The sequence below is a fragment of the Gopherus evgoodei genome, chromosome 24 (genome assembly GCF_007399415.2).
Source record: "Gopherus evgoodei ecotype Sinaloan lineage chromosome 24, rGopEvg1_v1.p, whole genome shotgun sequence".
Classification (NCBI taxonomy): domain Eukaryota; kingdom Metazoa; phylum Chordata; order Testudines; family Testudinidae; genus Gopherus; species Gopherus evgoodei.
Window position 1 is genome coordinate 6,517,678 of NC_044345.1, and position 50,694 is coordinate 6,568,371.

Here is a 50,694-nt window from a genome sequence, read left to right on the forward strand (position 1 = left end):
GTGCTGGTGCATAGTTCCATTTCTTGATGTAAGTACATTTCAGTTATTTTTAAAATTAAAAAGTTTCTATTAGCTCAGAGGAAACATATTTTCATTTATTTATAAAGAGCATGAATCAATAAAGATTTACAGATCCTAGCATGCAAATTTATTGGGTTATATGACAGGGATAAATCATGCATGCAAAGTCGTGAAATGGGCTACAAATGCAATGAAAAATAAGATATTCAAAAGTTTAACAAATGGAGAGGTGGGGTGCTCCTCGCATGGGGCTCCCTTTGGTCTAGGGCTAGCCCCGCATGTTCCCAGTAAATGTAATTCGATACCATAGCTAGTGATGAAGGGCTAAAGGGAAAGCATACTTTAAACCAAACAGATCAGCTGAACATTAAATGCTATGCGTACAGAAGGAATGTCGTACACATATATTTTATATCAAAAAGGTTAAAGCTTGGAAGTGACAGCAAAAAACTATTGAAGTTACTCTGTGACTGTTCAGGGCACCCAGAAGGGGAATATTTCCAACCTAACAACCATGACTACATGAAACTATATTTCAGTTCAACGAAATGTTCTCAGGAGCGCATCTCTTGATAAAAGAGCACACAATTTCCGTTCTGGCTAATGTAGATATATATTGTGCTATATTCCAGTTTAGTTTTGGCATGGTGATTTCATATTTCCTTCTTCTTCAATAGATTATTTTCTTTGAATTAATGTCTTAGAGAAAGATTAACATCGTTAGTCAGACTGCAGCTCATCTGATTATCTCACTGAATTCTCCACCTCCTTCTGCTCAGTTATACCAACAACAGCTGGGTGATGCTTCTGGTCTCATTCCCACATGGCAGTCAGGTCACTGGGACAGCAAATCTGGCCTGTGTGATCCATGGAGTGCCCAGCCCAGTCCATGTTTCCTGGAGTGTTTCTGGGGAGCTGCAGGAACAGGGGCTGACATGCTCATTGAAAGCAAAGGATGGATTTTTAACGCTTGTAAATCACATCAGCGTCCCCATGGACACCTGGACCAGTGGGAAGAATTTCACCTGTGAAGTCAAATTCAACTCTTCTGGCAACAGTGTGAAGAAAAGTACCAGATATCCTGCAGGTGAGTGATATTATATTTGAGGCAAATGGAAACTCAGATGCGAAACAGGGTTGAAGTGAGCACAATCAGAGTTGCTTCTACATAACTTTCCATCCCAGAAAGCTGGAATATTTTATGTCATAATTAAAAGTAGGCAGATTTGCAGAATTTGGGGAAAGCTAAATTGAGACATTAAGGGGACCCCAAGACAATATAGCTCGGATTTCTAGAGCAGCTTTCACCCAGATCTGTATCTATAAAGCACTGTAAAGAATTAAGTAATAACTGCTGGGGAGAGGTGAGTACAGAGCTGGGATTGGAAGTTAAAACCAAAGGGTTTAATGAAAAGGTTCAAAAAAAGATTCTCTCATCTTCTGATGGTCCACTGGTGTTAGCTTCCTCCACAGCCCATCCCAGCGGGTGTGTGCCACAGACAGTGCGCTATGCAGTGGCGATTTTCCTGGTGGTGTTGATGGTGTCTTTGAGCCTGGCCTGGAGTCACTGCTGTTCTAATCCAGGTACTCAACACACTACAGTTCGTCCTAGGTGTGGAGACCTAGCAGCGGGGCTGATTTCTCAAAAAATAATTGAAAACAGTTCTCTCAGTTCCTTCTGTTTGTCCCTATGGAACATTGATTCCTTCCTACACTCGTGTAATGCAACAGCTCTTCTGTAGAGACGAGTGCTGTATTCAGCCAGGCCTGGTGCTTGTAACCACCAATGCATCTGATGGAGGAATGTACTATTTCTATCACTAATCGTTTGCTTTATCACATGGGGCAAACTTCTGCCTGAAATAAGCAGGGTTAATGACCATTGCTGGGCAAATTCCATTGGGATGTAACCAGTGATGTAAATTACACAGCAGAAGCCCGGTTAGCCTGTCAGTTATAAATGTACAAGTTCCACAGAAGTGGCAGGGTAATATGGGACTGGGTATTAATTGATCAAAAACAGCTGTAAGGAGTGAAGAACAACTTTAATTTCCTCTAATGAACCATTGTCTGGGTCTTGAAAACAATTGAATTTAGGATGCAGATGGTTCAATGCCCCTGTAATTCTGCTAAGCCTGGATTTGGCCTTTTCTGTCTCATATGAAAATTCAGCAAACGAGCGAAAGCCACAGACTCAGAGGAGTTATCGGGTACATGAAAAGCTGTCTCAATCCTAAACTCCCTTTTCAGTCAACTGCTGGACTTTGAAAGCAAGATTCCCATGATCGTTTCAGCGCTAATGACGTGCACTGTTTGGATAGTGGAATTTTAAATAAAATGTAACAATCAGTTTGTAAATGTCACTGACTGTTGTGTCCAAATCTATCAAAGTTTTACTAATTAACCTTGCAGGGAGGTGTCTAATGTTGCTAAATGTTGTCAAACAGGGTCAAACCGCTTATGCCCAACTGGAGTTTGATTCAAGGAATCACAGCCAGAGCAGGGAGCAGTGACCAGGGAAAGGGGGAAATCGTAGTCCACACGGGATCCAAGCCTGGACACTCACAGCTGTTTCACTGCCGATCTCAATGACAGGACCATCCTGTAAGGTGCTGACTTTCTGTACAAGCTGTTGGTTGATTTTTACTACTTCTTCCTGCTCTTCACTGCTGCTGCATGTGGCTAAGTTCCAAAATGTAACAAAATTAACCCACTCTTCCATCTAGCCTAGACAGAGCAGGAAGTCACAAAAAGAACCAGACCCGTGCTGGTGGGAGATTTCCTAGTGTGATATGAAAGACGTTGTCCTACAGGTATCTTGGCAACATATTGGTGCGTTTATGGACAAATCCCACCCCTCTGTGGTTGCAGAGGGTCCCAGACCACAGGAGCAGTGCAGTGTCACTTCATAAAGGGGGGCGGGATTGCAGGAGCCTGCGTGTTACCTACGTGCTCCCTGTGCACCCCCGAGCTTGGCTCTCTGCTCAGTGTGACCCCAGGGAGAGGAATGGGGTTGGCAGAGAGTGAATCCGCCACTACATCAATGCTCTGGACAATTAGGGCCCAGCCGTGACATTGGGGTAGCAGCTGTGCAGTGGCTCCACCACCGTTCTGTGCCCGTGAAGGAGACGATTCCTCCCCTCATCCACCCTATAGATCCCTAGCTCAGTTACTCAGCCTGGGCGCTGGAAACAGGAGCTGAGGCTCAGGGTCTGCCTTACTCACACAGGCCACCACGGTGAACTCAGCTACTCTCATGTCTAAGCTAAGCCCTTGGTGGTTTCGAAAGGGAAGGGGGGAGGTTGTACCCACAAGAAATTGAACCTCCACCAAACTGGGCATGAGACTCAAGTGTGTTACCGCTGGCACAAGTGGGACCAGAAAAACCTAGATATAGATCCAGCCTTGGCCCCCTGACGCACACAGCAGATGGAAGGGGCAGAACCTGACAGAAGTGACACTTTCCAGCTGGGTGGAGGCTGCTTTTGGCTGCCTCCTAGGAGCTGCCATCAGCAGGACCGAGCCACCTGGTCAGCAGTATTGTTCCCTGGTGTGAGGGGAGATTATGAATGGGAAACTGTCTCTGAACAGAGCTGTGTGAGGTCAGGCTCTCTCCGCGTCCCTGTCCTGGAGCAGCTACTCCAACGAATTCCTTGGGAAATGGCTGCTTTTCCTGAAGGGCTTGATCCACAGGGCCTCATGCCAGCACCTGTCTATCTTCTCCCAGTAACAATGCTTTATCAACAGGAGGGCCTCCCCCAGCCACTGAGCCTGCACATGCTGCTGGTTTGATACTAACGCCTCGTTTTGAAGCTGTAATTCTAAACGTTGCTCATTAAAAAATATGCCACCTCCTCCCTCATGTTTCCGTTCCTTTCTCTAGCAGCTGAGAGGCATGAAGCTCAGCATACTCTACTCCAGTGGTTCTCAAACTTGTTTTGTTCTACAAATAAAAGCACGCAACTCCTGTTTTAATATCAGTAGTCTTACCTTTTTAATGTGATGGATGTGCCCGCTCTCCCCCACTGCAGCAGGCCCCAAGCTGGGGATTGGGAGGCAGGGGCTCTCTCTCCCTGGCAGCCGCAGCCCTGGAGCTGGGGAAAGTCACCTCTTTTTCTGGCTGCCACAGCTCTGCACCTTCCAAATTCCCCCACTCCCCCTTCTCACTCCACTTCCCCCTCCCACCTACCCCCTGTAACATCTGTACTCACACGGGTGAGAAGTTACGGATGTGAGCAGTTCCTGGAACTTCAGTGGGACCCCTGCTGTGACTAACGGCTCCCCAGTGGGAGTGAGAGGTTCATCGCCTGGCCCCAAATGAAATACAAAGGGCCACATACCTGTACCTCAGACCACCCCTGTAAACCCAGAGAAATGCCACTGCCTTCAGGAGAGTTCTCCTGGGAGGACACTAGTGTCAGGGAGACCAGAATCTGGCCCAAAGAATGTAAGAATGAGTCTGGAGTAGAGCAGAGGTTCTCAGACTGTGGTCCGTGGATAGTTCCGTCTAAGGTGTACACTTCACTTTACATGTTCGTCTTCCCCAGGGTCCAAGCAGCTAATCAGTGGAGCCACACTTGTGTGCAGCCGCCCAGGTGTGCACCTTAGACGGAACTATCCACGGACCACAGTCTGAGAACCTCTGCTCTACTCCAGACTCATTCTTACATTCTTTGGGCCAGATTCTGGTCTCCCTGACACTGGTGTCCTCCCAGGAGAACTCTGCTGAAGGCAGTGGCATTTCTCTGGGTTTACAGGGGTGGTGTGTGGTACAGGTATGTGGCCCTTTGTATTTCATTTGGGGCCAGGCGATGAACCTCTCACTCCCACTGGGGAGCCGTTAGTCACAGCAGGGGTCCCACTGAAGTTCCAGGAACTGCTCACATCCGTAACTTCTCACCCGTGTGAGTACAGATGTTACAGTCTGACCCCTAACATCCATGTTCTGTTACTGGCTGCTAAACCAGCCCAGTGGCTCTCCACAAGTGAAAACACAGGCCTGATTCTGATCTAAGTACTGACCTCAAAGCCACAGCGCGACTGGCCTTGGGCTGGGCTTCCTCCGCAGAGGGTCAGTGCTTGGATGGGAAAATTCCTCCAGTGCAGGACATAGTTTAACAAACTGAGCAGGTGACTCCATCACCCTCAATCAGCAGCAAATGCCCTTCCTGGTGATAAGGGGTGTGATGAGATGTTCACCCCCACTAGACTAGAAGGGGTTAATGAGGCTGAGAAGGGGCCAATTAAGGCCCCAGCTGAGGGGAACTAGATGGCCTTAATAACCCCTGAACGATGATGGAGCCCAGCTGAGCAGAAGGCAGGGATGGTATAACACCAGGAAGCTGACAGCAGAGAAGGGCTGCAGTGAGGAAGGCTACAGTCACTCTCTGGGCACAAGAGAGGGAAAGGAGAAAGCCCAGGGCAGAGGAGAAACCCTGAGGACCCAGACTCTGAAGGAAGGATTTATCTAGGAGGGTGGTGGAGAGAGAGCCTCAGAGAAGTGGAGAAGGAAAAGACTCAGGGAAGCCCCAGCAAGGTGGGACATTGCAGACCTTAGCTGCTGACTCAAGAGTCCCTGAACTGGAACCAAGAGCAGGGGACAGGTCCAGGTTCCCCTACCAGCCACTGGAGAAGTGGCACAGTCAGGGCAGTGGGTTTGGTGATGACCTGGGACAGTTTATCCTGTGGCACTTTGATACCCTGGCAGGGGGGAAACACCCAGTGACCTGACCAGAGGGCCAAGGCCTGACGAGGGAGCTGCCAAGCCGGGAAGAGGAAAGCACAGAGTCCAGGAGAGCGCATGGGGCTGCAGTGAGAATGAGATGATGGAAGTGGGTGTTGGAGATGGAAGGAGCTAATCCCATGAGCAGCCAGGAGGAGGTGCCCTAGCGGTGAGTGAATTCTGTGACAGGTGCCTTGGTGCGGGAAGTGCCAGGTTTGAGATGGGAGGCCTAGCCAATGCCTGATCACTCTGCAGGCAACTCACAAACGACTCCACGTGTCTTTTTGCAAGAAGGAATGTGTCAGCCCAGACTATGGATCAGAGAACTGACTATGGAAGATGTATTTCAAGCAAACTCACAGCACATCATGGCACATTACAAACATGAGACTTTCCATATTTCTCTCACTTTCTCTTTCATTCTTTCTTTTTGCATCTCTTGTTTTAAAAAATATAAACCACTTTAGTGAGACTGCATCAGTCACAGAGGAGCGTTTCTGTTCTTGTACGTCAGAGCTGCATATTCAGTCTGAAATAGAAAAAGGAAAGATCTAGTGTTATAATTAATTCTTTATATTAGAGCAGCTTTCGCGTTATAAGAATGTGAAAACTCTATATCAATGGTGCAGATTTCTCTTTTGTCCTCTGCTGTTGTCTTTTGCCCTGGCTGCTGAGTTTAGTGTGAGCATTGCTGGATGGCATTGGAGCTTTGTGATATGCATGAGGTCAGACTAGATGATCTGGAGGTCCTTTACAAAATTATACTGTGATGTTATCTCATTAAACTATGACCATATCGTTGCTTCTACTGTTATATAATTGCAACAAATCTTGTACAAAATGTGCATGTAAGATGTCTATGGAAAGTTTATGGTTCACTGAATATGAGGATGCTATTTGCATGCATGTATCATTTTTGTATCTGAAGTTATGAGTATTGGCTCTATGCCTGTATTTCTAATGTGTTTGCTTGTGGGAAACACCAATAAGATGTTTAGCCAGCACACTGTGAAGGAACTATTCTAGTTAAGTAGCTCATCAAAAGGACACTTAACTCACAAGGACTGTCCTGTAAATGTTCTGTCTGGGGTATAGGTAATGGCTTCTTTTGTGACTAAGCGGAATCATGCAGAGACGTGTGACTTGACCATGTGACTCCAAACTCCATCTTTTACCTGTAATTTTCCACTAGCTGTGCTGAGGGCATTGTTTGAAACAATGAATTTCCCTCCGCATGGCAGAAGCTATAAAAGGCGCTGGAATCCCCTCCATTTTGCCTCTTTCCTGCTCAAGCCTCTGGAGTATGGACTTGTATTAATGGGAGCATTATTTCTAATCAAGAGACTGAGGAGCTTTCAATGATTTGGAAGCAACCAGAGACTTGACTTAAGCCAGCAGTTTATTCCATCACTGCTACAAGCCTGAACCAAGAACTTTGCAAGTATTGTCTGTATTTGATTACTTTAACCAATTGTAACTCTCATCTTTTCTTTCTTATAAATAAACCTTTAGATTTTAGATACTAAAGGATTGGCAACAGCGTGATTGTTGGGTAAGGTCTGATGATATATTGACTTGGGTGCATGGCTGGTCCTTCTGGATTAGAAGAACCCTTCATTTGATGAAACTAGTTTTAAGGAACCACTCATCTGTAAGTCTAGTGCTCTGATGGTGATAAAAGGACTGGAAAACTGCTTTTCTGACTTCTTGTTTGCCAGTGTGGTGAAACAGAAGTTTTGTTGCTTGTTTGATATATCTTATGGGGGAATAACCACCAGTTTTGGGGTGTCTCTGCCCTATTTCTCAGCAGTTTGTCCTGTATTTGGTATTCTCAGTTGTGGCCCACTGAGGCACGGTGACATAAACACTGTAGTATTTCACCATCCCTGACCAGCAGCCACCTCTGGGGTGGAACCCAGCATTTCTTTTATACCAACAACCCTACTCTGCTATTCTAGCGGAAGTGTTGTGAAGAATAAATTTACATGAAGCCTCAGAGAATTCAGGAGTCAAAGTGTAGACATTAGGGTTGAACCAGTGTCCTGGCCAATGTCCTAGCCCCCGTTGTTAATACACTGTATCTTACTGAAGTGCCAAAAGCTGAAAAAGCAATTTACCTGTGGGATCTGCCTCATAGGTATTTCCTCCTGTCTTTGCACAGCTCTCCCTGGTGGATGAAACACAAAGGGACAGTTATAGGGATGTGTGGTGAGTAGCTGCTTCATAGCAGTCAGAGTTATGACTGAGTTACCTCTGACGGGGCACTTTCTCCAGAGCAAAATCAACAGCTCGATCAGGAGAAGGATGAAAATACAGGGCAGCCCAGCATAGAACGCAATCCCACAGTCTCCTGCAGAGAGAAGAGATGCTGAGTATAGAAAACACCTATCAAAGCATGGGCTGCCGATCTCTGGGCAAAGGGAGGTGCTTTCCCCAAAGCTCCGCACCCATAGTACTGTACTCTGCGCAGGTGGTTCTCAACCAGGGGTGCACATATCCCTGGGGATACGCAGAGGGTCTTCCAGGGGGTACATCAACTCATCTAGATATTTGCCTAGTTTTCCAACAGGCTACATAAAAAAACACCAGCAAAGTCAGTACAGACTAAAATTTCATACAGAAAATAACTTGTTCATATTCTCTCTATACCATACACTGAAATGTAAGTACAATATTTATATTTCGATTGATTTATTTTATCATTATATGATAAAAGTGAGCAAGTCAGCAATTGTTCAGTAACAGTGTGTTGTGACACTTTTGTATATTTGTGTCTGATTGTGTAAGCAAGTAGCTTTTAAGTGAGGTGTATTTTGGGGGTACACGAGACAAACCAGGCTCCCAAGAAGGGTTCCGTGGTCTGGAATGGTTGAGGGCCGCTGCTCTGTGGTCCACTGCCCTGCTGAATATGGAGGGAGAGGGACCTTGCAAAATGATCTGTCCTGGGTATTCTGTCTCTCTTCTCTCTCCCTCCCTCCCACCCCCGTAACTCCTCTACTATGTAGATCGTTGAGTTTTTTGCAGTCAGATTGTAGGTGGTTCCTTTTTTCCCAGCACAGGTTTGCTGCAAATGCCGAGGCGATTAGGAAATTAAAAGGCCTTTGAGAAGGTTGGACATGCCCATCTGTGCCAATTGGAATTTGCTTTGTTTTTCAAGGGTTTGTCTACACACAATTTTACCACTGACCCATGGTGAAGGATGTAGCATAAATACCCAGATAGGCACATTAGATTGGATGATACGATACTGGACCTGTTTCCCTGGAGACTGTAACACTGATGCTTCTTCCCGGGCTGCTCTGCTTGGCTGTACAAGTGCAGATTGTCTCCTGGTTCCACATTTCAGAAGGGATTGTCATTAGGCTCCAAACACTAAAGACCCCATTGCTGTCTATGGCTCCAGCATCCATCTGACCTTCAGACACCACCTCACCCATGCCCCAGAGAACAGCACTCCAGGGAGGAGTGAAATCAGAGAGCAGGCAGAGCAGAGGAATGACGGGGGGAAACTCAGCATCCTCCAGGACAGAGGGCACCAGGATGGAAAGTCTTGGCTCCGAGGCATCTAGAAGAGAGTTGAGTCACAGGTGAGATTAGAAAGAGTGTTTACCGGTAGCTGAGCTAGTCCATACCCAGCTCCTACCCTACCCCAGCCAGTGCAGAGTGTTTGAAATGTCTAATGCTTTGTCTGTTCCAGTTGTCAATGTCTTACACACTGGGGTATCCACTTTTGGGGACTCCCCTGATCCGTCAGTGCTCAGGCGTTTTTCCTGATATGACCATCCTAGATTATTTACTGAGTGCCAACAGCACGTTCAGTTCAGTACAAAATGCAACAGAAGAGCCGGTCAGTCTGGTGGTGAGGACACCAGACTGGGAGTCAGGAGCCCTGAGATCTGTGCCCAGCCCTGCCTTGCTATGTGACCTTGGAGACAAGTTCACTTCTCCCCATCTGTGCCTCAGTTTCTCCGACTGTAAAATTAGGGAAACGATACTTACTTACATATGATATTTAGTCACCTTTGCAAGGCGCTTTGAGATCTACCTATAAAAAGCCTGATATAGGAACCATTCTTACTTAGACATGTCAGGCTAAATTTTCCTATTACATTCATCTCATTAGTGTGAAATAATTCCTTGCCTTCCGTTTTATGTGCACACTTTGGAATAATTGCAACCAGGGTGGATCAAAAATATATAGATCTCACTAGTCATACATTGAATTATTATGTGCAATTCATACTGTGCTGCTTTGGGCAATGAATAGTCCCCTGTATGAACACGTGGGTGGAATCATTTCATGAAGCTTGGTGAATGCCTGGAAAAGAACCTGATTAAGAGTAAAGTCTTAATAGGATAGCAGGGCAGGTGAAACATACTCCATGTCCTAGGCTCAGGCAGTTTCACCCTACATGCCCAGTGATTCAGGGACAAAACCCAGGTCTCCTAATTCCCTACCCCATGTCCTGGGTCATGGCCTGGAACGTAGTGCCTGTTCCCACAAATACCTAAGGCTTAACGCTGAAGTGGCAATCACTCACGACCTAGCATTGCAATATCATTCTTTTGGCCCATTGGAAACTCACCTGTGACAATCAGCCTGGTCCCATTCCCGAAGTTGGGATGTACATATGCAGCAAGGCCACAATAATACACCCCAGAGTCATTTCTTTGTACGTTACTTATAATCAGAGAAAACGTGTTTGCCGGAATGTTCACTTTACTCGAGTATTTTCCATTTGAAGGTGGAAGCAGAGAACTCTCGTAAATCCATTGTAAACTCAGATGTTCCTTGTACCACTGAACTCTCCATACTTTTTGTGAAGGGCTACAGTCCAGCTTTGCAGTCTGTCCAGAGGTCAGCCACAGCTGTGCTGGGCTTTGCAGGATTTGTATCCCTTCTTCTGAGGTAGCCACTATACAGGGAAGAAAGGAGTGTGTTAATACAGTGAGCACTGGACAAGCCTGGGCTTTTGCATTACACTACACAGAGCAGGTGATCAAAGAATAAGAAAAAGGTATTTCTCCGTTAGAGATTCATTTTAACTTTTCTCCATTTCTAGCCAATATTTTTGTTAGGTTTCATGTAGTCTGTGCTGGAATTAATGTAAAGTAACAACAAAAGTCTCTGCATTTAGAACCAAGAAGTACAGACTTTCAGCTCACTGCCCTATTCACCAGGCTGTGCATTCCCACTCAAGCTTAACCAAATCAATGGTAACAAACTTTTTACTAAATTGTACATGACAGAGTCTTTTGACAACTTGTAATTCAAATTTTCGTTTTGATCATTTTGCAGAAAATTACATCAGCCCCTCTGTAATGCATCAGCATGAAGGAAAAGTAGATTTTTTTCACCCCAATCCAGAATATTAACCGAAACTATTGTCAAGGTGTTAGTATCTGGCATTCAGGTTGTTTTAATGTAAAATATTTCATCACCTCTCTTCAGGTTTCAGCTGATAAACTAAAAGATGTGAATTCCTCTCTCAGAAGGTAGATATTAGCACCTTCTGGAATTGCAAAAGGTCCTTGTGCAGAAAGTTAATAGTTTTTAGTATGGTGGAAAATAAGCATGAAATAAATTGGGCTAAAATACTTACTGTGCAGACAGACTAGCATCATCCCAACTATCTGGTGGGACATCTTGTGCCTTCCTTCAGTGAAGAAAAGGTGATATCTGTCTGTCTCACAGCGCCTGCTAGCGAATGGATTTCTTGATGAAAGACTTTGTCACATGGAGAGGAAAATGTTCTGTTTCCTCTTAAAGATCTGTGGGGCAACATGCATGACAAAATAAGAGGGCCAAGATATATCGATAATCCCTTTGAAAATCTTACTCTCTTTACAGAGCAAACTGGGGGGAGGAGGAGGCATATTCCTTTGCCTCTAAAATCTTTTAGAGAAGATATTCATGCTTAGATTGGATAATAGCATGGTGTGTGTCAGGTGGAATATTTATGTCAGTCTTCTTATAGATATCCAATTATTCTTACGGCAATTTAGGTGAAATGTTTTCTGTGCTTCAGGGATTTATAAGGTCAGATGGTATTAGCATCAATAAAAGGGAAATAAGCTCTCTCGCTGTGGTGTGTTAAAACTGTGTTTTATAACTTTAAATTTCAGGGGGGGTTTCCTGGTTCTGCTTGCTGTCTGCGGGGAAGTGTGCAATCTGGGCCTAGCAGCAGTCAGTCTGGAAAGAGCCAGCCTACAACAAGGTGGGGATGAGTTGTGCATCTCTCTTTTAAGGAGCAGCCTGCTTCATCTCTCTCTGGTTTTGGTTACTTTTTCTTACCGTTCTGGATTCGAAGAATAAAAGTCGTGTTAGGTTGCAGCCTTCCAACATGAGTATTTGGTGTTTCTATTTGTATGTTGTGAACACAACATTCACCAAGAGGCATATCACGTGATTTAAGCAAAGGATGGTGTAAACCAACACACTGGTTCATTGGGCACCGTGGAACTGGGGAAATTAGCAAACATAAAACTTGGCTTTTGTGTTTCTGTAGATTAAGGAAAGGACTGGGGGTGGAGCCCTCTGGGGAAGGAATTGATGGGGTTAAAATATGAAAGTATGGTGGAGTCACCCGACTTGGGAAAACTTGGTGCAAAACCTACTTTTAGAACACTTATTTCAGATATGTGCATAATGCATGTTCCATAGTGTAATGTGCAAAATTGCTTAGGGAGAGAAGAAAGTGAAATGCCCCCTAAGTGATTCTAAATCCATCCCTTCTAAATCCATCCCTTCTAAACAGTTTTCCCCCACTTAATCTGGAATACAGTTCTCTCTGCAGCTTGTCTTTGCCTGGAAATTAAGGCTGAGAGTTGCAAACCTCCATCAGGAATTTGGTTCCTCAGATATATTGCGCATCCAAATTGCCCTTTTAAACCTCAGCTCCAATAAAACCCTACTGCAAATCCGGGCCAGGTCCTCTGCTGAGCCCACTCTCCTGTTATCCCACGTTGATCTTCAGGCCATACAAGCGGCTGTCAAGGCTCTAGCCAGGTGCTTGCGGTCCAATCCCTGCTCTGCCACAGGCTCCGTGTGTGACCTGGGCTGGTCACTTACATCCCAATGACTTTCAAGCCTTAGTCCCAGTTGAAAGTGAGACTCTGCCGCTCAAATCACTTAGGGGCTTTTGAACATATTTCCCCAAGTCTCTCTGGGCCTCCACTCTCCAGCTGTAAAATGGGCACAATTCCTCCCTACTCTGCAGCAGGGTGATGAGGATAAAGAAGTAGACAGTGAGATTAACTGAGGTTTGCTGAACTGGGGGCCTAATGCCATGGATGTGCTTTGTACGGGTGCATTGGCATCATCCCATGAAAAGGTCCTGTGGGCCAAGCAAATCAGCTTAGTTAGAACGCAGGCTATGGTTTTAGTATGGTGTTCACGGTGACCATGAATCTGAGGAAGATCCATGACTCCTGCAGTGGCTGCTCCTGGCAGGTGAGACTGGGCTTGGCTCCTACCACGGGCCTTGCAACTTGACCTATGTGAACAGAGCCCTACTCAGGTTTGGCACATCTGTTCCTCCGTTTCCACCATCTATAGAGTAGCAGAGGAACCAAAGCTGAGTGGCACTGTGCTCATGTGGGCTAGATGCCGATCCTGGGAGCTGGATCCAGCCCCACAGGGCAGGAGGTGCAACTGCAGTGTGAGTATAGCGTGGTCTTGCTGTCCAACCATCCACGTGCTCCCGCTCCCTCCTTTTCCTATGGTGGTTTTCCTGTATCTCTGCCTGAAATTTATTGTCAATTGCCATGATAAAATCGAAGGCCTGGCTATAGCAGAAATCCTGAATAACTTAGGAGCTAGGTATCATTTTCAAAAGTGATCTAGGTTACCAAGTTGTAATCAAAGTCCTGCTGACTTTTAATGGTATCTGAGCTCATGAGAACCAGATTTCAAGATAGTTAGGTACTTAAAGGTGCAGGTAGGTGCCTAAATCAGTGGGAGTTAGACATCGAAGTCATGGGACACAATTTCAAACATGCCCTAAGATTATTGCCCCCCGTCACACTTAACTGATGCAAGTTCCTTTTACACTTGATCTTCTTCATTACACGTCTATTAAGAGCCAAGAGAAAGACAAAGTGACTGTCATAGTTTTGATTTTATTTCTACATTATGTTTTATAAAAACAAATTGAAATCGATGTTAGAAAACCACAGGCTACAGGACAAACACTCATGTTTGCTGCAAAGGGCCAATCGTTTAAAAATAGATCAGAACTGGCTGCTCGGAAAGCTGCACTTGCTGCTGTGGTCAGTTTCAGCCCACTTATTTTGCCACTTTTCTTTTGTTTGTTCTGCTAGCACAGTGCTTGGGTCGTTTGCTTTTTCAGGTCTCACTCCCTGCGTTCGGTTACCAAGGACGTATAAACAGCTCACCCCAATTCATCTGCAGCCAGGAGATGATTAGAGCAAAGGCGAAGCAGAACAGTTCATGAAATAACTGCAAAAACTGGAATTTACCGTTCAGCAGTGTGAAAGAAAGTAAATGTTACAGCACAAACCAGTCACTTAAAAAATAGCTCAGTCACTAATTATCCACAGTGCAGTGTGGCCTAGTGGATAGAGCACTGGACAGAGACGTGGGTTCTATTCCCAACTCTGCTGCTGGGTTATCTTGGGTAAGTCACTTCCCTGCTCTGTGCCTCAGTTTCCCCATATATAAAATGGAGATAACATTGCTGACCTCCTTTGTAAAGTGCTTTGGGATCTACTCATGATGTGCCTGGAATTATTATCATAAAAGGGAGCTGAAGAATATGCACAAGTATCAGAGCCACCCACTCCTGGGATTCATCATGGTGTATTGTGCTTCAGGAAGTGTTTGCACTACACCCACAATGCACACAAACTCTGGACTAACAAGGCCAGACCCTGTGTTCCTGGAGCACTCAGCACTATTCCACTCAAATCAATGGGAGTTAGGAGTGTGCAAAATTTAGAATAAGAAACTGCACAGTTTGGAGGCAGGTGACAAAGTTTGAGCTGTTCTGGGGCCTGGAAATTCAGCCACGGGGATTTCCTGGTCTGATTTCTCAAGCGAGCCGCACTGTGAGTGTTCAGGACTAATTTAAAGACCTTTGGTGGAGTGATGCTGATTTACACCAGCTGAGAATCTGGTCTCAAATTACCGTTCCATATCATGTTGTCAAGCAATAAGGTGCCGTAGTGGATAAAATACTAAGGTTGCAGGGGGAAGCCCGTTTCTCAGCTGTTCATCACCCACGGCTGGGGCCACACTTCCAGCAGAGCCAAGCTCCCATTCAGGGAACGTCTACACTGCAGCTGAGAGGGTAGCGGCTCAGGCTAGTGCCCTGAAAAAGAGCAGTGTGACCACAGCAGCACCGGTGGCAGCTTGGGCTGATGTCCCAAGTACAATTCTACCCGACCCCCTGGACATGTGCTTGCACAGCTGGCCCAACCCATGAACCATGCCGCTGTGTCCTCACAGCTATTTTCACCACACTAGCTCGAGCAGAACTAGCACATGTCTGTCTACCCAGGCTGGGAACTACCCTGCCAGCTGCAGTGCAGACGTATACTGAGGCACCTTAATAAGGGCCAGAGTTGTACAAGTGCTCAGCTCATCAGATGCCCATTGGAACCTGATCTCTGAGGAATCAGGCCGTAAGTGTGCCAGTGGTAGCTGCTGGTGGCTGAGCATGGTTGAAAATCGTGCCGTTTGTTAAGTGCCTAAATGAGAGCTGGGCTCTTTAAAAATCTGGCCCCAGTGGTGGGTGCTGATCCCTTGGGAAAATCATTTGCAATAGGCAGCAAGGTACAATCCTGTCTACAGAATCGCACTGTTAGCCAGTGTCATATGCAGCTTTCTGACCCGTCAGAAAGCCCTGGTACCTGTTGTCTCTGCACTAGACATTCTTCTGTGTTGAACTATCTCAGGCATATTCTACATTGTGCCACATCCTAATGGTAATTTTGTTGTTCTGAATTGTTCTAATATATCCATATTTGATTCAAATGCAGCAACAGCCGACAGGAAAGAGATTGTCCCCAAAGGGTTCTTTAATAAGCCTCGCTGAAAAGCATCTATCACCACAGTACAACCCCCTCAGCAGTTCCGACCAGGATGTTGGATCATTTGCACTTTAGCAGCTTGCAAGACAGACGCTTTAGATTTCATCTTTCAGGATATTGTTTGTAACAATCATGCTGTTCACCAAATATCTGCTTTTGTCTTTCATGGGTAAAGCTTTTGCTTTAGTCGTATCGTTACGCTTTAGAATTGAAAAAGGAGCCTTTTCAATAAGACATTCATGGTGTCTGGTAGCTTAGGACAGTTCTGCTACAGTTTAGATGCTCTTCCATTTACTTTTGTACAATGTAATCTGATTGCATTTGTTTTAATTCTGAACAATTCAGTTTATTTGGAGCAGATTGTGACCTGCTGAAAATTGACTCTAATAACACAACCTCTTTTCTTCCTACAGTGGTACGAGTGCAGTTATTTTTGCACCAACTTCAGCCTTTCCTGTTTGTGAACATTAATGATACAGCAAAGATCCAGTGCTCTTCCAAAAAACAATTTGTAGCAGGAGGTATAACAGTTCAGTGGTACAGGAGACGAGAAGGTGAGGCCCCCATGTTAATTAAGAGATGCTCAGATCATCAAAATGTAAATAAAGTTGCTTGCATATCGGAAGGAGACAACTTGACCCTGGCAATCTACAATGCCCAACGGAATGACTCGGGGGTTTATTACTGTACCGATTCGGACATCATCATCTTGACTTTTGGCAATGGATCCACCCTGATTGTTGGGGGTAAGAAAACAGAACTGGATGATTAGGAAAGAAGTGGAATGACAATGCTGATGTTCATGTGCATGTTAAAACGTAAAAAGCTGCTGTGATTGTTTATCGAAGATTGAATTGTTAGAGGACAGACTGTCTGAAACCAAAAAAGAGCAAGTAAACTCTAGCTGCTGAAAGAACAGAAAAAATGTATTTTGTGCAATCAAAAATATGAAATTCATGAAAATGAACTCTTAAAGATTTTCTGTGTTCAGGGCACGTGCTAGGAATATTTTTAACCTATGAGCCATGTTCAAATGACACAATACTTTGAAATTGGGAAATGTTCTTAGGACTGCCTCAGTTTCTAAAATAGCACAGAGTTTCCATTCTTCTAAGTGCAAATATGTGTTCAGTTAGGGCTGGATTTCATTTCACTTGTCAGTTTCTTCATATTTTCCTATTGTACAACACATTTTTCCTTTGAGCTATTTTCATCTCATACAATTAACCCCCTGAACCAAACTGCAGCTCAGCTGAGCATCACACTGGACTCTCTGCTTTACTCTGCAGACAGTTACACCACCAGCAGTTGGGTGCTGCCTCTGGCTTCATCTCCCCACAGCCTCCTCTCCCCTGGGACGGCTGATCTGGCTTGCGTGGTCCATGGAGTTTCCAACGCAGTCCAAATTTCCTGGAGTATTTCTGGGGATCTGCAGGAACAGGGGCTGCTGCGTTCGCTGAAAGCAAAGGATGGCTCCTTGGTGTTCATAAATCACATCAGCGTCCCTGTGGCCACCTGGACCAGTGGGAAGAATTTCACCTGTGATGTTAAATTCAACTCTTCTGGCAAGAGTGTTAAGAAAATTGCCAGGTATGTTGAAGGTGAGTGATTCTATATTCTGGGAGTAGAGGGGAGTCAGATTGATAGCCCAGTGAGGGTCTGGTCCGTAACTGGGACTCTGAGGCACTTTGATAATTATGACGGTAATTAGACATGTAAAATGTCCGTGGTCAGAGTGACTTTAATGCAGTTTGCAATTAGAGAAAGTTGTGAAATGTTGGGTAATATCTAGGAGCAGGCAGAGCTGCCGAGAACTTTAGGGAAGGAGGAGAGGGGAATTGCTGTGCTCACAGACAGTGATTTTCAATAGAAATTATCACCCCAGCCGTAGCTGTAAAGCACCCTACAGAGCTAAATGACCACCAATGTCAGAGGGATAAGGGAACAGAGGCACTTGAGGGTGCAGAGAGCTGTTTCCTGGTGAGATGTGGAGAGGTGATGAGGTGAGGAGAGAGCTACAGTGAGGATTTTGTAGGTGGCAGAAGGTGCAGAGAAGATTCTAATTGCAGGAGAAATCATTGGCCTAATGCCACAGGCACAACAGAGAGACTGAAAGGTGCTGAAGGCTCCTGTAGCCTCACTCCTCAGGGGTTAAGGCCTGTGGTGAGATGGGGATCAAGAGGGAAGAGCTGGATGTGGTGGCATCACGACCCTCTCTACTCAAGTCAGCCACTTGTCTGTTTTTTAGCTTCCTCCACAGCCCCTGCCAGCGAGTGCTCACATTACATTGTGCCCCTTGCGGCTGGAGCTGGCCTGCTGCTGCTGGTGGTGTCTCTGAGCCTCATCTGGACCCTCTGCCCTTCAACACTAGGTAAGAAACAGCTCAGCCCAGACACTCTCCTGCAGAGAGAAATCCCACTCCCCTGCTTGCTACTAGAGAGTCCAATTGTCCCATCCGATACATAAAGGCTACGTCTTCACTACCCGCCGTATCGGCAGGTAGCAATAGATTTGTCAGGGATCATCTAGACACGATATATCAATCCCCGAACACGCTCCTGTCGACTCCGGAACTCCACCAACACGAACGGCGGTAGCGGAGTCGACAGGGGGAGCCACGGACGTCGATCCCGCGCCGTGAGGATGGTGAGTAATTCGATCTAAGATACTTCGACTTCAGCTACGTTATTCATGTAGCTGACGTTGCATATCTTAGATCGATCCCCTCCCCTAGTGTAGACCAGCCCAAACATACTGCAAATGTCACAATTGCCAGCACTGATCTCAGAATATTTGTTTTCTGAATCTTGAATTTCCTGTGTCAGGAGAACAGCTTTGTTCTCCATGACAAAGGGAGCGATGTAGAAAGTCTTCTACTGTCCATGGCCCAGGCACCTTGTCTATAGTTCACAAAGAGCAGTAGCCTTTCTGATGAGCCCCTCTCCATGTGCCTAGCAGGCTGGTGCCCTGCGCACCCACAGCTTGGATGCACCGTTACTCAATGAACTACAGCTGGGGGAGTGACTGTGGAAGAGGAACTTTTACTGTTGTCTTTGTTTGTTTATTCCAGGATTCAAGCCCAGGATCTCAGCACCTCCAGCTTCAGAGGAGAACCAGGTACGTCATGTTACAAACAATCTGGTTCTAAATCAATGTGTGCAGTGTTTGTTGTAGCCTGTATTACAGAGACAAGGTGGGTGAGTTAATATCTTTTATTGGACCAGCTACTCGTGCTGAGAGAGACGTGCTTACAAGCTTACACAGAGCCCCTCTTCAGGTCTGGAACACATACTCAGAGTGTCAGTCAATATGTCTCTCAGCCATTTCTAATCCCTCAGTCCGACTTCATGTATTTCACACTTAAACTGATTGATCTTGAAGCGAAGGTGAAAGTCAGGTCTAGCTGTTGGAGCAGCAGAAGGGAAAGAAGGAGCCTTCATGCCAACCCTGGTACTTACTGTGGGATGGTGGGCAAGTCACTTACATGCTCTGACTCAGTTTCCCCATATGTCAAAAAGGGATGAGAAGATGAACTGCACAAGAATGCTGAGAACTTCAATGTTCTGTTGTTACTGACCATGCCCTTTACAGGGATTTTGTGCGGCTGAGAACATTTTGGGCACTTATAAGATAAAGAGCCATAAGAAATTATATTTGTAAGGCATGTGAAGATTTTCTAATGAAAGGTGCTGTGGGCCTGATCCAAAGCTCGCTGAGCTCAATAGGAGACTGTCCATCTATATGGGGTTTGAGTCTGGCAAGTTATTGTCAGTAGTTGAGTTCTTAAAGTCCGAATCCGGCGCTGGTTTCCATTCTGATAACACGCACAATTTATAGGACAAGTAGAAGAATCAGAAATGAGAGGGGATTTTTCATCAGGCTAAACTCACTTGGAGGTTCAGTTCTGCCTCACCCTGTATCCCTTCATTTTACAAGGAGGTGGCTAATTTTACTAACTGTCACCAAACAGGATGGAATCTTATACGCTCATCTGGATTTCGATTCGCGGAATCGCAATGGGCGCACGATGCAGCGACCGGCCAGAGGGAAACATCTAAAACCCTAACCTGTCTAGTGCAGGGGAATCCACATGTGGTTCTCTGCTGATCGGACGTAGCAGCTGGAAGAAGGCTCTGTCTGTCTCCGTCTCCTGTCTTTTTTATTTTCTCCACTTCTCTGATTAGAATAAAAAGCTCAGAAGATCCCCAAAGAGTCCAACCTCATCAGATGGGAAATCTCCTTTTGGGATATAAAGGCATCAGGGTGTAGATGACTTTACACGTCCCCTTTGTATTAGATTGGAAGCTCTTTGGGGCAGGGACTGTCTCTTTGTTCTGTGTTTCAGCAGCGTCTAGTACAGAGGGGCTCTGGTCCATAACTGGGGCTCCTAGGTAACAAAATCATCATCCTCCCTGCATCTGTACAGGGACCTGGACTCAGCTGAATGGCTGCAGGTTCCCTGCACAGAGTGAGGCTGGATGGCAGGAGCCTGCGGAGGGGACAGGCAGCCCTTGTATATGCCACAGCTCCCAACTTCCCTGATCCTCAGAAGACTCATGCTCCCTTTGCTGTAACGTTACATGGACGTGCAGTGGGATTGTGAAGGGGAAGGATGGATGCAGGAGCGGGGAGGGATGAGAATCTCTCCCCAGGCCAGGGCTGGAGCTGCTACCACCTACTCCAGTGCTACCTCTGCAACCTGCTGCTTTCCCGCCATGGGCGAGTTTCACAGAACCCCATGTGCCAGCCCCTCTGCACCATCTAACAATAACAACACGTTACCAATGGCTGCAGCTCTCCTGGGGCCTGAGCCTGCAGGCGCTGCCTGTTTGCATCACAACTTGTTATTCAAGCGGTCATTCGAACTGTCACTCATTAAAAACAGACGGCAACCCCGCTGGTGAGGTTTGTGTTGTCTTTATTGCCTGTTCAATGCATCGAGCTCAGCTCATTGTGCAATAAGAAAGGTGACCCCTTAAATCCTTTGGGCCAGATTCTGCTCTGCTTTGCAGCAGCATAAATCTGGAGGAGCTCTGTTGCAGTCAGTGGAGTTACTCCAGATTTACACCGGTATCTCTGAGAGCAGAATCTGATGCTTTCTATCCCACTTTGCACCTGTTTCTTTTGATGGATGATACACTAAATGTGTTACATAGTTGTGACACACACACCTTCAAACATGGCGGATGATGATCAATTGTTCTTCATTTCCTGTAAAGGCTTAATCTGCAGCAAGAGAGATTTAGGTTACATGTTAGGAAAAACTTTCTAACTCTCAGGGGAGTTCAGCTCTGGAACAGGCGTCCAAGGGAGATTGTGGCATCCCCGTCGTTGGCAGGTTGAACAAACACCTGTCAGGCATGGTCTAGCTTTACTTGTCCAGACCCCTGTGCTGAGGCCGGACCTTGAGGACTTTTCACCTTCTCCTATAGCCTGACATTTCAATGATTCTCTGAGTGCCAATAAAAATGAACGACTAAGGGCCTGAATCTGATCTCAGGTTACCCTCAGTACTGAACCGAATGGGGCTGCAGGAGGGACCAGATTTCCATTGTGACTTCAGACTGAGGTCTCGAATGAACAGTGACTTCCAGTCACAGAGGATGCTTTCAGCAAGACGAGAGCAGCTGGTTCTGGTTCCTTGACCAACTTCCCATTTGGGTTATTACTAGAGCTGGTCAGGTCTTTAGAAGGAAGATTTTTTTGTCAGAAAATGCCCATTTCTTGAAATAGAAGGGTTTTTTTCCATGGGGAAAGGGTGAGCTTTGATGAACTTTTTGACTTTACAAAAAGTTTCAAAATTGAAAAATGTACCAATCCGGTTCTCCAGTTCAAAATGACGCCTGGCTTAGACATTTAAGCTAGTTAGTGTTGAAAGAAAATTTGAAAATTTAACAAAATTGTATCTGGTCAAAATTGAAAGGAAACATTTCAAAATTATTTAAAAAAACAGTTCCTTTCACCGAAACCCAGAATGATTTTTGGTTCCAGGAAAAATTTTGAGATTTTGATTATTTCATCCTAGTTCATGACAGGAAAAGTTTTCTATATCTTGAAAATTTGTGTGGGGTGGGAAATCCATCTTCTGCCCAGCCCTGGTAATCACATGAGTGTAAAATGTAGCTCTAGTTGGCTACATTGTTCCTTTTTACCTCCTGCCCTAAGGCTCTGCGCAGTGCTGCTGTGGGGCTGTCAGAAGCCGCCCCGCTCCACCCCCACAGTGGATGAAGATTTTTCTATACACAGAATAAGGGCTCAATCCTGCATGGCGCTGAGGAACCTGCTGTGATGAACAGGGCAGACACAACACTGCATAGTCAATAGGAGTGAGGGGTGCTCAGCTGTTTTAGGATCAGCTCCTAACTTCAGTTCCTTTAAGCAATTTACATTGTAAAGCAGCGTGTTGGGATCCCTCGAGCAGTAAACAGGGCATTGGGCTGTTGTCATCAGTGTTACTTGGAGGTTTATAACAGGCACATTCTTTTATAAGGGACTTTGATGGCAGACATTGTGCTCGAATACTGTTATGATTTCTATAGTCTTATCTGTCTTACTACTGACAACATTCAGTCCCTTAACGCCGAGCCTGGGGACCTGATTCTCATCTGCACTAAGCCGTTTTCCACCATGGTAACACACAGGGGCTTGGAAGTGGGTGTGAGTGTAATTTCTGCCCCTCTAAACTTCTCTTTACACTGGTGCAAAGGAGAAGCCGTGTCATTCTGAGTAATGCCCTTGGGCTAGAAATCAGGTAGAATCTTGGCCAGTCCAGTCGTCCTTCGTCAGCCAAACTCCTGCTTCCACTTAACATTTCCTCGGCAAGAGACTGCAGGATATAGCCCAAGTCGCTCTCCAAGGACTCTGGAGATCTGTGGTTGGCGGCCCATACCCCAATTGGGGTGACGGGCATGAGTGAGTGAGTGAGCTCTCCAAGCATGGAAGGGATGAAAGCAGGGGAGGGAAATGGAAGGAAGAAGGACGATGGTCCCCAGCATTAGAGAACTGCCTGGAAGGGGTTTGTGACAGATCGATCCCCACTTTGCCTGGGGAGCTGCAGCCAGTCCGTGCAGTCTCAGAAAATGGGGTGCAGTCTACAGAATCTAGTCTTTTTTGAGCCAATTGCTCTATTCGCTAGCCCATGTTGCCCTCTATTGTCAATTGTTTCAGAAGAGTCACTGATAAATGCATTTTACTTCTCTTTCCCTACTTTGTACAGCCAGAGGCAGCTTTCTAACCAGCCCCTTTCAGTTTGTTTTTAGCCAGTTTATTGCTAGATCCAAGCAGAGGCCCTTAACTTCCATTGACCTCAGTAGGAATGAGGCCCCTCGCCCACTTAGCCATGTACGACAATCCCGCTAGGCACCTCTCTGAATTTATAGGCACCGAAATACTTTTAACAATCTTGGACTCTTGAAAATTGCATCCCAGGTTGTCTAATTTCTCAAATGTCAGAGCTTTCAGTGTGATGATTTAAGGTACAATTAACGTCCTCCAAGACACGATGCTAAACGATCATTACATGTCTGTGTTGTACCAGCATGAAATATAATTCATTAAACCAAACATGGAAGGCTGGGGAGAGAGTTGCATTGGGATTGTCAGAAGAACTTAATGATTTAGGAGCATTCTTCTTTGAAAGTCAAAGGGACTTGTGCTCTGAAGTCATGTGGATTTCTTTATATAGATCATCCATATTCTGACTGTTTGAATTTATTCTCAATCATTATATACACTCCTGTGCCATTGGAATGCAGAGAAATTCTACAAGAAATGTTGCACCCCCTGTAGATTCTTTAACTCACAAATCTAGTATCTATCACCACAGCACATCCTCCTGGGAGGCGTTCCTCACTGGACATAACCAAGATACTATACCCAGTCACTGCAGCACTGCACTGGGCATCAGCCTTTGGACCAGTGTGTCAGGATTTTGTTCTACTTTTTTTATTAAAATGATCTTTGCTGAGTATCTGCTTTTATCTTCCTTAGGTAAAACGTCTGCATTAAGCTGTGGATTTGAGAAAACAGCCTCCTCAGCAGGACATCAGTGTTGAATATCTGTGATATGTTTGGAAACTTTTGCTGGATTTTAAGTGCATTTCCATTCACTTGTACAAAGTTATAGCAGGGGTTTTTTAGCATTTAGACTGCAGAGCATAGATGTTATCAGATTAAATAATTTCTATTGGTGAGCTACCCAGTCCATCTGGGGCAGTTGGAGACCTGATGGAAACTGACTATAACGATATTTTATTTCTCCAGTGCTAGGAGTGCAGTTATTTCTGCACCAGACTCAGCGGATCCAGTTTGTTGAAGTTAATGACTCCGCAAAGATCCACTGTTCTTCCACAGAAAACCTGGAAGGAGGAAGTAGCATGTTTTGGTATTTGAGAAGAGAAGGCGAGAAACCCACCTGCATTAAACACTGTTTGGATGATCAAAATGTAGGTAAATTTGTTTGCAAACACGAGACACACAGCTCGACGCTGGAAATCAGCAACGTCCAGAAGACTGAGTCTGGCATTTACTACTGTGCATATAGATACAGCAGCTACCTGATCTTCGGGAATGGAACCACACTGATTGTTGGAGGTAAGGAACCGTAGAACTTGTTTAAGGAGACTAATAATTGATTGACAAAGCATATTTCATGTTCCCATTAAAATGTAAGAAGATACGATATTTACTGATGAATGGTTCAAAGAAAAGCATGCTTTAAGTCAAACAGGTCAGCTAAACATTAAATGCTATGGGTATAGAAGGGATATAATACACCTACATTTTATAAGTAAATATGTTAAAACTTGAAAGTAAACTTTTGAAGTTTCTCAGTGACTGTTCAGGGCGTCCAAGAGGGGAATATTTCTAACCTAAGAGCCAGGACTGCATGAAACTATATGTTGAGGTAATGAAATGTTTATAAAAATTTTTAAATTGCACTCAATTTTCCACCTGGCTAATGCAGATACATATTTGCGCTACATCCTAGTTAGTGGTGGTGTGATGATTTATTATCTCCTTCTTCAATAGATGTGTATCTTTGAATTAATGTCTTAGTGACAGTGTTGTTGTAGCTGTGTTGATCTCAGGATATTAGAGAGACAAGGTGGGTGAGGTAATATCTTTTATGGGACCAACTTCTGTGGCTGAGAGAGACAAGCTTTCGAGCTGACGCAGAGCTCTGAGTAAATTCCCAGACCTGAAGAAGAGCTCTGTGGGAGCTCAAAAGCTTGTCTCTCTAACCAGAGGAGTTGGTCCCATAAAAGATTTTACCTCACCCACCTTCTCTTAGTGAAAGATTTGACATCTTTAATCAGACTGCAGCTCATCTGACTATCACACTGAATTCTCCACCTCCTTCTGCTCAGACAGTTATACCAACAGCAGCTGGGTGATGCTTCTGGTCCCATTTCCATGGGGCAGTCAAGTCACTGGGACAGCGAATCTGGCCTGTGTGATTCATGGAGTGTCCAGCCTAGTCCATGTTTCCTGGAGTGTTTCTGGGGAGCTGCAGGAACAGCGGCTGACACACTCATTGAAAGCAAAGGATGGATCTTTAACGCTCATAAATCACATCAGCGTCCCCATGGACACCTGGACCAGTGGGAAGAATTTCACCTGTGAAGTCAAATTCAACTCTTCTGGCACCAGTGTGAAGAAAAGTACCAGGTATCTTACAGGTGAGTGATATGATATTTGAAACCAAGGGAGACTCAGTTGTAAAATATGTGTAAAATGACCACAATTAGAGCTACTTCTATGTAATTTTCCGTTTCAGAAAGCTGGAATATTTTATGTCTTATTTAAAATAGGCAGATTTGTGGAGAATTTGGGAAAGCTAAACTGAGACAGTAGAGGGCCAGCAAGACAATGTAGGTCTGATTTCTAGAGCAGCTTTCACCCAGACTGTACCTATAAAGAATTAAATAAGAACAACTACTGGGGAGAGTGGAATTAAAACCAAGGATTTAATGAAAAGGTGCAAAAAAGATTCTCTCACTCGACTGGTGTCAGCTTCTTCCACAGTCCATCCCAGCGGGTGTGTGCCACAGACAGTGCGCTACGCAGTGGCAATTTTCCTGGTGGTGTTGATGGTGTCTCTGAGCCTGGCCTGGAGTCACTGCTGTTCTAATCCAGGTAATCAGCACACTACAGTCCGTCCTGGGTGTGGAGACGTAGCAGCAGCCCTGTTAATAGTGGGGCTGATTTCTCAGAAAATGACAAAATTAGAAAACAGCTCTACCATCCCTTCTCTTTGTCCTGACTGACCATTTATTCCTTCCGGCACTCCCGTAACACGGCAGTTCCTCCACAGAGACGAGTGCTGTATTCAGCCAGGCTCTGAGCTTGGAACTGCTATTGTATCTGATGGCTGAACACCCTATTTCTATCATTTATCATTTGCATTATTGCACAGGGCAAACTTCTGCCTCAAATAAGCAGGTGAAACTCCCATGGGAATCTCTGGGCAAATTGAGTTGGGATGTGACCAGTGATGTAAATTACACAGCAGAGGACTGGTTAGCCCCTCAGTTGTAAATGCACAACTCTCATTAAAGGGCAAGATAATCTAGGCCTGGGTATAAATTGGGTGAAAAAAACCTTTAATTTCCTTTATTGAGTCATTGACCGAGTCTTGAAAATGAGTGAATTTAGGATGCAGATGGTTCCAATGCCCTTGTAATTCTGCTAAGCCTGGATTTGGCCTTTTCTGTCAGTTTTGGAAATTCAGCAAAAGCGCGAAAGCCACAGACTCAGAGGAGTTATCGGGTACCTGAAAAACTGTCTCAATCCTAAACTCCCTTTTCAGCCAACTGCTGGACTTTGAAAACAAGATTCCCTTGATCGTTTCAGTGCTAATGGCATGCGCTGTTTGGATAATGGAATTTTAAATAAAGCTTAACAGTCTGTTTGTAAATGTAACTGGACGATTGGCCACAACATAGCCAAAAAAAGATGATTTTTTTCACACTACCTCCTAGCACTGGAATATCATTGGTCTGAGCATTGGAAACTCACCTGTGACAATTAGTCTGGTCCCATTCCCAAAGTTGGGCTGTAGATACAGAAAGGCTGAGAGACCACAGTAAAAAACCCCTGAGTCGTCTCTTTGCACATTACTGATGAGCGGAAGAAAACCTGTTTTGTTGCAGTGCTCACATTACTCGAATATTTTCCATCGGAAGGTGCAGACTCAAAACTCTGGTAAATCCATTGCAAACTTCCATCCTGTTGTTCCTTGTACCACATAATCCTTCCTTCTACTTTAGAAGAGTGACAGTCCAGCTGTGCAGTCTGTCTAGGGGACCGCCACAACTGTGCTGGGCTTTGCAGGATTTGTATCCCTTCTTCCGCGGCAGCCACTATACAGGGAAGGAAAGGAGTGTGTTAATACATTGAGCCCTGGACTAGGCTGGGCTTTTGCAATACACTATATAGAGCAGAGGATCCAAGAATAACCCATATTTGTTAAAGATTTATTTTAATTTTTCTCTATTTCTAGCCATTTGTTTTCTTAGGATTCATGTAGCCTGTGTGGGAATTAATGCAATGTAACAACATCAGAGTTTAGAACCAAGGGCTACAGATTTCCTGTTTTCTTCCCTAATCACCGGGCTACACATTCCCACTCATGCGTACCCAGATCAGTGATTAAAACCCTAAAATTTTACTAAATTTTACATGGGGGAGGCATTTGTTATCATAGCCCTTTGTGTTTCAAATTCTCCTTTTGATTATTCTGCTTAAAAATACATCAGCCTGTGTTATACAACAGCATAGGGGAAAAAAGATTTTGCACTACATTCCAGGATATTATCCAGAAACAGAAACTCTTTTCAAGGTTAATATGTGGAATCCAAGTTTCTTTAAAAACAGAATATTTCATCTCTTCTCTTAAGATTTCAGCTGATGAACTAAAAGATGTGACTCTCTCTCTGACCAGGTCAGTGTTAGCACTTCTTAGAATTGCAGAAGGTTCTTGGGCAGAAAATTGTTTGTAGTACTGTAGAAAATAAGCATGAAATAAATCAGACTAAAATACTTACTGTGCAGATAGACTAAAGTATCCCAACTATCTGGTGGGACATCTTGTGCCTTTCTTCAGTAATGAACAGATGATGCTGTGAGACAGACAGACGTCTGCTAGCTAATGGATCTCTTGATGAAAGACTTTGTCACGTGGAGAGGAAAATGTTCTATTTCCTCTTGTAGATCTGTGGGGCAACATGCATGACAAAAGAAGAGGGTCAGGAGCTATTGATAGACCCATTCAAAACCTGCTCTGAGAACCAGCAGAGCAAACCTGGGGGGAAATATTCCTTTGCCTCTAAAATCTATTAGAGAAGAAATTCAAGATCAGACTGGGTAAGAGAATGGTGTGTGTATAGTGCAATCTGCTGCATTATAGTTGGATCCCATAACAAGACCCTCTTCTGACTGCTATTCAGGTGGAATATTGTCTATGCTTCAGAGATGCATAAGGTCAGATGGGATTAGCATCAATAACACAGAGGTGTATGAAAACTGTTAAACTTGTGGTTTATCCTTTTAAATTTCAGGGGATTTTCCTGGCCCTGCTTGCTGCCTCTAGGGAAGTGTACAATCTAGCAGATGTCAGTCTGGAAAGAGCCAGCCTAGAAAAAGGTGGATGAATTTTGCCTCGTTGCCTTAGGGAGCAGCCTGCTTCGTCTCTCTCTGGTTTTGGTTACCGTGTGTTATGCTGGATTTTAAGAATAAAAGTAATGTTAGGTTACAAACTTTCAGCAAGAGTATTTGATGGTTTTTATGTCACAAGCAAACCAATCACCAAGAGGCAAATCGGATGGAGGCCCAGGTTCCCCCCCAAGATTTCAGCAAAGGATGGAGGAAACCAAGAAACAAGTTCCCTGGTCACCCTGGAAGTGGGGAAATTAGCAAAAATACAACTTAGCTTTTACTGTGGGCTTAAGGAAAAGGCTGAGAGTGGAGCCCACTGGGTAAGGAATGGATGATGGGGCTAAAACATGAAAGTGTGGTGAAATTACCCCATTTGGGAAAACTTGGGTCAAAATGTACTTTTAGGACACTTATTTCAGGTATGTGCATGATACACACTCCTTAGCGTAATGTGCAAAATGCTTTATAGAGAGAACAAAGTGAAATGCCCCCTAAGAGATTCTAAATCCATCCCCTCTAGACAGTTATCACCACGCAGTCTAGAATACGGCCGTCTCTGTGGATCATCTTTACTTGGACATTAAGGCTGAGAGTTACAAAGCCCCATCAGGGATTTGGTTGCCAAACTCACATTAACTGTGCATCCAAATTGCCCTTTCAAACCTCAGCCTCAATAAAACCCTACTGGAAATCAGGGCCAGAGCCTCTGCTGAGCCCACTCTCCTGGTATCCCAAGTTGGTCTTCAGGCCATTTATAAGATGGCCCTGCCTGGAGGCTGTTCTAAACTACACCAGCAGGTCATGACTCCTAAGGAACCATTTGCCAACTGGGAAGACCCTGAGTACAGAATGCTCCGGCCACACCCCACATGCCAAGGGCTGTTGGGCTGCAAGGGCTGGTTCTGCTGCCTTTACACCCCCGGCACGTGCAGCCAGTTCCTGCTCCCTTGGTGTCATGGGAGCAGCACAAAGAGACCGGGTGGGGTCCGGGTCTGACCCGTGTCTCATTGGAACCCTAGTTCCAGGGGAAGCTGAATGTGGTGAAAACACCTCTCCTGGTCTAACTGGTTCATTGGGACTTCAGCACATACTTGAAAAAGACAGTGCAGTTGTCAAGGTGCTAACTAGGCACTCAGGGGTCCCCTGATCAAACCTTGCTCTGCCATAGGCTCCCTGTTTGACCTAGGGCTGGTCATTTACGTCCCGACAACTCTCAAGGGATTTAAGTATCTTAGTCCCTGTTGAAAGTGGGACTCTGCCTCCCGAGTCACTTCAGAGCTTTTGAACATGTTACCCCAAGTCTCTCTGGGTCTCAGTTCCCCAGCTGTAAAATGGGGATAATTCTTCATACCTCACAATGGGGTGATCAGGATGAATAAGTACATAGAGATGTGAAAAGAGCTTTGATGAACTGGCAGCCTGGTGCCATAGACGTGCCTGGTACAGGTGCATTGGCATCATCCCATACAAAGTTCCTATGGTCTAGCCAAATCAGCTTAGCTAGAACTAATTCTGCTGCAATTTTGACACAGGGCTCATGGGGGTCACATGAGTAAAGTCCAAGACCCCTGCAGCTGTGGCTCATGGGTGGGTGGGGCTTGGCCCAACTCCCGAGTGAGTTGTGACCCCTTTTGTTTGGTTGCAACGCTAATCAAACTTGGCCTTCTGCACCTACGTCCCCATCTACTGAGGGGCAGACCCCCCCCAGATCTGAGTGGTGCAGTGAGCATGTGGGCCAGGTCGCAATACCTGGAACTGGGAGCTGCCCCCCCACACACACACACAGCCAGGAGCAGCTGCTGTAGGGTGAGTGCAGGGTGTGTTCACTTTTCTGTCACCCACCACACAGATTCCCTGTTATCCTACCTTCTGTGCCAGATAATTGTTTTCCTGCACCTCTGCTGTGAAATTTATTTAAATTGTCCCTGATAACATTGCAGCCTTAGCTATAATTATAACAGAAATTTAGCCATATTGGGGCAGACCCGGGTCTATCGTGCAGTGCACACATACCTTTAGGCACACTGGAAAATTACACCCTGAATACTATTGCCTCCAGTCCCACTCCATGGGTACAAATTCACCTGACACTGGATCTGCTCCAATACAAATCTATTAAAAGCCAAGAGAAAGCAACTGTAATTATTTGCATTGGTTTTGTTTCTACAGTAAGTTTTACACAAACAAATTAAACCCGATCTTAAAAACCCACAGGCTGCAAGACAAAAACCACCAAGGAAATGAGATGAATTGCTGCACAGGAGCTAAATCTTTCAAAGAAGGTTCAGAGCCAGCTGCTTGGACAGTTATACTTGGTTTTGTGGTCAGTTTCAAGCCATTCATTTTGCCACCTTTGTTTTGTTTGTTCCGCTAGCAACGCACTTGGGCTGTTTGCTTGTTCAGGTCTCTCTCCCAGCTTTTGGACATGGAAATTGCTCCCCCAGTTCAGCTGTAGAGGAAATGGTTGGAGCAAAGGATAAGCAGAAGAGTCCATGAAGTAAACACAAAAATAAATTTCCCTTTGAGTAGTGTGAAAAAATGCAATTTCATGGCATAAACTGTATTGCTGAGGAATTCTCCACTGGGCAGTGTTTCCTAATGGATAGTGCACAGGCCTGCAACCTGGGATCTATTCCTGGCTTTACTACAGCATGATCTTAAGTCACTTCCTGCCTCAGTTTCCCCATCTGTAAAATGGGGATAATGATACTGACCTCCTTTGTAAAACACTTGGAGATCTGTTTATGATAAACTCAGAATTGTTATTATAAATGAGGCGCCAAACAAAATGCGAAGGTATCAAAGCCATCCCAATCCCAGGATTAATCATGGTGTATTGTGCGGCATGAAGTCTTTGCAGCGCATCTACGATGCCCCTTTCAGCCCCACAAACTCTGGGCTAACAAGACCAGACCCTGCGTTCCTGGTGCACCCAGCACTATTCCACTCAAATCAAAGGAAATTTGGGGTGTGGAAAAATGCAGGGTCAGAAACTGCACAGTTTGGAGGCAGGTGACAAAGCTTGAGCTGTTCTGGAGTCTGGCGATTCACTCACAGGGATTTCCTGCTCTCATTTCTCAAGCAAGCCGTGCTGTGAGCATTCAGGTTTCTCAGGAGTTCATCACCCCTGGGTGGAGCCTCATTTTGAGAAGAGCCTGGCTCCCATTCCGGGTACGTCTACACTGCAGCTGGGAGCGGAGCTGCTCAAGCCAATGCGCTAATAAATAACTGAGTGGCTGTGGTGGCACATACAGCGGCTCAGCTACCAGTCTGAGTACAGTTATGCCTGATCACCTGGGTCTGTACTTGAGTGGTTAGCCCAGGCCACTGTGGCCACGCTGCTATTTTTCGAGCGCTGGCTTTGCTCAGCTGGCACGTGTCCGTCTGTCCTCCCTCCCAGCTGCAGAGTAGAGGCTCAATCAGGGTACGTCCACACAGCCAGGAAAACCCCACAGCAGCAAATCTCAGAGCCTGGGTCAAATGACTCAGGGTCACAGAGCTAAAAGAAGCAGTGTGGACATTCCCGCTTGGGCTGGAGCCCAGGCTATGACACCCAGTGACGGGGGAGAGTCTTAGGGCCAGGGCTGCAGCCCGAATGGGAACATCTACACTGCTATTCTTAACCCCATCGCACAAGCCCCATGACCTGAGTCATTTGACCCAGGCTTTGAGACTCACTGCTGTGGGGTGTTTTTTTGTTTGTTTGCAGTGTAGATGTAACCTCAGGGACTGATATAAGGGCTAGATTTTCACAAGTGCTCAATGCATTGGGTGCCTATTGGGCACCGATCTCTTGAGTATCCAGCCATAAGTGTTCCAATGGGAGCGCAGAGGCCTCTTCAAAATCATGTTGTTAGTTAGGTGCCTAATGGCAGCTGGTCTCTTAAAAAAGCTGGCCCCAGTTGTGGGTGCTGAACCCTTGGGAAAATCATTTGCCATAGGCAGCAGGTACAATGCTGTCTGCACAATCACACCTTTAACCAGTGTCGTATGCAATAGCCTGACCTGTCAGGAAGCCCTGGTACATGCTGTCTCAGTTCAACATCGAAGCACGTCCAATATAATCTCCAGCATATTCTACATTGTGCCATGTCCATGTTATTTTATTATCCTGAATCATAACAATGGATTCATGTTTGTGTAAAATGCAGCAACAGGCGATAAGAAATAGTTTGTCCCCAAAGAGTTCTTTAAAACAAAAAAAAAACAACCCCGTTCAAAGCATCTATCAGCACAGCACATCCCCCAGGAAGTGTTTGTCACCAGGATGTTAGACCTTTCCACTTGAGCAGCGTACCAGACGGGTGCTTTTAGATTTCATCTTTCATGATATTGTTTATTACAATCATGCTGTTCGCCAAGTATCTGCTTTTGTCTTTCATGGGTAAAGCTTTTGCATTAGTCATTGTGTTAAGGTTTGGAATTGAGAAAGGAGCCTCTTCAATAGGACGTTGGCTTTCATGATGTCTGGTAGCTTAGGACAGTTCTGCTGTAGTTGAGATGCTCTTCATTCATTTGTGTACAGCTTTAGTATAATTTCCAGTGCACTGGCTGTAGGGCAGTAATATCATCCGATTGCTTCCAGTCTTATTCTGATCTATCCAGTTTATTTAGGGCAGATCACGATCTGCTGAAAATTGACTCTAACAACACAACCTCTTTTCTTCCTACAGTGTTACGAGTGTAGGGATATCTGCACCAATTTCAGCCGTTCCTGTTTGTGAACATTAATGATACAGCAAAGATCCAGTGCTCTTCCAAAAAACAATTTGTAGCAGGAGGGATAACAGCTCAGTGATATAGGAAACAAGAAGGTGAGGCCCCCATGTTAATTAAGAGATGCTCAGATCATCAAAATGTAAATAAAGTTGCTTGCATATCGGAAGGACACAACTTGACCCTGGCAATCTACAATGCCCAACAGAATGACTCGGGGGTTTATTACTGTACCGATTCGGACATCATCATCTTGACTTTTGGCAACGGATCCACCCTGATTGTTGGAGGTAAGAAAACAGAACTGGATGATTAGGAAGGAAGTGGAATGACAATGCTGACGTTCATGTGCATGTTAAAACGTAAAAAGCTGCTGTGATTGTTTATCGAAGATTGAATTGTTAGAGGACAGACTGTCTGAAACCAAAAAAGAGCAAGTAAACTCTAGCTGCTGAAAGAACAGAAAAAATGTATTTTGTGCAATCAAAAATATGAAATTCATGAAAATGAACTCTGAAAGATTTTCTGTGTTCAGGGCACGTGCTAGGAATATTTTTAACCTATGAGCCATATTTTAATTAAACAATATTTTGAAATTGGGAAATGTTCTTAGGACTGCCTCAGTTTCTAAAATAGCACAGAGTTTCCATTCTTCTAAGTGCAAATATGTGTTCAGTTAGGGCTGGATTTCATTTCACTTGTCAGTTTCTTCATATTTTCCTATTGTACAACACATTTTTCCTTTGAGCTATTTTCATCTCGTACAATTAACCCCCTGAACCAAACTGCAGCTCAGCTGAGCATCACACTGGACTCTCTGCTTTACTCTGCAGACAGTTACACCACCAGCAGTTGGGTGCTGCCTCTGGCTCCATCTCCCCACAGCCTCCTCTCCCCTGGGACGGCTGATCTGGCTTGCGTGGTCCATGGAGTTTCCAACGCAGTCCAAATTTCCTGGAGTATTTCTGGGGATCTGCAGGAACAGGGGCTGCTGCGTTCGCTGAAAGCAAAGGATGGCTCCTTGGTGTTCATAAATCACATCAGCGTCCCTGTGGCCACCTGGACCAGTGAGAAGAATTTCACCTGTGATGTTAAATTCAACTCTTCTGGCAAGAGTGTTAAGAAAATTGCCAGGTATATTGAAGGTGAGTGATTCTATGTTAGGGTGTGGGAGTAGAGGGGAGTCAGATCGATAGCCCAGTGAGGGGCCTGGTCCATGATTGGGACTCCGAGGCACTATGATAATTATGATGGTAATTAGACATGTAAAATGTCCATGGTCAGAGTGACTTTAATGCAGTTTGTAATTAGAGAAAGTTGTGAAATGTTGGGTAATATGTAGGAGCAGGCAGAGCTGCTGAGAACTTTAGGGAAGGAGGAAAAGGGAATTGCTGTGCTCACAGACAGTGATTTTCAATAGAAATTGTCACACCAGCCGTAGCTGTAAAGCACCCTACAGAGCTAAATGACGACCAGTGTCAGAGGGATAAGGGAACAGAGGCACTTGAGGGTGCAGAGAGCTGTTTACTGGTGAGACGTAGAGAGGTGATGAGGTGAGGAGAGAGCTACAGTGAGGATTTTGTAGATGGTAGAAGGTGCAGAGAAGATTCTGATTACAGGAGAAATCATTGGCCTAATGTCACGGGTACAACAGAGAGACTGAAAGGTGCTGAAGGCTCCTGTAGCCTCACTCATTGGGGTAAGGCCCAGGGTGAAGTGGGGATCAGGAGGAAAGAGCTGGATGTGGTGGCATCACAACCCTCTTGGCTCGAGTCAGCCACTTACTTGTGTCTGTTTTTTAGCTTCCTCCACAGCCCCTGCCAGCGAGTGCTCACATTACATTGTGCCCCTTGCTGCTGGAGCTGGTCTGCTGCTGCTCCTGGTGTCTCTGAGTCTCATCTGGATCCTCTGCCCATCCACACTAGGTAAGAAACACAGCCCAGCCCAGACACCCTCCCGCAGAGAGAAATCCTAATCCCCTGCTTGTAACTGTCCCATCAAACACATGAACATGCTGCAAATGTCATAACTGCCAGCACTGATCTCAGAATGTTTGTTTTCTGAAACTTGAATTTCCTGTGTCGGGAAAACGGCTTTGTTCTCTGTGACAAAGGGAGCGATGTAGAAAGGCTTCTACTGCCCATGGCCCACGCACCTTGTCTATAGTTCACAAAGAGCAGTAGCCTTTCTGATGAGCCTCTCTACATGTGCCGTGCAGGGTGGTGCCCTGTGCACCCACAGCTTGGATGCACCATTAGTCAATGAACTACAGATTGGGGAGTGACTGTGGAGGAGGAACTTTTACTGTTGTCTTTTTTGTTCCAGGATTGAAGCCCAGGATCTCAGCACCCCCAGCTTCCGAGGAGCACCAGGTATGGCTCTTTGCAAACTATCTCTGTCGAAATCAATGTGTCTCAGGCATTTCTTATCCATCAACTTCATACATTTAGCACTTACACTGATTGATCTGGAAGGAGGAGGTGAAAGTGAGGTCTAGCTGTTGGAGTAACAGGAAGGGAGGAGGGATTCTTACTGTGAGCTTTTATACTAACTTACTGATAGTCACTTACAGCTCTGTGACTCAGTTTCCCTGTATGTAAACAGTGGCTAACTTACTGTGCAAGGATGATGGGAAGTTTGAAGTTTTATTGGTTCTGACTGTGCCCTTTACAGGGTTTTTGTGTGGTACTGGGAACATTTTTGGCACTTAAAAGATAAAGAATTATAACAAATTATATTTGAAGATTTTCCAGTGACAGATGCTGTGGCCCTGATCCAAAGCTCAGTGACCTCAATAGGAGACTGTGCATTTATATGGGGTTTGGCTCTGGCAAAATATTATCAACAGGTGAGTTCTTAAAGTCAGAATCCAGCCCTGGTTTCCATTCTGATAACATCCACAGTTTAAAGGACAAGCAGGAGAATCAGAGATGAGAGGGGATTTTTCATCAGGCTAACGCTAAACTCACTTGGAGGTTCGGTTCTGTCTCAGCCTGCCCCCCTTCATTTTACAAGGAAGGGGGCTCATTTTACTATTTGTCGCCAAACAGGGTGGAATATTATACGCTCATCTGGATTTTGATTCACGGAATCCCAATGGGTGCACGATGCAGCGATCGGCCAGAGGGAAACATCTAAAACTCTGAATTGTCTATGAGGGGAATCCACATGTGGGAACTGTTGGCTGGTTCTCTGCTGATCAGACATAGGAGCTGGAAGAAGGCTCTGTCCATCTGTCACCTTTCTTTTTGTATTTTCTCCACTTCTCTGTTTAGTATACAAAGATCAGATGATCCACACAGAGTCCAGCCTCATCAGGTGGGAAATCTCCTTTTGGGATATAAAGGCATCGTGGTGTAGATGACTTTACACGTCAGTTGTATTAGGTTGGAAGCTCTTTGGGGCAGGGACTGTCTCTTTGTTCTGTGTTTGTGCAGTGCCTAGCACAGAGGGGCTCTGGGCCATAACTGGGGCTCCTGGGAGCTAAAGTAACACAATCATCATCATCCTCCCCCAAGTGCAGAGGGACCCAGACTCAGCTGAACGGCTGCAGGTTCCTTGCACAGTGAGGCTGGATGGCAGGAGCCTGCAGAGAGGACATGCAGCCCCTGTATTCGCCACAGTTCCCAGCTCCCCTGATCCTCAGCAGGCAAATGCTCCCTTTGTAACGTTACATGGACATGCAATGGGATTGTGAAGGGGAAGGATGGAAGTGGGAGGGGCTGGGAGAGATGAGACTCTCTCCCCAGGCCAGGGCTGGAGCTGCTACTCCAGTGTTTGCTCTACAGCAGTGTTCCTCAATGACCAGACCGTGGACCAGTGCCGGTCCTTGAGATCTCCGTGACACAGTTTAGGAAGGCAACAAGCCGGTTCCTGGTATCAGAAAGGTTGAGAAATGCTGGTGTGGAGGCTGCTTCTTTCCCCATGGGCGAGCTGTCATTCTATATATCACTTATTAAAAACAGACGGCGTCTCCACTAGTGATTTCCGTGTTTTGCCTTTTTTACCTGTTCCATGCGTCAATCTCAGCTTATCGGGTAATAAGAAAGGGGACCTCTTAAATTCTTTGGGCTGGATTCTGCTCTGGTTTACAGCAGTGTAAATCTGGAGGAGTTCTGTTGCAGTCAGTGGAGTGATTCTGGATTTACTCCGGTGTCCCTGAGAGCAGAATCTGTCCCTTTTCATCCCACTTAACATCTGTGTTTCTTTGATGGATGATACAACAAATGTGCTACACCTCACTTGTTAGACACACATCTCTGCATATGATAAAGACTCTTTTAAAGGACTCTTTTAAATTTGTTCTCCATGTCCACAAGAAGTAATGGGCTTAATCTGCAACAGGGAAGATTTAGGGTAGATATTTGGGAAAAGTTTCTAACTCTAAGGGTACTTCAGCTCTGGAACTGGCTTCCAAGGGAATCTTCATCGCTGGAGGCTTTGAAGAGCAGGTTGAACAAACACCTGTGAGGGATGACGCAGGTTTACTCATCCAGACCCCTGTGCTGAAGCAGAACCTGGATGACTTTTCAAGGTTCCTTCCAGTCTGACACGTCTATGATTCTCTGAGTGCCAATAAAAATTGAATGACTAAGGGCCTGAATCTGATCTCAGGTTACTGAACCCAACAGGGCTGCAGGAGGGCCCAGATTTCCATTGAGCTTTCAAACTAAGGTCATGAGTAGACGGTGACTTGAAGTCACTGAGAATGTTTTCAGCAGGACGAGAGCAGCTGGCTCTGGTTCCTTGGCCAATATCCCATGTATATAATTTCTAGAGCTGGTCAGGTCTTTAGAAGGAACATTTCTTTGTCAGAAAATGCCCATTTGTTGAAATGAAGGGTTTTTTTCATGGGAAAAGAGTCAGTTTTGATGATTTTTGACATGTATAAAAAATTTCAAAATTGAAAAATTCCTGTTCTCCAGTTCAAAATGACGTATTGCTGAGAAGTGTAAGCTAATTATATTTGAAACTTAACATGGTCAAAATTTTATATCATCAAAATTGAAAGGAAACATTTCAAAAATATTAACAAAAACACTTCCTTTCACACAATCCAAAAATGATTTTTGGTTCTAGGAAAATTTTTGAGATTTTAACTTTTCATCCAGTTTGAGATGGAAAAATTTTTCGATATCTTGAAAATTTTTGTGCGATGGGAAGTTTTCTGCCCCAGCCTGGTAATTACATGAGTGTAAAATTGCTCCTGTAGCTGCAGTTGGCTACATTGAGCCTTTTCACTTCCTGCCCTAGGGCTCTGTGCAGTGCTGCTGTGGGACTGTCAGACAGCTGCCTCGCCCCACCTCCACCGTGCATGAAGCTATTTCCATATACAGTGTAAGGGCCCAATCCTGTAAGGGGCTGAGGCACCTGCTGTGACATGCTGAGCACCTGCCACACTCTGCAAAGTCAAGGGGAGTGGTGGGTGCTCAGCTGCTGTTAGGATCAGCAGCTGCCTTCAGTTCCTTAGAGCACATTGTAAAGCATTGCGCTGGGATCCCTAGAGCAGTAAATAGGGCTTTGTGCCATTGTCAGTCAGTCTGTTACTGGGAGGGTTATAACAGGCCCTTACAGGACCTGGGCTGGGCAGACACTGTGCTCGAATAGCATTATGATTTCTGCGGGCTTATCTGTACGACCTGACAACAGTCAGCTCCTTAAAAGTGAGCCTGGGTACCTGATTCTCATTAGCACTATGTCCCTTTCCACCATGGTAACGCGCAGGGGCCTGGAAGTGGGTGTGACGTGAGTTTAATTTCTGCTTCTCTTTACATTGGTGCAAAAGGGAAGCTGTGTCATTGTGAGTAATGCCCTTGGGCTAGAAGTCAGGCAGAATCTTGGCCGGTCCAGTCGCCTTCGTCCGCCAAACTCCTGCTTCCATTTAATATTTCTTCAGGGAGGGACTGCAGGATTTAGCCCAGGTAGCTCCACACCCATGAGGGAGAGAGGGAGGGGAAGGAAGGAAGATGGTCCCCAGCATTAGAGAGCTGCCGGGAAGGAGTTTGTGACAGATCGATCCCCACTTTGCCAGGGGAGCTGCAGCCAGTCCGTGCAGCCTCACAAGTGGGGTTGAGGCTAAGGAGAGCTGGCCAAGTCACCTAGGGAATCTGGTCTTTTCTGAGCCAATCGCTCTAATCGCTAGCCCACATTGCCCTCTATTGTCAGCTGTTTCAGAAAGGTCACTGACAGATGCACTTTTCTTCTCTCTTCCTGCTTTGTGCAGCCAAAGGCAGCTTTCTAACCAGCCCCATTCCACCCATTTTTAGCCAGTTTATCGATAGATCCAAAGGGAGACAGGGAGGTGCTTATCTTCCACTGACCTCAGTAGGACTGAGGCCTCTAACCCTCTTAGCCATGTTTGAAAATCTCACCAGGCACCTCTCTGCATTTATAGACACTGAAATATTATTTGGCCCTAAGTCAGTTTTTAAAATGGGACTTGGACACTTTTGAAAAGTGTATAACTTATTGTCTTATTTCTCAGACATGTCAGAGCTTTCAGCTTGATGATTTAAAGTGCTATTAATGTCCTCCAAGATGAGACTCCCAAATGATTGTTACAGGCAAATTTTGTAGCACCAAGAAATACGGTACAACAATGGATCGAACATGGAAGGCCGGGGAGAGATTTAGCTTGGGATTGTCAAAAGAACTATGTGATTTAGGAGCATTTTCCTTTGAAAATCAATGGGGGGATTTGACAGCTGCTTTCAGCTACCTGAAAGGGGGTTCCCAAGAGGATGGATCTAGACTGTTCTCAGTGGTAGCAGATGACAGAACAAGGAGTAATGGTCTCAAGTTGCAGTGGGGGAGGTTTAGATATTAGGATATTGGATATTAGGTTGGTTTGGATATTAGCAAAAACGTTTTCACTAGGAGGGTGGTGAAGCACTGGAATGGGTTACATAGGGAGGTGGTGGAATCTCCTTCCCTAGAACTTTTTAAGGTCAGGCTTGAAAAAGCCCTGGCTGGGATGATTTAACTGGGGATTGGTCCTGCTTTGAGCAGGGGGTTGGACTAGATGACCTCCTGAGGTCCCTTCCAATCCTGATATTCTGTTATTCTAATGGGACTTGTGCTTCCAAGTGATGTGGATTGTTTATATACATCATCTGTGCTCTGGATGGCAAAATTTTTTCTAAATCATTGGAGTACACCTCTGTGCCATTGAAATGCAGAGAAATTCTACAAGAAATGCTGCACCTCCTGTAGATTCTTTACCACGCCCCTCTAGCATCTATCACCACAGCACACACTCCTGGGAGGCGTTCCTCACTGGAAATGACTGAGACACTGGACCCAGTCACTGCAGCAGTGCACTAGGCATCAGCCCTTGGTCTAGTGAGTCAGGATTTTGTCCTAATATTTTTATGACAATGGTCTTTGCTGAGTATCTGGTTTTATCTTCTTTAGGTAAAACTTCTGCATTAAACTCTGGAATTGGGAAAACAGCCTCTTCAGTAGGACACCAGTGTTAAATATCTATGATATGTTCGGAAACTTTTGCTGGCTCTTAATTGTATTTCTGATTACTTGTACAAAGTTAGAGCAGCCTTTTTAGCATTTTGGATGCAGAGAACAAATATCAGATTAAGTAATTTCTATTGCTGAGCTATCCAGTCCATCTGTGACAGTTGGAGACCTGACGGACATTGACTATAATGATATTTTATTTCTCCAGTGCTAGGAGTGCAGTTATTTCTGCACCAGACTCAGCGGATCCAGTTTGTTGAAGTTAGTGACACCGCAAAGATCCATTGTTCTGCCAAAGAAAAACTGGAAGGAAGTAGAATGTTTTGGTATTTGAGAAGAGAAGGCAAGAAACCCACCTGCATTAAACGCTGTTTGGATGATCAAAACGTAAGTAAATTTACTTGCAAACACAAGACACACAGCTCGACGCTGGAAATTAGCAACGTCCAAAAGACTGAGTGTGGCGTTTACTATTGTGCATATATAGACAGCAGCTACCTGCTTTTCGGGAATGGATCCGCGCTGATTGTTGGAGGTAAGGAACCATAGCTTGTTTAAGGAGACTAATAACTGATTGGCAGATCATATTTCAAGTTCTCAATAAAGTTATAACAAGATACCATAGCTATTGAGGAATGGTTCAAAGGAAAGCATGCTTTAAGCCAAACAGGTCAGCTAAACATTAAATGCTATAGGGGCAGAAGGAAAATAACATTTATTGTTATAAAATATACGTTTAAAAATTGAAAGTGCCAAAAATAAACTATTGAAGTTTCTCTGTGACTGTTCCAGGCACCCAGAAAGGGAATATTTCTAACCTAAGAGTTTTGTTTTCATGAAATAATATTTTGAGTTAATTAAAAGCTTACAAAATTTATAAAATTGTAGTGCAGCTACTTTTGCGCTATATCCTAGTTAGTGGCTGTATGATGATTTAATATTTCTTTCTTCAATACATTTGTTCCTTTGAATTAATGTCTTAGGCCATGTCTACATCTAAAATTTTGCAGCGCTGGTTGTTACAGCTGTATTAGTACAGCTGTATAGGGCCAGCGCTGCAGAGTGGCCACACTTACAGCAACCAGCGCTGCAAGTGGTGTTAGATGTGGCCACACTGCAGCGCTGTTGGGCGGCTTCAAGGGGGGTTCCGGGACGGAGAGAGCAAACCGGGAAAGGAAACCAGCTTCGCCGCGGTTTGCTCTCTGGTCCCGGAGCCACCCAGCAAACCGCAGGGAAGGAGACCTGCTTGCTCGGGGTTCCAGGACCGAGAGAGCAAACCGGGAACGCCGCGGTTTGCTCTCTGGTCCCGGAGCCACCCAGCAAACCGCAGGGAAGGAGACCTGCTTGCTCGGGGTTCCGGGACCGAGAGAGCAAACCGGGAACGCCGCGGTTTGCTCTCTCGGTCCCGGAGCCACCTAGCAAACCGCAGGGAAGGAGACCTGCTTGCTCGGGGTTCCGGGACCGAGAGAGCAAACCGGGAACGCCGCGGTTTGCTCTCTCGGTCCCGGAGCCACCCAGCAAACCGCAGGGAAGGAGACCTGCTTGCTCGGGGTTCCGGGACCGAGAGAGCAAACCGGGAACGCCGCGGTTTGCTCTCTCGGTCCCGGAGCCACCTAGCAAACCGCAGGGAAGGAGACCTGCTTGCTCGGGGTTCCGGGACCGAGAGAGCAAACCGCGGCGAAGCTGGTTTCCTTTCCCGGTTTGCTCTCTCGGTCCCGGAACCCCGAGCAAGCAGGTCTCCTTCCCTGCGGTTTGCTGGGTGGCTCCAGGACCGAGAGAGCAAACCGCGGCGTTCCCGGTTTGCTCTCTCGGTCCCGGAACCCCGAGCAAGCAGGTCTCCTTCCCTGCAGTTTGCTGGGTGGCTCCGGGAATGCGAGAGCAAACCGCGGCGAAGCTGGTCTCCTTTCCCGGTTTGCTCTCTCGGTCCCGGAACCCCGAGCAAGCAGGTCTCCTTCCCTGCGGTTTGCTGGGTGGCTCCGGGACCGAGAGAGCAAACCGGGAAAGGAAACCAGCTTGATTACCAGAGGCTTCCTCCTTCCACGGAGGTCAGGAAAAGCGCTGGTAACTGTCTACATTGGATTACCAGCGCTGGATCACCAGCGCTGGATCCTCTACACCCGAGACAAAACAGGAGTACGGCCAGCGCTGCAAACAGGGAGTTGCAGCGCTGGTGGTGCCCTGCAGATGTGTACACCTTCAAAGTTGCAGCGCTGTAACTCCCTCACCAGCGCTGCAACTTTCTGATGTAGACAAGCCCTTAGTGACAGGTATTAGCTGTGTTGGTCCCAGGATATTAGAGAGAAAAGGTGGGTAATGTAGTATCTTTTATTGGACCAGCTTTGGTTGGTGAGAGAGACAAGCTTTCGAGCTGATACAGACACTCTGGGAAATGACACTCTGAATACATTTCCCAGACCTGAAGAAGAGCTCTGTGGAAACCTGAAAGTTTGTGTTTTTCACCAACAGAAGTTGGTCCAATGAAAGATTTTACCTCACCCACCTTGTCTCTCTGAGTGAAAGACTAACACCTTTAATCAGACTGCAACTTATTTGATGATTACACTGAAATATCACACCTCCTGCTCAGACAGTTATACCAGCAGAAGCTGGGTGATGCTTCTGGTCCCATTTCCACGTGACAGTCAAGTCACTGAGACAGCAAATCTGGCTTGTGTGATCCATGGAGTGTTCAGCCCAGTCCACATTTCCTGGAGTGTTTCTGGGGAGCTGCAGGAACAGAGGCTGACGCACTCATTGAAAGCAAAGGATGGATCTTTAACACTCATAGATCACATCAGCGTCCCCATGGACACCTGGACCAGTGGGAAGAATTTCACCTGTGAAGTCAAATTCAACTCTTCTGGCACCAGTGTGAAGAAAAGTACCAGGTATCCTGCAGGTGAGTGATATGATATTTGAAACCAAAGGAGACTCAGATGTGAAATAGGGGTGAAGTGGCCACAATCAGAGCTGCTTAAACATAACTTTCCATCACAGAAAGCTGGAATATTCTATGTCTTAATTAAAATTTCTTTAGAGAATTTGGGGAAAAGTCATGTGAGATATACAGGCATCACAACACAATGTAGCTTTGATCTCTGCTGCAGTTTTCACCCAGATTGTACATGTGAATCCCTGTAAAGAGCTAAATAATAATAAATACCAGGAGTAAAGGGGAATTGAGAGGCATTTGTAATGAGAGATGTTTTCCAGTGAGATGCACAAAGCGATGGAGAGACAATGAGGTGAGGAGAGACCTAGAGGGAGGATTTTGTAGATAGCAGAAGGTGCAGAGAAGATTCTGATTACAGGGAAAGGAATTCACCTAAGGGAAATGGTGCAACACAGAAGGTGGAAGGTGCTGAAGGCTCCAGTAGCCTCACTCCTCGGGGCTTAAGGCCTGTGGTGAAGTGGGGATCAGGAGGAAAGAGCTGAATGTGGTGGCATCACAACCCTCTTGGCTGAGTCAGCAACTTACTTGTGTCTGTTTTTTTGCTTCCTCCACAGCCCCTGCCAGAAAGTGCTCACATTACATTGTGCCCCTTGCAGCTGGAGCTGGTCTGCTGCTCCTGGTGGTGTCTCTGAGTCTCATCTGGACCCTCTGTCCTTCCATACTAGGTGGGAAACACAGACCAGCCCAGACACTCTCGTGCAGAGAGAAATCCTACTGCCCTGCTTGTAACTGTCCTATCAAACACATGAACATGCTGCAAATGTCACAACTGCCAGCACTGATCTCGGAATGTTTGTTTTCTGAAACTTGAATTCCCTGTGTTGGGAGAATGGCTTTGTTCTCCGTGACAAAGGGAGCGATGTAGAAAGGCTTCTACTGCTCATATCCCAGGCACCTTGTCTATAGTTCACAAAGAGCAGTAGCCTTTCTGATGAGCCTCTCTCCATGTGCCGTGCAGGGTGGTCCCTTGCGCACTCACAGCTTGGATGTACCATTAGTCAATGAACTACAGCCAAGGAGTGACTGTTGAGGAGGAACTTTTACTCTTGTTTTTGTTTGTTCCAGGACTCAAGCCCAGGATCTCAGCACCCCCAGCTTCAGAGGAGCACCAGGTACGGCTCTTTGCAAACTGACTCTGTCTAAATCAATGTGTCTGTCTCAGACATTTCCAATGCATACATTAACTTCATATATTTAGTAATTAAACTGGTTGTTGGAGTAACAGGAAGGGAGGACGGATTCTTACTGATAGTCACTTACTGCTCTGTGACTCAGTTTCCCTGTATGTAAACAGTGGCTAACTAGACTTACAGTGCAAGGATCATGGGAAGTTTGAAGTTTTATTGGTTCTGACTGTGCCCTTTACAGGGTTTTTGTGTGGCACTGGGAACATTTTAGGCACTAAAAAGATAAAGATTTTCCAGTGACAGATTCTGTGGCCCTGATCCAAAGTTCAGTGACCTCAGCAGGACACTGTCCAGTTATGTGGAGTTTAGATCTGGCAAAATGTTGTCAGTAGCTGAGTTCTTAAATTGAGAATCCAGCCCTGGCTTCCATTCTGATAATACGCAGCGTTTATAAGATAAGCAGGAGAATCAGAGATGAGAGGGGATTTTTCATAAGACTAAACTCACATGGACGTTCAGTTCTGTCTCAGCTTGTCCCTTCAATTTTACTAATTGTCACCAAACAGGGTGGAATCTTATACGCTCATCTGGATTTCGATTCGCGGAATCGCAATGGGCACACGATGCAGCGACTGGCCAGAGGGAAACATCTAAAACCCTGAACTGTCTAGTGCAGGGGAATCCACATGTGGGAACTGATGACTGGTTCTCTGCTGATCGGACATAGCAGCTGGAAGAAGGCTCTGTCTGTCTCCATCTCCTTTCTCTTTTATTTTCTCCCCTTGTCTGTTTAGAATAAAAAGGTCAGAAGATCCCCACAGGGCCCAGCCTCATCAGGTGGGAAATCTCCTTTTGGGATATAAAGACATCAGGGTGTAGGTGACTTTACACATCACATGTGTACTAGATTGGATGCCCTTTGGTGCAGGGACTGTCTCTTTGTTCTGTGTTTGTGCAGCGCCTAGCACAATGGGTGCTACAGTAACACAATAATTGTCATCATCATCCAACCATCTGCAGAGGGACCCAGACACAGCTGAACAGCTGCAGCTTCCCTGCACAGACTGAGGCTGGATGGCAGGAGCCTGCAGAGGGGACGTGCAGCCTCTGTATATGCCACAGCTCCCAACTCCCCTGATCCTCAGCAGGCTCATGCTCCCTTTGCAGTAAGGTAACATGGATGTGTGATGGGCTTGTGAAGGGGAAGGATGGATGCAAGAGGAGCTGGGAGGGATGAGAATCTCTCCCCAGCCCAGTGCTGGAGCTGCTTCCTCTGGAGAAGTGTTTCTCCACGACCAGTCCATGGACCAGTGCCAGTCCCTGAGATCTCCCTGACACAGTTTAGAAAGGCAGCAAGCCAGCCCCTGGTATCCAAAGGGTTGAGAAACGCTGCTCTAGCGTCTGCTGCTTTTCCCCAAGGGCAAGATCCACAGAGCCCTATGTTCCAGCCCCTCTGCACCATCTAACGATAACACACGTTACCAATGGCTGGAGCTCTCCTGGTGCCTGAGCCTGCAGGCGCTGCCTGTTTGCATCACAACTTCTTGTTGGTCGAGCTGTCATTTGAACTGTTACTCATTAAAAAGACCCAGTATTGACGTTTGTGTGTCTTGCCTTTTTTATCTGTTCAATGCGTCAAGCTCAGCTTATTGTGTAATAAATAAGGTGACGTCTTAAATTCATTGGGCCGGATTCTGCTCTGGTTTGCAGCAGTGTAAATCTGGAGGAGCTCTGTTGCAGTCAGCGGAGTTACTCTGGATTTACTCTGGAGTCTCTGAGAGCAGAAGCCGGCCCTGTCTATCCCACTTAGCATCTGTGTTTCCCTTGATGGATAACACAACAAATGTGTTACATAGAGCTTGTTAAGCATACATACCTTCAGCTATGGTAAGAGCTGTCCACTAAAGTCTGGAGAAGAAGTAATGGGCTTAATCTGCAGCAAGGGAGATTTAGGTGAGATGTTAGGAAAAACTTTTTGTAACTCTCAGGAGAGTTCAGCTCTGGAACAGGTGTCCAAGGGAGGTTGTGGAATCTCCGTCACTGGAGGTTTTTAAGAAGAAGTTACACAAACGTGTCAGAGATGGTCCAGGTTTACTTGTCCAGACCCCTGTGCTGAGGCAGGACCTGGATGACTTTTCAAGGTTCCTTCCAGTCTGACATTTCCATGATTCTCTGAGCACCAATAACAAATGAATGACTAAGGCGCTGAATCTGATCTCATGTTACCTTGAGTACTGAACCCAGCGGGGCTGCAGGAGGGCCCAGATTTCAATTGTGTCTTCAACCTGAGGTCTTGAATGAATGGTGACTTGCAGTCACTGAGAACACTTTCAGCAAGATGAGGGCTGCTGGCTCTGGTTCCTTGGCCAACTTCCCCTCTGGGTAATTACAAGATCTGGTCAGAAGTCTTTAGAGGAAACATTTCATTGTCAGAAAATTGTCAGAAGATTTGTTTTCCATTGGAAAACGGTCGGTTTTGATGCATTTTTTTTACTCGATAAAAAAGTTTCAAAATTTCAAAATGAAACTTTCTGGTTATCCAGTTCAAAAAGACGTCTTGCTTAGAAATATACATTATAGTCGAATTTTTTAAAAATATTTCATGGTCTAAAATGTATATGTTCAAAATTGGAAGGAAACATTTCAAAATTCTTAAAACAAAATGCTGCTTTTCACACAAACCAAAAATGATTTTTGATTGAAAAAAATTTTTAAGATTTTTACTTTTTGTACCAGTTTGACACAGGAAAATGTATCAGTATCTTGAAAATTTGTGTGGGATGGAAACTCCATTTTCTCCCCAACCCTGGTAGTTACACAAATGTAAAATTGCTCCTGTAGCTGCAGTTGGCTACATTGAGCCTTTTCACTTCCTGTCCTAAGGCTCTGTGCAGTGCTGCTGTGGGGCTGTCAGACAGCTGCCCCACCCACCCCCACAGGGTATAAAGAGATTTTGATAAACACTGTAAGGGCCCAATCCTGCATGGTGCTGAGGCACTTCCTGTGACATGCTGGGCAACTGCAACACTGATTAAAGTCAAGGGGAGTGGTGGGTGCTCAGCTGCTGTTAGGCTCAGCTCCTACCTTCTGCTCCTTAAAGCATGCACATTGTAAAGCATTTTCACTGGGATCCCTAGAGCAGTAAACAGGGCTTTGTACCACTGTCAGTCAGTGTTACTGGGAGGGTTATAACAGGCCCTTACAGGAACTGGGCTGGGGAGACATTGTGCTCAAATAGTGTTATGATTTCTATAGCCTTATCTGTATGACCACTGACAACATTCAGCCCCTTAACAGCGACCCTGGGGACTGGATTCTCGTTAGCACTAAATCCCTCTCCACCCTGGTATCACACCGGGGCCTGGAAGTGGGTGTGAGTGTAATTTATGCTCCTCTAAACTCTTCTTTACATTTGTGCAAAGGGGAAGCCGTGTCACTGTGAGTAATGGGCTAGAAATCAGGCAGAATCTTAGCCACTCAAGCCGTCCTTTAAATTCCTGCTTCCACTTAACCTTGCCTCAGTCAGCGACTGTGGGATTTAGCCCAGGTCACTCCCCAGCCATGGGAGGGAGGAAGGCAGGGGACGGAAAGGGAAGGAAGAAGTACGATGATCCCCAGCATTAGAGAGCTGCCGGGAGGGGGTTTCTGACAGATTGATCCAGGGGAGCTGCAGCCAGTCAATGCAGCCTCACAAGTGGGGTGCGGGTTAAGGAGACATGGCCAAGGCAACCGGGGATTCTGTTCTTTTTTGAGCCAATTGCTCTAATCACTAGCCCATGTTGCCCTCTGTTGTCAGCTGTTTCAGAAGGGACATTGACAGATGCACTTTACTTCTCTCTCCCTGCTTTGTGCAGCTAGAAGCAGCTTTTTAACCAGCCTCGTTCAGTTCATTTTAACCAGTTTATTGCTAGACTCAAGGGGTGGCGCTTAACTTCCATTGACTTCAGTAGGAGTGAGGCACCCAACCCTCTGAGCCGTGTTGGAAAATCCCACTAGGCAACTGTCTGCATTTATAGGCACCTAAATACCTTTGAAAATCTGTCCAAAAGTCACTTTTGAAAATGGGACTTACACTATTTGAAAATTGTGTCTTACGTTGTCTTTTTTCTCACACATGCCAGAACTTTCAGTGTGATGATCTAACGTGCAGTTAACAGTCCTTCAAGGCAAGACAACTAACAATCATTATGTCGGCATTGTGCCACTAAGAACTGTGCTATAATAAACCAAACATGGAAAGCTGGGGAGAGATTTAGCTTGAGGTTGTCAAAGGACCTAAGTGGTTTAGGAGCAGTTTCCTTTGACAATCAATGGGACTTGTGCTCTGAACTCATGTGGATTTGTTTATTTACATCATCCAAATTCTGGATGTTTAATTATTCTGAATCATCCTATACACCCCTGTGACACTGGAATGCAGAGAAAATCTACAAGAACTTCTGTACCCTCTGCAGAGTCTTTACCCCACCCATCTAGTATCTATCACCACAGCACATCCTCCTCGGAGGCATTCCTCACTGGACACTGGACCCAGTCCCTGCAGCAGTGCACTAGGCATCAGTCCTTGGTCTACTGAGTCAGGATTTTGTCCTACTATTTTTAAGAAAATGATCTTTGCCAAGTATCTGGTTTTATCTTCTTTAGGTAAAACTTCTGCATTAAACTCTGGAATAGGAAAAACAGCCTGTTCAGTAGGACACTAGTATTGAATACTGTATCTATATGTTTTTAACCTTTTGCTGGATATTAATTGCATTTCCATTCACTTGTATGAAGTTATAGCATCTTTTTAAGTATATGGGATGCAGAGCATAGATGTTATCAGGTTAAGGAATTTCTATTGCTGAGCTATCCAGTCCATCTGTGACAGCTGGAGACCTGACGGACACTGACTATAGCGATATTTTATTTCCCCAGTGCTAGGAGTGCAGTTATTTCTGCACCAGACTCAGCGGATCCAGTTTGTTGAAGTTAATGACTCCGCAAAGATCCACTGTTCTTCCACAGAAAACCTGGGAGGAGGAAGTAGCATGTTTTGGTATTTGAGAAGAGAAGGCGAGAAACCCACCTGCATTAAACGCTGTTTGGATGATCAAAATGTAGGTAAATTTGTTTGCAAACACAAGACACACAGCTCGACACTGGAAATCAACAACGTCCAAAAGACTGAGTCTGGCATTTACTACTGTGCATTTGAATACAGCAGCTACCTGATCTTCGGGAATGGAACCACACTGATTGTTGGAGGTAAGGATTGATTGACAAAGCATATTTCATGTTCCCATTAAAATGTGATAAGATACCATAGCTACTGATGAATGGTTCAAAGGAAAACATGCTTTAAGCCAAACAGATGAGCTAAACATTAAATGCTCTGGGTATAAGAGGAATATAACAATATTTATTGTTATAAAATATATGTGTAAAACCTGAAAGTGCCGAAAATAAATTATTGAAGTTTCTCTGTGACTGTTCAGGGCACCCAGGTAGGGAATATTTCTAACTTAAGAGTTATGTTCGTGTGAAACAATATTTTGACTTAATGATACGTTTATAACATTTATAAAACTGTAGGCAATTTTCTTTCTAGATAGTGCAGCTACGTATTGTCCTACTTAGTGGTTGTGTGGTAATTTAATATTTTCTTCTTCAATACATTTGTTCCTTTGAATTAATGTCTTAGTGACAGATATGCAGTGTTGTTTTGGCTGTGTTGGTTCCAGGACATTGGAGAGACAAGGTGGGTAAGGTTATATCTTTTATTGGACCGGCTTCGGTTGGTGAGAGAGACAAGCTTTTGAGCTGACACAGAGCTCTTCTCCAGATCTGGAAAATGACACTCTGAATACATTTCCCAGACCTGAAGAAGAGCTCTGTGGCAGCTTGAAAGTTTGTGTCTTTCACCAACAGAAGTTGGTCCAATGAAAGATTTTACCTCACCCATCTTGTCTCTCTGAGTGAAAGATTAATAC

The 50,694-nt window shown here is 45.4% G+C and overlaps 5 protein-coding genes and 2 long non-coding RNA genes across 13 annotated transcripts in view; 6 read left to right on the forward strand and 1 right to left on the reverse strand.

The window, feature by feature from the left end:
• Positions 1-806: 806 nt before the first annotated feature.
• On the forward strand, positions 807-2,722 carry LOC115639570. Its single transcript, XR_003997710.1, has 3 exons — positions 807-1,108; positions 1,483-1,605; positions 2,469-2,722. It is a non-coding gene; the product is annotated as an uncharacterized LOC115639570 (long non-coding RNA).
• Positions 2,723-5,667: 2,945 nt separating this feature from the next.
• On the reverse strand, positions 5,668-8,076 carry LOC115639571. The gene is made up of 3 exons (XR_003997711.1): positions 7,995-8,076; positions 7,861-7,910; positions 5,668-6,272 (listed from the first exon to the last, which is right to left on the reverse strand). It is a non-coding gene; the product is annotated as an uncharacterized LOC115639571 (long non-coding RNA).
• A 7,800-nt stretch (positions 8,077-15,876) lies between these two features.
• LOC115639507 (M1-specific T cell receptor alpha chain-like) lies at positions 15,877-20,690 on the forward strand. Of its 2 annotated transcripts, none has more exons than XM_030542369.1 (6): positions 15,877-15,965; positions 16,210-16,542; positions 17,086-17,397; positions 18,045-18,167; positions 18,867-18,913; positions 19,767-20,690. In XM_030542369.1, the coding sequence occupies exons 1-6, from the start codon at positions 15,929-15,931 to the stop codon at positions 19,860-19,862; spliced, it is 948 nt and encodes a 315-aa protein (XP_030398229.1). In that variant the 5' UTR covers positions 15,877-15,928; the 3' UTR covers positions 19,863-20,690. The 2 variants fall into 2 exon arrangements, with proteins under 2 accessions (XP_030398229.1, XP_030398228.1); XM_030542368.1 differs by having other exon boundaries at positions 17,086-17,386.
• Positions 20,691-23,653: 2,963 nt separating this feature from the next.
• LOC115639511 (immunoglobulin kappa light chain-like) lies at positions 23,654-28,560 on the forward strand. 5 transcript variants are annotated; one of them, XM_030542377.1, is made up of 6 exons: positions 23,654-23,785; positions 24,059-24,388; positions 25,165-25,476; positions 25,811-25,933; positions 27,697-27,740; positions 28,357-28,398. In XM_030542377.1, exons 1-5 carry the CDS (start codon positions 23,749-23,751, stop codon positions 27,705-27,707), a joined length of 813 nt encoding a protein of 270 aa, XP_030398237.1. In that variant the 5' UTR covers positions 23,654-23,748; the 3' UTR covers positions 27,708-27,740; positions 28,357-28,398. The 5 variants fall into 5 exon arrangements, with proteins under 5 accessions (XP_030398237.1, XP_030398236.1, XP_030398238.1 ...); XM_030542376.1 differs by lacking the exon at positions 27,697-27,740 and having other exon boundaries at positions 28,357-28,560; XM_030542378.1 differs by lacking the exons at positions 25,811-25,933; positions 27,697-27,740 and having other exon boundaries at positions 28,357-28,560.
• A 4,240-nt stretch (positions 28,561-32,800) lies between these two features.
• Positions 32,801-37,087, forward strand: LOC115639512 (immunoglobulin alpha-2 heavy chain-like). Its single transcript, XM_030542379.1, has 6 exons — positions 32,801-32,837; positions 33,127-33,459; positions 34,003-34,314; positions 34,972-35,094; positions 35,495-35,541; positions 36,220-37,087. Exons 2-6 carry the CDS (start codon positions 33,279-33,281, stop codon positions 36,313-36,315), a joined length of 759 nt encoding a protein of 252 aa, XP_030398239.1. The 5' UTR covers positions 32,801-32,837; positions 33,127-33,278; the 3' UTR covers positions 36,316-37,087.
• A 3,116-nt stretch (positions 37,088-40,203) lies between these two features.
• LOC115639510 (immunoglobulin kappa light chain-like) lies at positions 40,204-46,320 on the forward strand. Of its 2 annotated transcripts, none has more exons than XM_030542372.1 (6): positions 40,204-40,582; positions 40,851-41,177; positions 43,230-43,541; positions 44,150-44,260; positions 44,661-44,707; positions 45,289-46,320. In XM_030542372.1, the coding sequence occupies exons 1-6, from the start codon at positions 40,540-40,542 to the stop codon at positions 45,382-45,384; spliced, it is 936 nt and encodes a 311-aa protein (XP_030398232.1). In that variant the 5' UTR covers positions 40,204-40,539; the 3' UTR covers positions 45,385-46,320. The 2 variants fall into 2 exon arrangements, with proteins under 2 accessions (XP_030398232.1, XP_030398233.1); XM_030542373.1 differs by having other exon boundaries at positions 40,204-40,510.
• A 2,940-nt stretch (positions 46,321-49,260) lies between these two features.
• LOC115639508 (immunoglobulin alpha-2 heavy chain-like) overlaps positions 49,261-50,694 on the forward strand; it is a 4,209-nt gene continuing 2,775 nt past the window's right edge. Inside the window, exons 1-2 of the mRNA XM_030542370.1 lie at positions 49,261-49,366; positions 49,640-49,969. Of these exons, the coding sequence (XP_030398230.1) occupies positions 49,330-49,366; positions 49,640-49,969 (367 nt within the window). The 5' untranslated portion in view covers positions 49,261-49,329. The remainder of the gene's footprint in view (positions 49,367-49,639; positions 49,970-50,694) is intronic.

What these genes read in the sequence shown, in the direction of transcription:
- LOC115639511 (XM_030542374.1), top strand. Translation starts at nt 23,749, where the DNA reads ATGATCTTTGCTGAGTATCTGCTTTTATCTTCCTTAG. An exon ending in AACCACACTGATTGTTGGAG is followed by an intron (nt 24,389 to 25,164) that starts GTAAGGAACCGT and finishes CCTTCTGCTCAG; the next exon opens with ACAGTTATACCAACAGCAGC. An exon ending in AAGTACCAGGTATCTTACAG is followed by an intron (nt 25,477 to 25,810) that starts GTGAGTGATATG and finishes GACTGGTGTCAG; the next exon opens with CTTCTTCCACAGTCCATCCC.
- LOC115639512 (XM_030542379.1), top strand. Translation starts at nt 33,279, where the DNA reads ATGTTAATTAAGAGATGCTCAGATCATCAAAATGTAAATAAAGTTGCT. An exon ending in CCTCTGCCCATCCACACTAG is followed by an intron (nt 35,095 to 35,494) that starts GTAAGAAACACA and finishes TTTTTGTTCCAG; the next exon opens with GATTGAAGCCCAGGATCTCA. An exon ending in CAGCTTCCGAGGAGCACCAG is followed by an intron (nt 35,542 to 36,219) that starts GTATGGCTCTTT and finishes GTCGCCAAACAG; the next exon opens with GGTGGAATATTATACGCTCA.
- LOC115639507 (XM_030542368.1), top strand. Translation starts at nt 15,929, where the DNA reads ATGCTGTTCACCAAATATCTGCTTTTGTCTTTCATGG. An exon ending in ATCCACCCTGATTGTTGGGG is followed by an intron (nt 16,543 to 17,085) that starts GTAAGAAAACAG and finishes TTTACTCTGCAG; the next exon opens with ACAGTTACACCACCAGCAGT. An exon ending in CCTCTGCCCTTCAACACTAG is followed by an intron (nt 18,168 to 18,866) that starts GTAAGAAACAGC and finishes TGTTTATTCCAG; the next exon opens with GATTCAAGCCCAGGATCTCA.
- LOC115639510 (XM_030542372.1), top strand. Translation starts at nt 40,540, where the DNA reads ATGACAATGGTCTTTGCTGAGTATCTGGTTTTATCTTCTTTAG. An exon ending in TCTGGTTTTATCTTCTTTAG is followed by an intron (nt 40,583 to 40,850) that starts GTAAAACTTCTG and finishes TTATTTCTCCAG; the next exon opens with TGCTAGGAGTGCAGTTATTT. An exon ending in CCTCTGTCCTTCCATACTAG is followed by an intron (nt 44,261 to 44,660) that starts GTGGGAAACACA and finishes TGTTTGTTCCAG; the next exon opens with GACTCAAGCCCAGGATCTCA.